The sequence below is a fragment of the Pistacia vera genome, unplaced genomic scaffold, assembly GCF_008641045.1.
Source record: "Pistacia vera cultivar Batoury unplaced genomic scaffold, PisVer_v2 Contig223, whole genome shotgun sequence".
NCBI lineage: Eukaryota > Viridiplantae > Streptophyta > Magnoliopsida > Sapindales > Anacardiaceae > Pistacia > Pistacia vera.
The window spans coordinates 531781-603869 of record NW_022196028.1 but is presented as its reverse complement, the minus strand read 5'-3'; the positions used below and the strand labels follow the sequence as shown (position 1 = coordinate 603869).

At 36.9% G+C, this 72089-nt stretch overlaps 1 long non-coding RNA gene and 1 other non-coding gene across 5 annotated transcripts; both read right to left on the bottom strand.

The window, feature by feature from the left end:
* Positions 1-23973: 23973 nt before the first annotated feature.
* LOC116130593 lies at positions 23974-36144 on the bottom strand. 4 transcript variants are annotated; one of them, XR_004128084.1, is made up of 5 exons: positions 34784-36144; positions 26747-26960; positions 26240-26644; positions 24177-24260; positions 23974-24070 (listed from the first exon to the last, which is right to left on the bottom strand). It is a non-coding gene; the product is annotated as an uncharacterized LOC116130593 (long non-coding RNA). The 4 variants fall into 4 exon arrangements; XR_004128086.1 differs by lacking the exon at positions 34784-36144 and adding an exon at positions 27725-27986 and having other exon boundaries at positions 24177-24344; XR_004128085.1 differs by lacking the exon at positions 34784-36144 and adding an exon at positions 27725-27986 and having other exon boundaries at positions 24177-24335.
* A 3399-nt stretch (positions 36145-39543) lies between these two features.
* Positions 39544-39650, bottom strand: LOC116130709. Its single transcript, XR_004128111.1, has one exon. It is a non-coding gene; the product is annotated as a small nucleolar RNA R71 (small nucleolar RNA).
* Positions 39651-72089: the final 32439 nt, after the last annotated feature.

Sequence of the window (72089 nt, the reverse complement as noted above, 5' to 3'; positions counted from 1 at the left end):
TTGAGCATTTTTGTGCTCACGCCGTTGTTTTTCCATGTTTTGTAGGGAATAGGTGAGAAGCAGTCGGATGGACGTCGACAAGCGGAGAGAAATGGTTTTACTGTCCACCATTGTAAAAGTTTTTGAATATGTGATTTTGCTATGTACAGAATAATATATGTTAAGTGAAGAAAAATTTTGGGCCCAACTACTTTTCATTTATTAAGTATGTACATTTTTCATAGTTTATTTTCTAAGTATACTAGTAGAAAAGAAGGTAGTACACAATTCGTTTGAGAAATGGATGGAAAATGGCTTGAAGAATAAACTTCTAGTTATTGAAGTTTAAGATTTAACATGATCAATTCTTATGATTATGAATTGATTATTAATGTATTGGTGTAATTAAGCCATAGACTAATGGTTACCCATTAGTTAGATGATATTTGAAAGATATACATGGTCATGGATGCAAATGCATGATTAATGTTATGAAATGGCATGAAGATGCAATGCAATATATGTTTTAAGATGATGAATGTGAGCAAGAGGTAATGTAAATGGATTGATAATCCATAGATTAATCAAAAGTATTAAGCTGCTCACTAAAACATGTATTTACATGCCGTAAGATGTTAGAGATGCATATAGATAGGATGAAAAACTCGTAAGCATATTCTCATATACCGGATGAGGAGAGATGAATATATGCCTTAGATGCCAAATAACGCGTAAACACGTCTTTCGATGATATGAGCTCTAGATGAATTTGAGCTAGATGAGAGGAAAGATGAATATATGCTTTAATGCTAAATAACGCGTAAGCACGCCTCCTGATGGTATGAACTTTAGATGAATTTGAGGTTAGATGATATGAAGTACTTAAGACGCTAAGAAAAATCCGATCGGCTAGACGTTAAATGATTCATATGCATTTAGTTGCATTACATGAGTTATGATGTTATTGACATCATGAGATGATTTGTACTCATGTTAGATAATATTTAGATGTTATGTCATGACATGTGATGTGTGTGCACAATGTTTACATACTTATTTGTATGTGTACACTTGATGTTTTATATGCCCATGGGGAAGATGATGAAAAGTATATGAGCTAGTAAAGAAAAGGAACCATACATAGATGCAAAAGAAGTGTGGTATGTGAATTAATGTGTTTGAATGAATGTCAAATAAGATACTTGGTATTAAATAGATCATTCCTTACTGAGTAATTAGCGCTCACCCTTTCATGGTTGAATATTTTACAGGTAATCCAGAAGCGAATGATGCTGAAGATAGCAAGGCTATGTGTGAGGGGAGATAATTTATTGTCATCCTGATGTTTTATCTTGATGTAAATGACAAATGTTTTTGAAACACCTTTTTAAAGTTTCCACCATATGAATGAAAATGGCATTAATACGATTTGATTGATTGATGCCCAAATGAATTCAAGTTGTTATTTTTATTTTATTTTTGAAGGTACAAATTTGGATCATGCGGTATATCTTATAGTAATTGTCTTGGACATTATTATTATTCTTGCACAAGTTTTCTAAATACAACTCATTCCCTAGACATGAATTCTCCAGATTCTCATTAAGGGATATGTAGAGGGTACCTGACTGGGAAGAGGTTTTACAATCCATTTTATAATAATTAATCAAACTAATTATATTGTTTAAAATCTAATTCTAGGAGATTCTCATAATTAAGTTAAAGTTGCTAGAAATTTCGATATGATTTAGGGGAAATAACAAGGAGACTTGGCTTTAGAATTTATTTTATGAGTATTATTTTTTGGGTTAATTTTATTTGTTAGATAAGTCTCAAGTGCCCTATATCTTTTAACAAAAATATTTTTCTTTTGATAACCATGGTGTTTGGACCAGTTTGTTTACATTTCAATTAATCTTAAGTCCATTTAACATCTTATAAACCAAATTGGTTATGTAAGTTATAAATGTGGTAGGGAATCACTTTGTGGGACTCGAACATTAGTTTTTCAGGTAACAATATCAAAATATCAAAAACAGTTATACCTCCTAAAAGTATAAATAAAAAAGAAATGCAGTTAAAATATCCCTAACAATATTAAAAACTCTCTAAAAATACTTAATATTAATTTTTATATACAAAATAATAATAATAATAATAACTACAAAATAATAATAATAATAATGTTGGCTGTGAAGAGGGTTAATTGGGTGAGTGGGGGCATAAATATAAAAGATTCAAATGTGGGTGTGCCTATCTCAATCATCTTTAATATGAATGAATGCTAATGTTTCAACACTGAATAGCGAGCAATTGATTCAATTTATCCAATAATTGATCTTTTTCTTTTAATCAAGAATGAATTTGCTTAACAAGATATTAATTATTGCCATTAGTTTTGTTATAAAAAGAAATGGAAACATCCACATTACTTGAGTTTGACATAGATGCTTTGAACTTAGCTATGGGGTAAAAAAAAAAAAAAAAAAAAAAAAAAAAAAAAAAAACCTTGAACTAGATGTTTATACTTTAATAAGACCCCATTCCAAATTTTAAGTTGGAAGACAACTCGTTACTCTTCATTTTCAAACTCATTAGGTTTTTGATGGGATTGAATTGAAAACTAGACCAACCAAATTCAATACCCTTACATGACATCTTTTGTAATTTATTTGAGGCTATTTCTTCATGCCAAAAAACTCTTCGAATGAATTATTGAATTTTATCCTTGAAGTTGAAACGGAGCGTACAAGGAGCCAATTAATTAATAACACGTAGGGAGAAGATCGTCAATTATCCCATCCACTTTTAAGAAAACTAATTTCTGAAGCTACGCCAACCACAAGGCTGCGACGCTTTACGGTGACGTGACACGTCCTTTCGGCAAACGCTAGCACAGTCATCAAAGGTCACGTCACTATTCGTCGGAGCATATTCTGGAACCCTTTGTCCCAATCTCGCGAGTACATTAATTATTACACTACTTGCTCTCTCTAACGCTCACATGTCAATCGCTTATTCCTCCACTGAACTTGCGGAGCACCTAGACCCCGACACGCTTCCGCATCCAAGTGGGCTGTCTACCTGATCTGCGGTAGAAACCGGATATAAGGATATTATCCTGAGCTGAGTCAGCTGACGCCACAAAACCACGTGTGAATAAACACGTCAAGCAGCTTGGCAGCCGCGAATTCCAACGTTAAACGATGTCTGATGAGGACCCCACGAGGTCGACCCTATGCGGAGCCGGCTGTTGAAAAAGTGGAGAGGCTACAGTGACAGCAGACAAGAGGACCACTTGTACAACTGACATGTACCTGCGGGCTCTATGCAACCATACAAAATGTACAATTAGGTAACATTTATTCGGGGTTTTTATTTTATTTTTATTATTGTCATTATTTTGAAATTAAAAACAATCGATAATATTATTGGGGCTTGCATCTTTATGAGGTTGGAGAAATAAAAAATTCTCATAATTGTTATGAAATTTCAATTTTTAATGTTGCGGGATTTTTTTTTTTAATTTAGGAAAATGTGGTAAATTTATCTTGATTTAATTAGTGTTGATACAAAAATCTGCACAACCAGTGAGATCCGATCGACCTTATCGGGATCGAAACTGATGTGTGTGATACGCGTAATCAACGATAAGTGAATGGTAATGTTAGAAAATAAGTGACAAAGAGAACTTTTAGACTGGTTCGGCGAAATTAACTGCCTACGTCCACTGTGTTTGTTATATACTGTGGAGAGCTTACAATGTAGTTTTAATCAGAATTCGTATCTCCCTCTTATCATTTTTGGGGTATATATACAAGATTACAAAAGAAATAGCAAAATTAGAGGACTACAAATGATTTGAATCCAATTCGATATCCTTGCGATTGAATGCTATGTTTCGCAACGATAACGTGGATCCAGTCATTCTCGCGATATCCGATATCGAAGTAATCTGAGATTGATTGATAATTCTTGAGGATTGATTAATTCTTGAGATTGTCCAAGACTACCTTGTGTTGGGTCGAGTACGGCTCGATGAGCTTATGTTGGGTCGATTAATCATAGTCGCCAAGGTCATTCTAGTCGAACTATATCCTGCATCAGCCCGAGCTTGGTAGAAAAACCACACAAAAACATCGCCCCTAGTATTCGATGCTTGTTTCGGGCTTCGAGACATCGCTTGATCTGACATCAAACTTGGTTCATGTGGGTCTCTAAGAGCATGCTCGATTTGGCTTCCACCGAACCTTACGTCTGGTCGACGTTCTTCACACTTGGAAATTATTACTTGCGCCACTGTCAAAACTTAGAATACAAAAAGTCAGGGTATAAATGTATTTCCGCGTGGTCGTGTCGCATTAAATGCGGCAGCCTTTGTTAGTTAAGTTTCGTCGCGCGTGCTCATTGATAACTGTTCAAGTGCGAAGTTGAGACGTCGTGCGGCGACAGTTATCATTTTTGACAATTCGTCGCACCTTGTGGATGGTCGACATGTGGCCACATCCAAGGGATGAGATTGCTCAACAAAGAAGGGCTAGGATCAGTGTGAATCGATGATCGAGATTAGGGGTGAGCGGTTCGGTACCTTGCATTTTTCGGGGGAACTGAAATCGGAATGCATAGTGCAGTTCCCAAAAAAAGCAAACCGGAACCGCACCGTCCAAGTTCTTAAATTCAAGGAACTAGAACCTAAAATGCAGGTTCCGGTTCCTTTCCGGGTACCTGTAAAAAATAAATTACCCCCTATTAGTTTAAAATGACAAAATACCTTAAAAGTTTACAAATGCACCCCTAACAAATTTTGATACTCATTCATTTGTCTCCAATGTAATCATAATACTCTAATCTCTAGGCAAACACGAATTCAATCAATTCATCACAATTCAAAAAATTCTCAATCAAAACCAAGACACAAAACATTATTATCTGTAAATTGTTAATTTATGTATAAATTGTTAATGTTATAATGTAATATAATAATATTGTAATTAATTAAGTAATTATTTAATTATAATGTAATGTTAAATTAATTAAGTAATCATACTATACTGTATAATATAATGTTTAAATTAATTAAATTTCTAATATTTAATTAAATATTTACTAATGTTTACAAGAATGTTATAATTAATTAAAACCATACTATAAATTTATAATTTAATATTACATTAATTAGATTTTTAACCATTTAATTAAGTAATCATTAACTATGTAATGCTATAATTAATTAAGTGATCATAATCTAATGTAATGTAAATAAATTATAATTAATTACGTAATAATTTAATTAAGTAATCATTTGTTTATAATGTAATGTTACAATTAATTAAGTAATCGTACTATAAATTTATATGTAATTGTTATATGTTATAATTAATTAAATTTCTAATCATTAATAATTATTGTGCTAATGTTTATGTAGTAATTATTAATGTTTAAATATAATGTCATAATTAATTAAGTATCTTTAATATATAATGTTATAATTAATTATGTGATCATACTATAAGTAATGTTAAATAAATTAATAATCATACTATAAATCTATAATTTAATATTATAATTAATTAAATTTTAATCATTAATTAATATACTAATGTTTATAATGGAATGTTATAACTGATAGTAATTATACTATAATCTATAATGAAAATGTTATAATTGATTAAATAATCATACTATAATCTATAATGTAATATAATAATTAATTAAATTTTTAATCATTTAATTATGTAATAAATGTAATAATTACTAATGTTTATAATGTAATGTTGTAAATTATAACTAATTAAGTAATAATTTAACTATGTAATGTTATAATATTAAGTGATCATAAAATTTAAGTAATAATTAATATTTAATTATTAAATAATTATTTAACTATATATAATGCTTAATAATTAAATTTCTAATCATTTAATTAAGTAATTATTGTTATAATGTAATGTTATCATTAATGTTTATAATATAATGTCAAATCAATTAAAAATCATGAATTATAAATATTATAATAATTATTAATTTATATAATGAATTAAGTAATTATACTATAAATCTTTAATAATATTATAATTAATTGTTTATAATAGATGTTATAATTAATTAAGTAATCAATTATATATATAATGTTACAATTAATTAAGTAATCGTACTATAAATTTATAATGTAATGTTATAATTAATTAAATTTATAATCATTTAATTAAGTATTGTGCTCATGTTTATGTAGTAAATTAGTAATTACTAATGTTTATAATATAATGTCATAATCAATTAAGTAATTATTTAATTATGTAATGTTATAATTAATTATGTGATCATATTATAATGTAATGTTATAGTGAATTAAGTAATAATACTATAAATCTTTAATGTAATATTATAATTAATTAAAATTTTAATCATTTAATTAAGTAATGTAATAATATAATAAATTACTAATGTTTATAATGTAATGTTATAAATTTATAATTAATTAAGTAATTATTTAACTATGTAATGCTATAATTAATTAAGTGATCATAATATAATGTAATGTAATAATGTTATAATTTAATTAAGTAATTATTTAACTATAATGTAATACTTAATTAATTAAATTTCTAATCATTTAATTAAGTAATCATTTGTTTATAATATAATGTTATAATTAATTATTTAATCATACTATAATGAAATGTTATAATGAATTAAGTAATCATCCTATAAATCTTTAATATAATATTATAATTAATTTGTTTATCATAGAATGTTATAATTAATTAAGTAATCATTTAATTAATGTTACAATTAATTAAGTAATCGTACTGTAAATTTATAATGTAATGTTGTAATTAATTAAATATCTAATTATTTAATTAAATATTGTACTAATGTTTATGTGGTAAATTAGTAATTACTAATGTTTATAATATAATGTCATAATTAATTAAGTAATCATTTAATTATGTAATGTTATAATTAATTATGTGACCATACTATAATGTAATGTTATAATGAATTAAGTAATCATACTATAAATCTTTAATGTAATATTATAACTAATTAAATTTTTAATCATTTAATTAAATATTGTACCAATGTTTGTAATGAAATGTTATAATTAATTAAGTAATTAACTAATTATACTATAAATGTATACTGTAATGTTATAATTAATTAAATTTCTAATTATTTAATTAAGTAATATACTAAATGTTATAAATCAATTAATTAAGTAGTAATCAATTAATGTAATGCTACAATTAATTATACTATAAATCAATTAAGTAATGTCATAAAATTATAATTAATTAAGTAATCATTTAACTATAATGTAATATTATAATTAATTAAATATGACATTTAACTAGTAATTAAATTTATTAATGTTTATCAATTTATCATATATAATTAATTAATTGCTAATTTACTATAGATATACTTAGAACTTGATAATTGAAATAAATAACTAAATATATTATTATTCAATCAAATATACTATTTTATTCAAAAATGATTATTTTAATAACATTAAAACACTTTTAATTGGATTCTAATTCCAATTATACACTTAAGTAATCAAAACTTTAATATTAATATATTATAATATATTAAAGTTTTTAATATAGTGTAGTTTATATGTAATAAGTATCATTGTATATTTATTTAATTAGGTTATTCTAAAATTTTAATTTTTTTATATTTAAAATAATGAAACCCCCCATTATTCACAAATATTTCATTGGAGCTCAAATTTCAAAATAGGTTCCAAAACAAGTTCCAAAATAGGTTCTAAAACAGGTTCCAAAAATCAGTTCCAAATATGTTCCAAATTGGGTACTCGCTACAGGTTCCAAACTGGGTACCCGTTTCAGGTTCTTTTTCCAGGTTTTGGTTCTCGTTCCTCTACACATAAGAACCAGAACTGGAACTGAAACCGAAACCGCACAGTGTCGGTTCCAATAAAATGGAACTGGAACCTACACACACAGTGTCGATTCCAGGTAGGTTCCGGTTCTGGTTCTGGTTCCAGTTCAACCCGCTACCCGTGCTCACCCCTAGTTGAGATTGAGTTTTGCCCTTTCGTCTTCCATGAAAAAGTCACTCTAAAAGGTGGCGAATATTCATAACAGTCATTCTAAAAGTTCTTCCACCCTTCTGCTTTTCTTTGTCGTTGCTTTTACGTCGTCACGGTGACCTTTCTTACGAGTTCTCAGCACGCTTCTTTATTCCGGTAAGACTTCTTTCTCTTCCTTGCTCATTTTTCTGACTTTTGTACTAAAGGGTGGTTGCTGTAGTGGCCACATTGGATGTTTTAAGATTTTAGTTGGGTTTTTGGGGTGCGTTTCCAACGGTCTCGGGTTTTAAAAGGGTTTAATCGCAGTGGCCGTCGGTGTCCTAGGTAGGTCGCGTGACTTCATTGTGTTTCGCAAGCTATTTTGGGTGCTTGAGATGGAAGCGAATGTGAAATGGTCGCCAAGTTGTTCGAGTTTTAACACATGTTCGCTTCTTTTTTCAGGTACATAGAGTTGAGTTATGACCATGTCCTCGTCTAGCAGTCGCACAATAGATAGAATGTTCGATTCACCGGTTGGCTCGGTAGTACTAGGGGATGTGTCCCCCTAGATATCTGAAGAGTTTGTTACCAGAAGCTCGGACCCCGACGCTGCGGGCTTGTTCTATCGTGCTTCGATCCAACTGGCTCAATCCCCGCTGTCTCTAGTTCACAGGCTACGAAAAGAGCCACAATCCTTGATCACCCTCGGGGATCTTGAACGCATCAGGGTGGCCTATGCGCTGCATCTCAACTTGATAGCCTCGGGAGAACACTCTCAGAAGAACCCTCTAGCTAGATGGGTGGCAACTTCTGAGACTCTCCTCAGGTGCGGGGTATCCATTCCCCCACACCCTTTCATCGATAAAAGTGTTGAGAAGATTTGACATCGCTCCTTTCCAACTGATGGCCAATTCCTACTTAATCATTACCGGGGTATACATCGCGTACATGATTGTTGAGCTCGGTGAGCCGTCCGTCGAAGAGCTTGTTGATGGGAATGCAAAATGTCATACTTACCCCCCTTAATGTCTAGTCTTTTATACTTTTTTTCTGCCTAAATATACTCATTATTATTCTATTTTGATTTAGGATGCAAATGGAGGCGTTAATTGCAAAACGGAACTAATTAAGTGAATTCGGATAGTTTCGACGTTGTTTCGTAATCTGGGCATAACGCTCTCATCCGAGCTCCGATTGAGATGATTCAAAATGCTGTGGAACGATAAGAAATAGATATACAACTTTCACGTTTTGAGTTTGGAGAGATACTCGCTGCATCAAGGTTGTAATCAAGCTTGAAGTTGACGCATCTGCACTGGACGTCCTGGAACATTCTGCCTTGTCATGCAAATCAATTGGGCAATTTATTATTGGAGACATGTGGCACGCAAGTTACAGCTCGAAATCACCATTTTCCTATTTTGTATTAAGACTTTATTTTATTTCCAATTAATTAGATTAGGATAAATGTTATTTTAGGATAGGAGAATATTTCTTTTAGGAGATTGAGTGGGATTCGAATTCTAAAACTGGATTTTTGCAAAGGGATCAGATTAGGGTTTTTGAGGGGGACCACGTCTCTGTCTTCTCTATTCTGGAATTTTTCTTTCTCTTGAGTTTTTGTTATGGCCATGAGCGGCTAGAACTTTTGTAACTTGGTCGAAGGAAACGAAGGCCTCGGAATCATTAAACTGTGAGATCTAATATATTTTTCTTAGTGTTCAATTTTCATGTTTGAGTATTGGATGTTTTTCTATGCCTAATTTTATGATTGTTTCGTTTAATTACTAGGGAGGCCTACTAGTTTATTAATTGTTGCAATCTACTGCTAAGTTAGATATCAAATCCGTAATTGTTTGATCCCTCTAACTTGTGAAGCAATTAGGGTTAATAATTCGCTGCGTCAGGAATTAGTAATCTTAAGAAGAACATTCAACTAAATTAAATACAACCGCTTGTGTTTGTGTTGTTTAGCTTCATCGATTTCTCTAATTCTTAAGGCTGCCACTAGATTAAATCTTGAGCGCTTGTCTAGGGTTGTTTAGTGGTAAGATTAATTAAGATCGCTTGTTTCTTGATTAATTACAATTAAGGAGAGATAGGAAAATAGTTCCAACGGTGAATATTCAGGTATGGATTGATTTAATTTTGCATCAATGATCAGTTGTAAGATTCCGATGGCGGATGTTGTCTGAGACCAAGTTTTGTTATATTAATTGATTTCGATTTAAATTGTTTTTGTTTTGATTTTTGCTAAGACTATTTTCTGTTTCACTCAAACCCCCCCAGCCTTGTTCACATGATCGAAAATTTGGCTAGACACTCTTCGTGGGATCGACCCTTGCTTACCCTATTTATAGTTTAGTAGTTAGGTTAGAAAGGTTATTAATCTTGGTTGCCTACGACAGCACACCACTTGTACACTTGTACAGGCTCAAAAAGAGGTAAGGCCAAACGTACTACCTTTCTAAGGCAAGGAAAGTACGTTTCAACGGGCTGATTGATGTCCCGAAGAAGGTCCTACACTAGGATTCCCAATTCTTCTTCTACGAAACCGGGATGAGCGGTGTTTTCGCTCTGGAAGCGAGAAAAAAGGCTTTGGTCGCTCGTGTACACCAAGAAAAATTTTGAGCTTTGCTTCATTATCTAATCGAATTACTTTCGATTGCAGTTAACGTTGAGCAGAACTATCTCCCTACGGTGAGCTTGCAAAGGCTGCAGTGTTTCAGCGATCTTCCTGACAATTCGTGCAACGTCCACGAGCTTCTTACGCTTTCTCATCTAAAGGTGTATAACTTTTATAGGGACGAGGCTAGATTTTTAGCACTCTTGAAAAAAGCAAGTTGTTGCTTGCTCACGTTTGATTTCCTGGGCAAATTGTTCGCTAACTTGTTTTCCTTTTTCCTTGCAGAAATGTGGGCTGAAAAATCCAAGGGCCTTAAAAGGAAAATGGTAGTGTCGGTGGCTACCCAGAAGGTGTCTACTGCTTCGATGGCAAAACAACCCGCAGATGTTACCGGCATGAAGTACGTTGGAGGCGAGCTGGCGGAGGGCCCAAGCGCTAAGAAATTCGCGATCGCCTTTAAGGCGATTGGTGAGAAGAGAGGCAACAGGCCCCTTAAGGGGCCAGCAATGAAAATGTCTGACCCAACTGTAGGCTCGGGAAAAGGTAAAGCATCCGAGCAGCACGATGGCTTAGGGAAGAAATAGGTGATCGAGCCTCATGGGGGCTTGGGCAAAGAGGTCGCCACACATGCTAGTAGCCTTCAGAAAAGCGCGGCCAAGAAGAAGCTTGCCCTTGCGGATGTGGCAGCTGCTCAAATGGGGAGTAGACCTGGCCTGTCCAAGCCAAATGATAGGGGGACGGGCGAAGCGACCGAGGCTGAAGTCAACGCTCTAATCAACCAACTCTCTGACCATATTGGTGTTGGGGCCGCGGTGGCCAGAGATTATGTCACCCCTGAAAGAAAACCATGAAGAGGTGGCAGAAAATGTTGATTGAAAGCATGCAAAGAGTTGGATTAATAGGATTAAAAAATTTTCAAATAAAACTTGAAAACATTATACCTTCTCCTTTGCTTAAGTTTGATGAAGCCAAGATTCAAAAGGATGAATCCTCCACACTTTAACACCACCTTGAGAGAGTGAGAGAGTGATCGAACCTAAGAGAGAGAGATTGTTTTTCTTTTTGAGTGAACAAAATGAATCCTTAACCTAAAATGCAACCATTTGCATTTATATATACATGGGTCATTCTGTAATTAGTTGTTTTTCACTTCTATGCCCCAATAAAATCTTATTTTAAAAGGAGTCGAAGTATTTATTATTTTACCCTTTGAATAATCAATATTATTCAAGGGCCCATGTAAACTAAACTAGTTTACATTAACAACCCACAAGTTTAGCCTTTTGCCCTTTAACTATTAAAATGTTATTTTAGTTCATCTGATTTATCTTAACGCTTTAAGATGTAATAATTAAATACAATTAATTATTGCTTGGCCATTTTAACCCTTAAAATGTCACAAATAATTTTCTATATAACTATTACCATAGAAATCCTGCCATTACCCTCGGAAGGTGCTAGCCCTCTTCGGATAATCATTTCTCTCTCTTATTCTTCTCTAACTTCTCAAGGTTATTGGTGTGATCATGTAGGTCCACCGTGGATTAGCCGTGAGCCAGTTCTGGATAAATCCAGAAACCTGTCCGGAGGCCTAACGACTATGGTAAACATCTAGCAATGTGCCATAGTCCCTAAACCACGATGAAGAAATACTTCATCGAACCCATTTTAGATCATATGTACCATGCATGTCCTTTCATTGATATATCCTGATCGAGTACGGATTCATGGAACGCCAAAATCCTAAACTCGATCTTCTACCGAATCGTCAATCAATATGTTCGGAACTCGTCATCATGAACTTGCTTTCGTATGACTAATAATAGACTCTGACCAAAGATTCTGATTTTCAACATTTATCGATGTTCGTCCAGGAACTCGAATCCGGATGGAGTTAGAGGTACTCCTGATCCTATATTTCCAAGTCAATGGATCCCTTCTTGACCATCGTTCGTTTCTGTATATGAACAACACATGACCAAATAGGCTTTATCATACGAAACATGACTAGTCTCGTACTTGTACACCATATGACCCATATGCATCCATATCGGATCCAACCACAATGTCTCATGTCAAAGGACTATATCGTGCACTGATATAACCAAACAATAAATCATTGACTACATGCTTTTCCAAGTGATTTGTCGTTTTTCGGTCACATTCGAAAAACAGTTCACTAATCGCTAAGCCATACCAATGCCCTAGTAACATGACTATCATTGTCATCCATACTTATATCAACTCATGATATCTTTCGGAAGCATCCAGTATGCCTACTATGCAATATAGTTGCCCAAATTATATTGCTTCCGTAGGGAACCCTTTTGATAATTCATTTACCGATTAAATGAATCATCTGGACAATTCATATACTTATTTTATTTTAAATGTATGATTTAATAAAGGAAGCAATTTATATATATGAATTGAAGAACTCTTTCTTTTATTATTTATGATATATTGATACAAGACAAAATTTTCTTAAATCGACAACACGAATGGTTTTTAGGGCATACACTAATATACAGTAACAACCCTGGGAACATTCGCGGCCATCAAGGACTCGGCTCCCTCCCAGATATTGGCCTTAACCTGTAGCTATGCGGCTAAGGTACTGATAACTCGTTTCCCTTTTTTCTGAATGCTATTCTTGTTTCTTGCTTGCTTCTCACCTTTTCATTTTCAAGCTGCCATGGCAAGCCGACTTCTGTACGAAGAATGCGGCCAAACATTGGAGGGAACTCAGAAAGGATGGATGCTCGCAGAAATGGTAAAAGAGGATGCCTTGGCCAGGGCCGAGGTTGCGGAGAAGGAGAAAAAGGCTAGGTAAGCCAAACTTGAGCGCCTCAAGGAGGAAGTTGTGGCCTTTAGGGTCAAGGAAAAGGAGTTCCTTGACAAACTCAAGGCGAGCGAGGCTGCTTGGAGTAAGGCTGAAGCTAAGGCAGCAGAGGCTGACAAGAGTTTGGCTCAGCAGCGAGGAGCCATCAACAAGCTAAACTCTGAGCTTTCCTCGGCCCAGAAAGCAGCAACGAGCTGGAAGGCCAAATTCAAGCAGGCTTCGCTTGACGTTAGCCAAGAAACGGTAGGTCAGCAAAATGCCAAAGCTGAGGCCGAGCAACTCAGGCATAGGATTGAGGATCTGGACGAAGCCGTCACTACCCAATCCTAGGAAACGTCGGTCTTCCTCGTGCAGAAATTATGGAAGGCTCATTCGTCAATCTATTTTGCCTTCCTTCCACGAGCTTATCAGAAAGAGGTTGAAAGGATGAAGGTTGAGACCTAGAGGATGACCTATGTGTACTTAGATGACTCCGGGAATGTCGGCGAGGGCCATAAAGAGGTCGGAGAAGGTGGTGAGGAAGTGGGTCCCAAGCTAGAGGTCGAAGACCTGGATCCTCTAACCAAAGTCCTTTCAAGCGAGGTTCCCGGACATGAGGTTGAAGACGAACGCCCTGCTCCCCCACCAACCTGAAGAATCTTAGTTTTTTTTTTTTTTGTTGTTTTTTTTATATTGCCCAAATGTAACTAAAATTCTAGTTAATGAAAGAACATTTTTTAACTTTTCTTGTTCCAACAATGATTGTTTCATTTATGCGGAGTCATTTAATTTGTCCTAATCGGACTTTCCGAATTTTGCTCCAAGTCATGCGTAGTTCGCCTCTTTAGGAGTTTTCAGATTTTTTGCAAAAAGATATTTTTGCTACGTTTGGCATCGATTTCGGACTCATTGTCATTTTTGGGCTTTTGTCACCGGCTTAAGGCCGATTTTTTTCCAACATGCTTTTTCTTGGAATTTTCCAAGTTTAACTTCCTTGACCTGGGATTTTCAATCCCGATTTATGCGAGGAAATCTGATGCGACGATAAACTTCGATTTTAGACTTTACTGTCCCTTTCAAGTTCTTTGGTTGCCAGCTTAGAGCCAATTTCCTTCGATGTGTTTTTTCCTTAATTTAAAACTCAAGTTTTACTTCGTCGATTTAGGATGTTTTATCCTTAAAGAGTTGGATTTTGGCGTGGCTTTTTCGAAGTAAGCTGCCTTTCTCGAACTCTTGACTCCGAGTTTTCTTTTGGAATTTCATCTCATAGGTCGCGGTTTATTGATCGGTATTTAATATGTTGACGAACAAAAAAATGTAAATTATGAACAAAGCAAGTATTGAATAATACCTCTCTTATTGATCAAGTGTTTCAGCCGTAAATAACCTTACAACAAGTGTAGTTCATAGAAATAAATAGAACCCGAGCTGCTTATTGGTAATACCTTTGCAAGTGCTCGACGTTCCAAGCTCACATTATTGCTTTGCCATTGAGGCGTTCCAAGTGGAAAGATCCTAGTGTGAGCTTTTCGAAGATCTTGAAGGGACCTTCCCACCTGGGTCCCCGTGCCCTTGAGTTTGGGTTTTAGGTACCCTGGACGACCTTCCTGAGAACCAGATTGCCCACTTCAAAGTCCCTGTTTCTGACTTTGGTATAAAAATACCGCTTGGCCTGCTGTTGATAAGAGGCGAGCCTTAACTGAGATTTAGCCCGATATTCTTTGATCAAATCTAACCTCAAGCAGAGTAGGTCTTCGTTGGCTTCTTCTTCAAAGATTTCTCTTCAGAACGAACTGATTCCTACTTTGACTGGGACCATTGCTTCACATCCTTAAGACAACGAAAATGGGGTCTTGCCCATCGAGCTTTTGATAGTCATTCTATAAGACCATAGAGCTTCCGACAGCTCGTCGGCCTATCTCCTTTTAAGGTCGTCGAGCTTTTTCTTTATGGTGTGCTTGATTACTTTGTTCATAGCTTCTACTTGTCCTTTGGCTTGAGGTCAGTAGACAGTTGTGAAACTCTTTTTGATACCGAGCTGTTCGTAAAAGGTCTTGAAGTCTTCGCTGTCGAACTATTTCCCATTGTTGGTTATTATTGTGTGTGTGGGAATTCCAAACTGACAAATGATGCTCTTATAGACAAAGTCTTTTAACCTGTTCAACATTATTGTCGCCAATGGCTCGACTTTCGCTCACTTGGTAAAGTAATCTATGGTGACAATAACAAACTTAACGCCTCATTTTCCCTAAGGTAAGGGGCCAATAAGGTCGATGCCCCAGATCACGAATGGCCAAGGGCTTGTTAGAGTGGTCAATTCTTATAGGGGAGCTCGCGGAATGTCTACAAATCTCTGGCATCTGTCACATTTGCGAACGTAGTCTGTCGTATCATCATAAACTGTTGACCAATATTATCCCTGGCGGAGTACCTTGTAAGCTAGAGATCTGCCCCCTGCATGGTTTTCGCAAATGCCCTCATGTATCTCCCTTAGAACATAATTTGTATAGTCGTGGTTAATACATCACATCAATGGTACATTAAAGCCTCGCTTGTACAGTTTATCGTTCACGAACGTATACCGAGCTGCTTTTGTGCAGTACTCTAGGTTCGGTTTTGTCCTCTAGCAGTGTGCCATCCTTCAAGTAAACGATGATTACATCCATCCAGCTATACCTTTGACTTGTGGCTAACACCAGATCTTGTGAAATGGATATGCTTGATTTCAGGAGGGATTTAACAGGGATTGAATCGGCCTTCTCATTGTTCATTGTAGAGGCCAGGCAAGCCAGTGCATCTGCCCGCGAGTTTCTTTCCTTGGGATCTGGTGGATGGTAAACGATCTAAACTGTCTGAACTTGCTCTCCACTTGCTGGAGGTAAGATCTCATCCTGTCTTCCTTTACCTGGTACTCCTTGGTAACTTGATGGACCACGAGCTATGAGTTACTATAGATCTTGATGGACTCTACCCTCATTTCTCTAGCGAGACAAAGACCTGCTAGCAATGCCTCATATTCAAAGTTGTTATTGGAGGCGTTGAACCCGAACCTTATTGCAGCTCTGACTGGATCTCCCTTCGGACTTTCGAGCAAGAGGCCCACTCCTGCCCCCTTCTCATTTGAGGAGTCATCTATATATAGAGTCCATAGCCATAAGTCATCACTCTTTAGTTTCTATTGCTTGATCTCTTCCAAGGTATCTATCTCTAGTGGGCTTGGCTTAGCGTTTGGCTGATAAGAGAACTCAGATAAAAAGTCCGCCACGGCTTGGCCTTTGATTAACATCCTTGGGATATACTTAATGTCGTGTTGACTCATCTCCACTATCCACTAGATTAGTCTACCCGATGCCTCGGGCTTCTGTATTATTTTTTTCAAATGGAAGTTCATCAGCACATGGATGAAGTGTGCCTGGAAATAGGGTCTCAACTTCCTAGCGGCAACAACAAGGGCGTAGGCAAGCTTTTCCATCTATGGGTATCTTCTCTCTGCGTCGATAAGTCTCTTGTTCACATAGTACATAGGCCATTGTATTTCTCCCTCTTTGCGTACCAACGCCGTGCTAACAACAGATTTGGATACCGATAGATACAGTAGTAGTGGCCCACCCTGGATAGGCTTTGACAATAAGAAGGGTTGTCTGAGGTGTTCTTTCAGCTTTTAGAAGGCTTTCACACACTCCTCTATCCATTTGAAACCTTTCTTCCCCTTCAAGATCTCAAAAAATGGTAAACACCTGTCAGTGGCTCGAGAAACGAACCTGCTGAACGCGGCCACACCTCTAGTCAGACTCTGTAGCTGTTTAATGCTAGTCGGGCTTTTCATGTCGAGCAAAGCCTGAATATTCTTTAGGTTAGCTTCCATACCCCGTTGGTTTATGCAGAAGCCTAGGAATTTTTTTAAGCTCACTCCGAAAGCACATTTCAATGGATTGAGCTTCCTTTGATACTTTCTGAGGATGTCGAACATTTCCCCCAGGTGCTCAATATAGTTTTCGACAACCTTTGATTTGACGAGCATATCGTTGATGTATACTTCTATGGAATGACCAATTTGATTGACGAACATCTTGTTCACTAAACGTTGGCAGGTCGCGATAGCGTTCTTAAGGCCAAATGACATAACCATGTAATAATAAATTTCACGGTCAGTAACAAAAGAAGTATGCTCTTCGTCGGGCTGGTACATCGGGATCTAGTTATATCTCGAGCATGCATCCATAAGGCTATGTAGTGCGTTTCCCGCTGTTGCATCTATAGGCTGGTCGATCTGTGGTTGCGAAAAGCTGTCTTTCGGACAGGCTTTGTTTAGATTTGTGAAGTTAACGCAAGTCCGCCACTTGCCATTCGGTTTCTTGACTAGGATAGGGTTGGCGAGCCAGTCCAGGTACCTGACTTCCCTGATGAAGTTGATCCCGACCATATCAGTGTGCACCCATGCGAATACGTCGAGGTTTTTCTTCAGAAACTCGACCAGATTATCGGCCATCATTCTACTCAAGCTGCTGCCGATCTTTAGTATACGAGTTGGATCCTCCTCGCTAACACTGACTCCTATCAGCTCCTCGGTTGGTTCCGCAATGGACTCTTCTTTGTGGCTGCGAAGATCTCTGGAGTCTTCTAGCAGTCCGGGTTTGGCTTGGATTCTACGATGATCATTGTCTTTGGGTGCGGCCATTTCTATGCGGCGTTTATTACCCGATTATAACATTCTCATGATTCTTTGGTGTAGCTCCTGACTATCGGGATCCCTCGGGAGTTAGAAATCTCATTGCTTGGCAGCGCACTAACGTGACTGCACTCAAGTCATCCAGGATTGGCCTTCCGAGGATGACATTATACGTGGTCGGGTAGTCCACTACCAGGAATTCAGCCATCACAGTTCTGACCTTTGGTTTGGCCCCCAGAGTTACGGGGGAGGTCGATAGTACCTTTGGGAATCAGGCTGTCCCCGGTGAACCCATAGAGCTGCGAAGGGCACGCTCGTAGATTCCTTTATGTGAATCCCATTCCTTGGAAGGCTCCTAAGAAAATAACATTCATTGTGCTCCCATTGTCGACCATAACCTTTAATACTCTTGCGTTGTCAATCCTTGCTGCGATTACAATCGCGTCATGATTGTGACGAGGGGATGTTTCGCACTCGTCGACTGTGAACCCCACTATCTTGCTTTCTTGTTTAGGTTGCTTGGGCGACTTCTGTTTGCAACTCATTATTCAAGGGACTGAGTTCGTCCTGGCCTCCCGAGCGTATTGCTCGCAGGCTTGCCTCGAGCTTCTTGCTATATCCAATCTTTCGTAGATTATATTCACAAAGACCTGGTTACTTTGCTCGCCAGGATTCTCTCGAGCTGGTTGTGCCTTAACAAATTCTTTCAAATGACCTTTTCTTATCAAGTCCTCAATGGCATGCTTCAGAGCTCGACAGTTATTCGTATTGTGCTTGACATCCCTGTGATACCGACAATATTTTTGTCGATCTCTTCTTCCTGGAGCCCCCCTTATTCTTCCTGGAGTAGGCAACCTCTTCGCCTCTCGGGATACCTTAAAGATGTGGCCGATGTCTTGAGATACTATGGGAAAAGCTGCCTGTCTACGTGGTTATCTACTCTCTGTTTTTTTAGGAATCTGTTGCAATCCTTGTCGTTGTGGTCTTGGCCACTACGCTTATCCGAGGGACGATCTTTTCTCTTGTCCGAGGCCATCTGTGTCGAGCTTCTGGCCAATGCAGCTAACGAGCTTTCTACTCGTTGGTATTTTTCGGCCATCTAGCATAATTTGGCCAGGCTCACATGGTCTTCGCTCTGGAGCTCTTTCCATAGCTCCATGTTAGGCCTGATCCCTACAATCAGGAGAGTTCGAATGGATTCTTTAGGGGCATTACCGACTTTTGCCTGCTCATTCTAGAATCTTGTCAAATACAAGGTTAGTGATTCGTCTCGCTCTTGGCGAATGTTGCTCAAGTAGCTGAGCGACATTGCGAACTGTCTCCACGCTCGAAACTATTGCAGATAAAAGGCGGAGAATTCTTGCCAAGAGTTGATGGAGTTCGCCTTTAGCCGTTTGTACCACCTCTTGGCATTTTCGACTAATGTGACTATGAAGCACAGACATTTTGCTAAGTCACTGACCTGATGCAGCTCCATCAGGTCATTAAAGTTGTCGAGGTGATCTTTGGGGTCCCTTCTCTCGTCGAACTTGCTTTCTGGTGCCCTGAATCCTTATGGGAGTGGGGCCTGTCAAACTTCCTCCATAAAGGGGGAATTTACTATTTCTTCCGCCAGGTTATTCTAGCGAGCTTTTAGATCATCGAGCATCTTTTGCATGTGATCCAAGTCTTCATTTTAGTTTCCCTAGTTGGCTCTGTTAAGCTGTACCTCGAGCAAATAGGTTCGTAAGTCTGTTGCTTGTGAAACTCCTCTGATGTGCATGTTGATACGTGAGGTCGATTCATGATGGCTGGGTTGGTAGGTGCTATCATGCTCGTCAGTACGTTGCTTGTGATGTCTATCATAACCAGAATGTCGATCATTAGCAGATTGACGCACATGGCTCGCTTCGCGAGCCTGCAAAGATCGATCTTGCCTTGGGCGTGGGTTAAAATTGGCACGTTGACGCTGGGGATACCACTGAGCTTCTCGGTGGTGTCCGTCGCCTTCACTTTCCCTCAACGGCTATTTCCCCGATCGCCTCCAAGGGTTTGTTTGCTTGCAAGACTCTTGTTCGTGCATAAGGAGTTGCCTGCGAGGTTGGCGATGTTGATCGCCCCCTGGTGGTGACGAAACAGATTATCGACCTATAGAATTCATACCTGTTGGGGTAACGTTTGTGAAGCACAGCTAGTCGGGGTTCTAGGCGACTGGTTGTTGGTTCTTCAGCTCAGCCACGTTCTGTTTTGATCATCTCCATCAGCTGGCCATTCTCAGGATTTGATCTCCTTACCCCTTGATTGTTTTCGGCGTGCTGAGTCGACAGCACTGGTGGTCAGCGTCCAGTGTTCTCCTGTTGCACCTCTTGGTGGGCGGCTTCCATGTTCTCGTGATTTCCGGTGGTAGTTCTTGATATGGTGAACACCATTTTGGTCTTGGGGTAGGTACATCGCGGTGAACGTTTGCTGGGATCTTTGAAATAGTGGTGGAGGCCCTCATTCTAGCACCAAAATGTTGATACAGAAATTTACACCAACCAGTAAGATCCAATCGACCTTGTCGGGATCGAAACTGATGTGTGCGTGATTACAGGTAATCAACAATGAGTGAATGGTAATGCTAGACAATAAGTGACAAAGAGAACTTTCAAAGTGGTTCGGCAAAGTTAACTGCCTACGTCCACTGTGTTTTAATTATATACTGTGAGAGCTTACAATGTAGTTTTAATCTAGAATTCGAATCCCCCTCCTTATCATTTTAGAGGGTATATATACAAGATTTACATAAAGGAAAGAACAAAATTAAGGGGATGACAAATGATTTGAATCGCAATTCCGATATCCTTGCGATTGAGTGCTATGATCGTGCAACGATAACTGTTGATCCAATCATTCTTGCGATATCTGAGATTTGAAGTAATCTGGGGATTGATTGTTTAATTCCTGAGATTGTCCGCGACTAGCTTGTGCGTAGCTCGACAAGCTTATGCTAGGTCGATCAATCATAGTCGCCGAGGTCATTCTAGGCTGAACTATATCCTCGTGTCAGCCCGAGCTTGGCGAAAAAACCACACACAACAATTAGCATTTCATCTTTACAGTGTTATAAATATGTCCATGCTTTAATTAATTTAATTTTTTACTTTTAATGGTTCCATGTAAATATAACTAGAAAATTTAATTGAAGAAAGCTTAAATACTTTATATTAATAAAAAAAAAGGTTGGATAATAAGTAAATTATTTATAGTAAATATAACCTTACGATGAATATAAAAGATTTGAGAGTTTAGTTTACGAGTAATGCTATACACATGACTTTCTTTATAACTTCGACGTGATAACTCATAATTTATCAAGTGAGATCTATTGCGAGTTGTCACGTTGAGATTGTGAAAGAAAATTTATGAAAAAAGAGTGTAAATATAGCATTTTTCTTAGTTTACTTTGAAATGACTCAAAGAGGTAAGTCAAAGGTTCTAAAGTCAATTAATTGGTTCCAGGGGTGTCTTGAATTTAAGAAAAAGAATCAAAATATTAAATAATAAATATATAATTAAAGTAAATGGATCCCACTTCTCCAAATATACTTCAACATTAGGATAAGCCCTTTTATAAATATCAATGGAAACTTATTTATTTATTTTTTATTTTTTGGGATAAAAAATATCAATGGAATTTTACAAAAATTCTATTGGACAACTCGTATTATAATATTTATTTATAATTTTCATGATTAAATGACTGTACATTTGTCTAGAGATGGCAATGGACCTAGTATTTTTGGGCACCCGAATCGGCCAGTCCCGAAAAGGTCAGGCTTTACCTGATGTTAGCGGGCTTGGGCTTAAACCTGGGACTGATTTTAAGGCTTGCCCTCTGGTACGGGCCGCGCGCGTGTATGTCTTCAGGTTTAGCCTGACATTTTATTATTAATTTTACTAAATTACCCTTATACTATATATCTAATTATAGAATTATCCTACATATAAGTAAGTATTCAAAAATAAATTAATATTTAAAAATTATTTTTATAATTAAAAATGTAAAAAAAATTAAAATTTATTAATATTTAAAAATTCACATTATAAAAATAGACAAGCTTGGATCGGGACTGAGATTACAGGAAGCCCGTTGGGCTGAGCTTTACCCATCATCCCCGTGACAGGGCCTTTGTCATGGGGTCGGGCTTGGGCCCAGGCTAAGGGATACCTGACCCCGACCCAGCCCATTGCCATCTCTACATTTGTCTTATATTATTATAATTTTAATTATAATATTGTGATCAAATGAACGTACATTTATCTTAAATATTATCATATTTATATACAAATTATGATTAAATAAAAAAATAATTAAAATAACAACTAAAGAATATTTTATAATATAACGATGCAGTTGTAAATTTTAATGATAAACATACCCTACTAATAATAAAATTTGATTTTTAATATATAATAATAATATTAAATAAATTTATTAATTTCACATTAAGTAATTGTATGTAAATAGCCAAATCCAATATGAAAAGTGTAGTAATGTTAATTTATCAAATCAATCATTTTTTTTTAATCAAAGGTGTCTAAGATTGTGCACTTATCTCTAATTCGCCCTAGCCATTTGAACTATCCACTAATAGATTATTAAATCAATCATTAATTATAGAATTAATTTTTGATGTTGATATTTGGAATTTTAAACTTTGAACACAAACAATCTCGGACTTGCAATTTGGAATGTAAAATAGGTAGATTTTTAACTAAATTAAAAAATAAAATGATTTCAAAATTAAAATTAAATTAAGGAAAAAAAAAAAAATCTCTCTAGGAAAGCCACGTAGAGAGAACAACATCCAAATCCAAATCCAAAATGCCACTGTATTTCTCAATCAAATTTATCATAACATTCATAAATAAAGATCGACCATATAATATCCCACCTTTTGGGGTAAGGGCAAGTGATCGACTTTATGAAGATGCGACCTCCTGGGAAAAATCTACCATTCAATGAATGCATGAACATAAATCTAATGAGATCATGTTCTATTAAGCAGTATGCTCTTATTAGGTGATTGTTGCACGTAACACTCTCTCCACCTTTGCGGGTGGGGTAGGAAAATAATGATCGGAATACTGAGAAAAAAGTTGTTCCAAGTACAAACACTCACCTCTGCAATTCCCCGTGTTTACCAAAAGCATCTCCGAAAATTAGTGGATGCATGAAAGAAATGAAGAATGAAATTCATACAACGATGTATCATATATAGACTTTCATTCTTTAGCAAGAATATATTAACAAGTGTACAGGTGAATATAAGGTTTATCGACTATGACGCTCACTTTGTCAAAGACTAGTAATTACTAAAAAGAATTTGGGGCTTGAAGAGATTAAGACGGGTTTGTTTTACCGAGGGATTCGATCGCTCAAGAATCAAATCTTTGTTATGTTGCCATAGTCTTTCCTCCAAATCTATTTTTGGAAGAGTGCGGTCACAATTTCTTGACCAGAATGACTTATTGAACAATCCACAAATCTCCATAGAAAAGGTAACAAGATATATATCTCTGCCATGCTGTAATGCTTTGTGATCAAATGTTATCCCATGGAAAAAACGAGAAAAAAGTCACAGAGATATTTATGACAGTAGATGGATAAGAGCTCGGATTGTTGCCTATCAACAAGGTTGGTTTGGAATGTAGGACAGTAGTCCTTCGCAGAGCATCTTCAAAACCCAGTCAAATGTCAAAACCCGGCATTGCAAACTGTGTTGCAAAAGTTTCAACTTGTGTCCGAAGCTCTAAACTATCCTTGTTGCTCTGGAGACTCTCCAGAAGACCCTTTTGCAATTTTCCATGTTCACTACACCATTATTGCAATATGTGCAGCTCTAAGGAGAAAGTCAGCCATGGTCTCAAAATCTGACTCTAGGCAACCTCTTGATGTCATGGCAGGAGTACCTGTGGATATTGAAAGATATTATAACAGCCGAAACATCTCTCACAGAAGTACACGAGTCAAGGTTAATAGAGTTGCAACTGAATATTTAATGAAATCCACACTTACCAATCTTTACTCCCCCAGGAGTAATGGCACCATTGTCACCGAAAATAGCTACTTTGTTGACAGTAATATGACAGAGCTCACAACCTTCTCATAGTATTTACCGAAAAGACAGCAGAAGGATAATTAGATTAGGCATTCCACCTCATGAAAGCAATTTGTCTTTGATGGCTTACAGGTACATGCAACAATACAAAGAGGAGTGGACAAATTCGGCGATGAGAAAAATTGTGAATGTGAAATATACACTGATATACGACATTTTAAATATCTATCCAACAATAAAAAACTATTTATTTCCCTTATTGGATTTTTGATTTATTTTTCTAGTGATTTTCTTCCTAGTTTGAATAAGAGAGACAACCATTGATTTAAATAGTAGGCAATATGAGTTTTGATTCCTCCCTCTTATTCTCTCTCAATTTTCCTTCCATTTCTTCTCTTCTTGATCCCTATCACAATTTTCCTTCCGCGTTGTCTCTCTTTTTGATGAACAAATAGTTTCATTTCTATCACGAAAAACTTTCTAAGTCTACTATAATTTTTTACTTCAATGATACCTCTCTCCTCCGCCTTGCAAAAACTTCTATTGACACCCAAAAGCTCTCCCAAAAAGAAATCATTTATAAAAATCTTCCCATTTCTTACTTATCTTGACTCTTAAAATTCTTATTCTCTGATCAAATTTCAAAACTAACTTATCCTCTCTTTAAGAAAATACACTTTAAGAAGTAGTTATCCTATATCTTTATCTTTCTTTAAATGCTTAATCGCACCCATAACTTTCGTAGTTATCCTATATCTTTATCTTTCTTTAAATGCTTAATCGCACCCATAACTTTCCCTCCCTCACGATGCAGTTGTGTTAATAGGCTTTGATAACTATTCGGCTGGGTCTGTAAGTGTTAGCTTATACATATTACAAGAAACATAGGTACAAATGACGTTGAAACATAGAGAAGCAGTTTCATTCAATGGGAGTTTTGACTACGTCATAGATTTAAATCATGCATGAACTCAAATATGAACTCTGAAAAGGAGAATAAAAGGGAATTATTTTGCAGAAACAACAATATTATGAATGTAAAATATCTAGCACAGTCATCAAGCACCCATTTCCTCAGTATTGGGGTATTTCCTCATAAAGTCTTATCACAATCTCAAACTTGGAATTCCTTAAACGAGATCCACCTTAAAAATTGGCAATGACCGAACTAATAAGATAAAGAAAGAGATGAACAGAGTTGAGGTAAAGAAAAGAAAATTTGGGAAAATTTAGAATTGAATGAGAACAGGAGAACCAGACAATATATATAGATGCTACACCTTCTGGCCCAACACATATAAAACACCACTAAGAACCAAATGGAGAATTAACCACCCATACATGATTTTTGTTGATGACTCATACATATCTAGCCCAAGAAATATATTGATGAGCTACATTTTCATAGTATACTTATTTTTTTATTTTTTATTTTTTTATGGATAAGAAACATATGCTTTATATTATAGAAGGATCTACAACTTCATAGTATTACTAAAATAAAAAGCTTATGCTTATGCACAGATCGGTTGGTGAACACCCACATAATTGTTAAGTAACCACATGCCCTAATCTAATACAATGAATCGTAAACTAGTGTACTGAGTCTTCAAACAAAATATTATCTCCAAAGTCTATGGCTTTCAACTTCAGTCTTGGTTAGAGATCCTACTGTTCTCAGCATAAAGTAGCCAAACACTAATGTATACCCTCCAAATGGAATGGGGACAGAAAGACAGGCTTGATTATTATTAAAGTTTTTGATTTTATCCTGGAATCCAGCTCATGTGCATTTTCCTAACCAAAATAATCCATGAAGTCCTCTCATGAAAAGTAAAACTCCTAAGAAATATGGAAGTTAACAAATAACTCAGCTCAACTAAGAAAAACTCCTAAGAAATATGGAAGTTAACAAATAACTCAGCTCAACTAAGAAAAACACGGCTCATAAACAAAGCAATAAAAAAGAAAAGCAAATTGCAGTACAAGACAAATCAACATTGCATATTCATATTTATACCTGTTAATCCAAGAGGCCTTAGATCCCAAAGTAACAAATGGTTGTCTGTGCATCCAGTTACAAGCCTACATTTTTTTCTCAGCAATGCGAATGCTAATGCTTGTGCATTCTTCTTCACTTGCTGCATATATGCCTTATATTCAGGGGAAGCCACCTGCTTTAAGGCTATCGCAAGAGCAGCAATGTGGTTATTATGCGGTCCACCTTGTAATGATGGAAAGACAGCGGAGTTTATCTTATCCTCCAAGTCATATCGATCACTTTCAACTCCTTGATTTAAAAGGATCCCTCTCTTCCTCGGCTCTGTACCCTTTCTATAAAAAATTATACCACCCTAGGACCTCGAAGGCTTTTATGAGTAGTTGAAGTAATAATGTCACAGCAGTTGAAGGGACTAACACATTCCTGTGTAAACAACATATGTTATTTGATAAATTTTTCAGTAAAATCAAATAAAATAGTTTAATATGCTTTTCTCAAAAAAAGACAGAATTCCCAAATCATCACCTAAACAAGCTAATGTAGGCCATTGTAAAACAAAATTCCATGTCCACATAAATATGATAGATTTCAGCATTATTTGATTATCGTCAAAGGCCAGACTTCATTACCATCAGTAAATCTGACACTAGAAATATAATGCTTTCATATTTGCAGATAAACTCATCCGGGCGTAAGAAAACATTTCCTTGCGCGAGCACCCCAGAGGCCAGTGCAGAGACTGCAAAAAATATTAAATAATTCAGTTCTTTACTTTTACTGTAGTTATACTAAGGTGACGGTCCACATAATACTTAGGGAGGCTTATGCTAGAATTCATACTAAAGAATTCATTATAAATCATAACACATGATATTTTTTTTGATAACAACACATGATTTTTTTTTTATAACCGGGGTGTCCGGGCCAGCGTACGCGCACTTCAACTAATCACCGAGGTCCATTGAACACCCTATAAACCCAAAGGACCAAGTAAACTACAATATATAACAATATGGACCTCACTCAATTCGCCATAAACCCTAAAAAGATAGCAATATGTACAAGCCTTGTTAACAAAATTCAACACGGAGTGGGCAGAACTCCACCCAACATCAATCAACAGCAATACCTGATACGACCCATCTCGACCCTCCCTATCCTATAGGCTTCAGGCACACTCCCGAGACTCAGGTGACCGAGACGTGTCACGTGAGAAAACTATGAAACATGTTTATGAATTAAAACATCATAAAACTCTTATAGCTAAAAAAATTATAGGCACTCCTTTTTGTTTCTCACAAATAATTGTAACATCATTCGTAAATAAACAAATGCAATTGAATTTTTACAAAATGAAACATATAGTATAAGGTTTTTTTTATTTTTTTTATCTTTTACCATCTAAAACATGAAATAAGTACATGATGAAGAAATATAAACTTTACAGCGGAAAATAAAACAAAACTATTACACATATAATGAAATGAAGTCCTGTGGCTTAACCTTGAGTGAGATTCCCTCCTCTACATGATCTCCTTCTTGACATGGTGGAGGTGGAAAAGAAAAACATTTAAAAACAAGAGGTAAGCTATAATGCTCAGTGAGTGGAGAATAGGTTAGTATGCAATAAAATATTTCAATATACAATAACAAAAATTCATGCTCATAAAATCTCATTTTCATAAACATATCTTATAATATAAACCATCTTTCATAACCAATGCTGAAATCTCTCAATGCAAAAACTTATTTCTGAAAACTTTCATGGTAATGAATCAATACTTGTTTTCTCTAAAAAATCTCATTTCTAAAAACATTTCATGTACAAATAGCACTTGCATTTATAAATTTCCATTTTAATTTCATGATATACATATATATATCCAAACCATCTCTCAATCACATGTGAAAACTCTCATCCAACTAGTACCCAGGGGTAAACCCGTCCAACCCTGCAAGATCTAACATCGCGCGGGTTGAATCACTATATCCATCCTGCTAGGCAGAATTGGTCACCGCTCAAGCCTTCGACCCAACGAGACCATGGATTGCTCGGGTTGGCACAATCATATCCTGTCTAGTGATATTTGCCTCGCTTGGGCCTTCGACCCACTTGGACCTATAAAATCATGTCTAGCGATATCTGTCTCGCTCGGGCCTTCGCCCACTTGGGCCGGCAAAATCATGTGTAGTGATATCTGCCTCGCTCGGGCCTTCGACCTACTTGGGCGGGCAAAATCTTATCATACGCATGCGTAGAATCAAATCAATATCATGAGAGGGATGAGTACTATATATGGTGGTTTGAAAACTACTATCATCAATATACATACTTTTATTTTTCATTTTACATAAATCTCATGCTTTCATTCATCAAGAAAACATATAACATAACATTAAATTCTCATGTGCAGTATAAGGCTAAAATGCAAGTTTTCAACATGATTTCATAATAACACCTTAGCCCAATTTTTATATTATCAACAACAATTTTCCAAAAAAAAACGATCGTTGTAAATTTTAATGATAACATACCTACTAATAATAAATTTGATTTTAATATATAATAATATATAAATAAATTTATTAATTTCAAATTAGTATTGTATAAATAGCCAAATCCAATATGAAAAGTGTAGTAATGTTAATTATCAAATCAATCATTTTTTTTTAATCAAGTGTCTAAGATTGTGCACTTATCTCTAATTCGCCTAAGCCTTTGAACTATACTCCACAATAGGTTATTAAATCAACATAATTATAGAATTAATTTTTGATGTTGATATTTAAATTTTAAACTTTGAACACAAACAATCTCGGACTTGCAATTTGGAATGTAAAATAGGTAGATTTTTAACTAAATTAATAAAATTAAAAATTAAGGAAAAAAAAAAAATCTCTCAAGGAAAGCCACGTAGAGAGAACAACATCCAAATCCAAATCCAAAATGCCTGTATTTCTCAATCAAATTTATCATAACATCATAAATAAAGATCGACCATATAATATCCCACCTTTTGTAAGTGATAACAATCGACTTTATGAAGATGCGACCTCCTGGGAAAAATCTACCATTCAATGAATGCATGAACATAAATCTAATGAGATCTGTTCTATTAAGCAGTATGCTCTTATAGGTGATTGTTGCACTAACACTCTCTCCACCTTTGCGGGTGGGGTAGGAAAATAATGATCGGAATAGAGAAAAAGTTGTTCAAGTACAACACTCACCTCTGCAATTCCCCGTGTTTACCAAAAGCATCTCCGAAAATTATGGATGCATGAAGAAATGAAGAATGAAATTCATACAACGATGTATCATATAAGACTTTCATTCTTTAGCAAGAATTATTAACAGTGTACAGGTGAATATAAGGTTAATCGACTATGACGCTCACTTTCAAAGACTAGTAATACAAAAGAATTTGGGGCTTAAGAGATTAAGACGGGTTTGTTTTACCGAGGGATTCGATCGCCAAGAATCAAATCTTTGTTATGTTGCCATAGTCTTTCCTCCAAATCTATTTTTGGAAGAGTGCGGTCACAATTTCTTACCAGAATACTTATTGAACAATCCACAAATCTCCATAGAAAAGGTAACAAGATATATATCTCTGCCATGCTGTAATGCTTTGTGTCAAATGTTATCCCATGGAAAAAACAGAAAAGTCACAGAGATATTATGACAGTAATGATAAGCTCGGATTGTTCCTATCAACAAGGTTGGTTTGGAATGTAGGCAGTAGTCCTTCGCAGAGCATCTTCAAAACCCAGTCAAATGTCAAAACCCGGCATTGCAAACTGTGTTGCAAAGTTTCAACTTGTGTCCGAACTCTAAATATCCTTGTTTGCTCTGGAGACTCTCCAGAAGACCCTTTTGCAATTTTCCAGTTCACTACACCATTTTGCAATATGTCAGCTCTAAGGAGAAAGTCAGCCATGGTCTCAAAATCTGACTCTAGGCAACCTCTTGATGTCATGGCAGAGTACTGTGGATATTGAAAGATATTATACAGCCGAAACATCTCTCACAGAAGTACACGAGTCAAGGTTATAGAGTGCAACTGAATATTAATGAATCCACTTACCAATCTTTACTCCCCCAGGAGTATGCACCATTGTCACCGAAAATAGCTACTTGTTGACAGTAATATGACAGAGCTCACAACCTTCTATAGTATTTACCGAAAAGACAGCAGAAGGATAATTAGATTAGCATTCCACCTCAGAAAGCAATTGTCTTTGATGGCTTACAGGTACATGCAACAATACAAAGAGGAGTGGACAAATTCGGCGTGAGAAAAATTGTGAATGAATATACACTGATATACGACATTTTAATATCTATCCAACAATAAAAACTATTTATTTCCCTTATTGGATTTTTGATTTATTTTCTAGTGTTTTCTTCCTAGTTTGAATAAGAGAGACAACCATTGATTTAAATGGTAGGCAATATGAGTTTTGACTCCTCCCTCTATTCTCTCTCAATTTTCCTCCATTTCTTCTCTCTTGATCCCTATCACAATTTTCCTTCCGCGTTGTCTCCTTTTGATGAACAAATAGTTTCATTTCTATCACGAAAAACTTTCTAAGTTCTACTATAATTTTTACTTCAATGATACCTCTCTCCTCCGCCTTGCAAAAACTTCTATTGACACCCAAAAGCTCTCCCAAAAGAAATCATTTATAAATCTTCCCATTTCTACTTATCTTGACTCTTAAATTCTTATTCTCTGATCAAATTTCAAAACTAACTTATCCTCTCTTTAAGGAAATACACTTTAAGAAGTAGTTATCCTATATCTTTATCTTTTCTTAATACTTAATCGCACCAAACTTCCCTCCCTCACGATGCAGTTGTGTTAAAGACTTTGATAACTATTCGGCTGGGTCTGTAAGTGTTAGCTATACATTACAAGAAACATAGGTACAAATACGTTGAAACATAGAGAAGCAGTTTCATTCAATGGGAGTTTTGACTACGTCATAGATTTAAATCATGCATACTCAATATGAACTCTGAAAAGGAGAATAAAAGGGAATTATTTGCAGAAACAACAATATTAATGTAAAATCTACACAGTCATCAAGCACCCATTTCCTCATATTGGGGTATTTCCTCATAAGTCTTATCACAATCTCAAACTTGGAATTCCTTAAACGAGATCCACCTTAAAAATTGGCAATGACCGAACTAATAGATAGAAAGAGTGAACAGAGTTGAGGTAAAGAAAAGAAAATTTGGAAAATTTAGAATTGAATGAAACAGGAGAACCAGACAATATATAATGCTACACCTTCTGGCCCAACACATATAAAACACCACAAGAACCGAATGGAGAATTAACCACCCTACATGATTGTTGTTGATGACTCATACATATCTAGCCCAAGAAATATATTGATGAGCTACATTTTCATGTATACTTTTTTTTTATTTTTTATTTTTTTATGGATAAGAAACATATGCTTTATATTATAGAAGGATCTACAACTTCATATATTACTAAAATAAAGCTTATGCTTATGCACAGATCGGTTGGTGAACACCCACATAATTGTTAAGTAACCACATGCCCTAACTATACAATGAACGTGAACTAGTGTACTGAGTCTTCAAACAAAATATTATCTCCAAAGTCTATGGCTTTCAACTTCAGTCTTGGTTAGAGATCCTACGGTCTCAGCATAAAGTAGCAACACACTAATATACCCTCCATGGAATGGACAGAAAGACAGGCTTGATTATTATTAAAGTTTTTGATTTTATCCTGGAATCCAGCTCATGTGCATTTTCCTAACCAAAGTAATCCATGAAGTCCTCTCATGAAAGTAAAACTCCTAAGAAATATGAAGTTACAAATAACTCAGCTCAACTAAGAAAAACACGGCTCATAAACAAAGCAATAAAAAAGAAAAGCAAATTGCAGTACAAACAAATCAACATTGCATAGAACGTACATTTATCTTATATATTATCATATTTATCTACAAATTGTTATTAAATAAAAAAATAATTAAAATAACAACTAAAGAATATTTTATAATATAAACCATCTTTCATAACCAATGCTGAAATCTCTCACTGCAAAAACTTCTTTCTGAAAACTTTCATGGTAACGAATCAATACTTATTTTCTCTAAAAAATCTCATTTCTAAAAACATTTCTTGTACAAATAGCACTTGCATTTATAAATTTCCATTTTAATTTCATGATATACATATATATATCCAAACCATCTCTCAATTACATGTGAAAACTCTCATCCAACTAGTACCAAGGGGTGAACTCGTCCAACCCGGCAAGATCTAACATCACGCAGGTTGAATCACTATATCCATCGTGCTAGGCAGAATTGGTCACCGCTCAAGCCCAACGAGACCATGCATTGCTCGGGTTGGCAAATCATATCCTGTCTAGTGATATCTGCCTCGCTTGGGCCTTCGACCCACTTGGACCGACAAAATCATGTCTAGCGATATCTGCCTCGCTCGGGCCTTGGTCCACTTAGGCCAGCAAAATCATGTGTAGCGATATCTGCCTCGCTTGGGCCTTCGACCCACTTGGGCAGGCAAAATCTTATCATACGCATGCGTAGAATCAAATCAATATCATGAGAGGGATGAGTACTATATATGGTGGTTTGAAAACTACTATCATCAATATACATACTTTTATTTTTCATTTTACATAAATCTCATGCTTTCATTCATCAAGAAAACATATAACATAACATTAAATTCTCATGTGCAGTATAAGGCTAAAATGCAAGTTTTCAACATGATTTCATAATAACACCTTAGCCCAATTTTTATATTATCAACAACAATTTTCCAAAAAAAAACTCAATTTCTCATGTAAATCAATAACATTAGCAATGAATCATATTTATCTAAAGTAAATCACTAAATTATGACAAATAGTAAACCAAAACAACTCATTTGAAGTTTATAACAAACAATTAATTCAAAATGAAAGTGAGGGTTTGGATTTTCCACTCACCATTTTGGAGCTTGACCCTTAAGCCAAAAAAGATTGAAATCCTCTAACAATTCCCCTGCTTGCCTCCTTATATACAAAATCCAATAAATCCTCCAAACGTAAGTCCCCCTAAGGTAACACCTCATTATTAAATCATTGGGCACTTCACACACCAAAAGATTAACCTAGCTTCTTCTTTAACAAAACTGTCTCATAACCGAATATTTGTCACTCTCGGATTTTTCATAAAAATTCTATCCATCATGTTAAGCCATAATTTTGATGGGGCCTTCTAGAGACACATAAGTTGTTCCCATAATTTTCTCAAGTCATTCTAGAATCAATAACTATTTAAAACACAATTTTCTTTCAACTCATTCAAATCTACCAACTGTTTCCAGAATTGAGGTTACTAACTTGTAAAATTCATAACAATTCAACCCTTAATCTAAACCTCACGAAAATCTCTAGAATTAAACTAGACACATATAGGATTTACCAGAATTTAAAATCACTCAATTTGGATAAGAGTAGATGCATCAAATCATTTTCCAAAAATACACGCTCTGCAGAAAACGAAAATTCCAGAATTGACAATGCAACTTCAAAAATCCATATAAAATTCAATCCTTCGAGTTTTTGAGTGAAATAAATTTCTCAACACTCCTCAAGAAGCCTATAACAAGATATCCAAAATTCAGCTTCAATCAAAAACCCAAAACATGTAAACAATTTTTGGAAAACCAGATGGACAGATTTTTGCACAATAATAAACCCATATATCAAAAATCATATCTTTAACTTGGTTTTTGTTTAGGAACAACATGTATGTTCTATCCATATAACATTATTGAAATCAATCTCCCTATTTTAATTCAATCTCATGCCATTGTACTCAGTTATGAACAACACAAATCAATTGAACTAAAACTCGTCAAAGAGGGAAAATTTAAGCTTTACTCGCCTCCCATACGCTTGATCTTTCTCCACTCTTTCTGATCATCAGAGTTTTGCTTACTGTCGGGCACTTTTCCAGCCACCTTCATCGTTCTCTACTCCTCTGTCTCTACGTTCTCTCCCTTCTTCCTTCCTTTCTTCTTTCTCTCTTCCCTCTCTTTTCTTTCTTCTCTTCTTTTTCTCCACTCTTTCCTCTTCTCGCCGTCGTTCCCTGCTTCCCCTTTTTCGGTTCTTTGATTGGCCACTGTTCATCAAAATATCTAGAAACTTTTTCCTTAATCCTCATTGTTTTGGCTATTACACTTGCTTCTTAAAACTTTCAAAATCTAACATTTCCCCAAAATCACCAATAAAATTAATAAAATTCTATACAAAAAATAAGGGGTATTATGATACCAATACTAAAGACAACCACTCTCGTTCAAATGAATGCTACAACATTCCAAAATCCAAGTCCAAGCTAGCTATCAACATAAATAACAAGGGCAACAAAGCAACCAATCCCAAATGCACATACGCATCCAAAAATCAACACTCAACCACAAAAAAAAAAAAAAAAAAAAAAAAAAAAAAAAAAAAAAAAAAAAAAAAAAAAAAAAAAAACCCACAAAATTCACACCTTCGCTGCCGCAAGTCCACTAATTTGAGCCATATCACACATCAAAACTGCCCCACATTTATCTGCAGCCTGCCTAAACCTTGCATAATCCCACTCACTCGGATACGAACTCCCTCCACAAATCAAAATCTTTGGCCTATACTCCAGTGCCCTCTTCTCCAACTTATCATAATCAATATAACCCGTCTACGGATTTACCTTATACATCAAACTCTCAACGAAAATTGAAGTTGTAGACACTTTCCTCCCATTCTGCATATAACACCCATGGCTCGTGTTCTCTCCCGACGGCGTATCGAGTCCCATAATTCTATCACCGGGTAACAAAAGCCCAGTATAAACAACTAAATTTGCTAAAGTACACGAATAAGGCTGCACATTCACACCCTAATTTTCATCACCTAAATCAAAAGCACACAACGCCCTTTTGCAACAAAGCTTTTCAATTTCATCAATAAACTCATTACCGCCATAATATCGAGCTCCAGCCATACCTTCAGAGTACTTATTGGTTAAATGACTCCCCAGAGCCTCCATAACTGCTCTGCACACAAAATTTTCGACGCTATAAGCTCAATTCCGTTCCATTGACGAATCTTTTCCTCTTCCATGAGGGTAAAAATTTATGGGTCCACCGTTCAGCGGCTGGTTGCCCTAAATTGGCTTCGTTTTATGGCGTCTGACGCACATGGACTGACCTAGAATCCGAAATTCTTGGAGGGTCGCATCAAGTTCGGCATCAGAGGGAGAGGAAGAAGGGCAGGCGAGGGCTATAGAGAGAGTGCTTGAATGGTAGCGATGGTGGGACGATGAGGATAACGATGGTGATGATAAGTCCATCGGAAAATTTAAGGATGAGAGCAACAATAACAGCAGCAAGAGGGGTAGAAGAAGGAGAAGGAACAACGTTTTTTTATGAGGAATTTCATGGGGTTTTGGGTGAATTTTGATTGTTTGGAGAAATCGAAAATGAGGAAATTGCCTTGTGCCTTTTCAAGTTTGCATAAATGTTTTTTTTTTCTTCTTCAAAGTGAGGTGTCCAAGGATTTACAAGTTTATGGGTAAAAGTATAATAAAGAGAAGATGAATTTGAATATTGAGAAGGCAAAAAGCAATTCCCGGTGAGAAAGAGCCAAAAACCTGATTGAAGCCGACATTCTCTGTGATTTTTCTTCCCGTTTTCTGGCATTATTGAAATCTTTTGCTCTTTGCATTGAAGACATTTCCTTGTTAGTTACAAACAAACAATGGCTGAGATTAACAAAGAATTCGAGAAAAACCCAACCCCCTTCCGCCGGTGGTTGTTTGAAAAATGGAGAAGAAGAGGTTGCGGTGGAGCAACTTCCGACAACTGAAGATGATGACGCCGACTCAAATTCTGGCCTGGAGGTGGAAGAAGAGGAAGAAAATATAATATTTCTTTATATTTTATAAAGATATTAGTTGTTGTGCCAATTTGGGGATATTTGGTTGTTGTTGGTTGTTAAGATGATTGGTACATTTTGTCGAGCAATTCAAGAAGGCATTGGGGGAGTGGGTGTTTTTGGCTTCCAAAGGACCAGGGAAGCCAATGGAGGCCCTAGGGAGATTGTTTATGGTAGGTTGGATGGTTGGAGTTGGCTAAAGATAGCGGAAGAAAGGGTGGGGGGTTTTAGGGGCTTGCCTACATATTGTAGGGTTGGTTATGCGCAACTGTGCTGCAAGCCCCTAGCCCCCTATTATGCACTCTTCTGCCAACTCTAACGCCATCCAACCTGCCACAACAGCCTTCGTAGGGCCTGCCTTGGCTTCCCCAGTCCTCTCGAAGACAAAAACACCCACTCTCTTGATGCCCTTAAAGCCCATATTCCCTACATTGGCAGCCTATTGCTTGTTTTGGTTTCTTTTTGTATTGATATTTAGTTTATATCGATTCTGCAGTAGGAGCATAAATTTTAATATGGGCTTGAGGTTGTTATGGATGCTATACCATACTTCCCTGGAAGGGTTACCATAAGGTCAAGTTAGCAAGTGTTTATCAGAATTAAGGAGATTCTAGGTGGGCAAAGGAGAGGTATGACCAATTCAAAAGTAGCTGTTTTGATCATTTTGTGGAGTTAGGCGAAAATTGGAATAGGGGCTTTTGGGGCAAGCTGCACATTATCTTTCGATGTACTTTGTTAGATGCAAAAAGAGAAATGAAATGTGGTTTGTGGTGGATGGGAAGCTGGTGCATTTTGGGATGATGGATTTTACTTGATGATAGGCCTATATTATGGGCCATTTCCAAAAGCAAAAGTGGAAGAGAGGGTAAAGAAGAGCAAGGCAGCCGAAACTTTTGTTAGAAAGGTTTTTTTTTTTTTGGGGGGGGGGGGGGGGGGGGGGGGGGGGGGGGGGGGGGCAGCAGTCTACTTCGACGCTTGATTTAGAGGAGAGGTTAGATGCGGAAGGCAATAATTATACCTCTTCAGAGAAGTTCAGAATTTGCTTGATATGGTTTGTGCATTCCATCCTTATGGCTTGTGACTCAACAAAAGTCTTTAATCTTAACTAGGTGTGCTTTGCAAGTAACGAGGAGTTCTTTAATTCTTATATGTGGGGAAGGTTATCATTCCAGTTAACCATTGATTCCATGTGAGGAAAAGATATGACGATAAAACACCCCAATATGTCAAGAAGAGTGTCCATTGGGACTACTGATAATCCGAGAATTATACTATTTTTATTAGGCTTTTTTGGCCAGATTTTAGATACTTCTTAGTTCATTTTTGCCTGAAATGCTACTTAATTCTTTACATTTTGTGTTTCAGGCCACCAAAATGGAAATTTTGAGCAAGTAATGAGCGAATTGGAGTTTCTAGACCTAGAAGTGAGCAGATTTCAGAATTTGGAGGAGTTCTGAAGCAGATTGAAGCACTATGAAGCTTGTTCCAATGAGAGAGCATCGGAGATCAAAGATTCAAGCAAAGAAGCACGCGGAGGGCAATTTTGTAATTTTAGAATTCTTCATGAAGGTTCGTTGCAACAAAGTTCTGTTCTTCACCGCGGCGAAGGAAGTGAAACACGAGATTCTAACTTACCTCGTCGCTGTGGCGAAAGTCTTTCTTCGCCGCAGCGAAGTCTGCGGATTTTTGTTTTCTTCAAAACGCACAATTTTATTTTAGGAAAGTTGTAGGTTTTTGGACGAACTATAAAAGGAAAACTTTACCATTTTGAGAAGGGTGTCGGAGTTCGCCTGGTTTTCATTTTTCCTTAGAATAGATTTGACATTTTTGGTAAGCAAGTGAGAAGATTGGAGATTAAACCTCATGGATTCTTCAACTAGGGGAGATATCTTTTCTTTTCTCTTTAATTCAATGTGTTGAATGCTACGTTTACTATTTTTCTTGCTGTGTATTTTGATTTAGTTATGAACTAACCCATTTTGGGTTAGGGTTTTGATTAAGTTTGGATTTCTATGGGTTAATGAATTGATTATTGCTATTTCCATATTCTATTGCATAGATTGTGTGGTTATTCTATTTTTGATGGAATTTATTTGATGCATATGATGAGATTGAGAAATGAATCATGTTGAGCTTCTTGGGTAATCACCATTGTAGTATTGAATGCTAGAGATAGATTTGAGAATCAATGAAATCAATCTAGGATTCCATTAGCTTAATGAACTTGGATATATTATTCTTCAATTTGTTGGGTTTGGAAGTTTAATAAGGAAAAGTAGGAATTCATAGCCTGAGAAGGCATGTTTGATAACTTAGCGAATTCGATTTATAATCTGTGCATGTGAGTGTGGAATTAACATAGTCTGTAGAATTCATCCATAGAGTCTGAATGAAGTTAAAACCCTAACCGTTTGTTAAATTGATATTATTCTTGCGTTTAAATTCTTGCTTTCATTAATTAGTCTTTAATACTTAGTAAGTTTTGTTTTAGTTTTAGATTTAATCTCTCCCATTAATCCAAACACATTTGGTTCTTCCAACTTGAAAACAGTTGGGAAATTTAGTGCTTAACAACCAATCCTCGTGGGAACGATACTCACTCATCACTTTATTACTTTGTGTGACTAGTGCACTTGCTATTTATGCATGTTGTAGTTACAACACATCAAGTTTTTGGGGCCTTTGCCGGGGATTGAGTTTTGTGTTAACATTGAGTTTTCTTGTGTTGGCTAGATTGAAGTTTATTTTTGCTTTAATTGTTGTTTGTTTAATTTTTTGTTGTTCTTTTCGGTTGGTTTGTGATCTCACTTTTACTCTGTTTTTGTGTAGTTTATGCGAAGAGCAAGACGTCAGCCAGTGGTTCTTGTTGATCCTGAGATTGGAAGAACCACTAGAAGACTTAACAGAGAAAGAAGAGAAAGAGAGGCAATAATGGAACCAGAAGTTATAGTTGTTGAGATGGCAGAAAATAGAATACTAAGGGAGTTTTCAGTTCCCACAGTTGAAGGTAGTGGGTCGATCATTACTAGACTAGCGGTACAAGCCAACAACTTTGAGATAAAGCCGGCAATCATCCAGATGATCCAGTAGTTGGTACATTTCAGGGGAGATTTGAAGAAAGATCCAAATCTACACATTGCTAATTTTTTGGAGATTTGTGATACTTTCAAGTCAAACGGAGTGTCAAATGACGCCATCATATTGAGACTATTCCCGTTTTCATTGAAGGATAAGGCATAGGGATGGTTAATGGCATTACCATCAGGAACGATTACAACATGGAATGATTTAGCACAGAAGTTCCTGACCAAATTCTTTCCTCCAGCAAAGTCGGCAAAGCTAAGAAATGATATCACATCGTTTCTACAAGAAGAGTTGGAATCATTATATGAGGCTTGGGAGAGATATAAAAAATTACTGAGGAGGTGTCCACATCATGGGTTGCCAGTTTGGATGCAAGTCCAAATATTTTATAACAGATTGATGGTGAATGTGCAAATTATGGTGGATGCAGCATCGGGAAGAGCACTGCAAAATAAGACTCCGGAAGAAGCTTGAAGTTTTGGCAAGCAACAATTATCAAAGGCCTAATGAAAGGGTGCAACCAAAGAAATCTATGGGTCTTCATGAAGTTGATGCATATACATCCATTTCAGCCCAACTAACAGCACTTCAGAAACAGTTGGGAAGTATGCAGGTAAATTCCATTCAAGCACCTCAACTAACTTGTGAATTTTGTGCAGGTAATCACGTGAGCAACGAATGTCAAGTGGGGAACACGTTTGCTTCAGCATCATCATTATCAGAGTAGGTTAACTACTTGGCTGGAAATCAAAGGCAACCGAACAATCTGTACTCTAACACATATAATCCTGGTTGGAGGAATCATTCGAACCTATCTTAGGGCAATCAAAATCAACATAATCAGCAGAACAGTCAATGGAACCAAAGAGCATTGCCAAACAACCAAACATGGGTGAACAATCAATCAGGAGAGCAAAGAGTGACAAAATTAGAGAACATGTTTGGATAGTTTATGCAAGAGACCATAAGTTTTATGAATGAGACGAGAACGAATTTTAGAAATCAAGGGGCGTCCATTCGGAAATTGGAGGTACAAGTGGGTCAATTGGCTGATAATTTAAATGAGAGACCATAGGGATCACTACCAAGCAACACATTGACTAACCCACGTGAGCAAGCAAATGCGATAACTTTAAGAAGTGGGACAGTGTTGGATGAGGTGGATAAATCAAGGGAAGAAGAAAGTCCACCAAAGGGAAAGGAAAAGGAAGGCTCTGATGAGGAAGTTGATGAAGAGATAGTTGCTGAAGAGAAACCATCTAGTTCAAGGGAAGAAGAACAAAAACGGGAAGTGAGACAAAGACAAAGGAAAGAGAAATTGTGATTTCCCGAGATACCACCAGAATTGGCACATCACACTCCTCCTATGCCATTTCCTCAGAGACTAGAGAAAAAGAATTAGATAAGCAGTTTTCCAAATTCATGGAAATATTTAGAAAATTGCATATTAACATTCCTTTTGCAGATGCATTGCAACAGATGACGAGTTACGTGAAATTTCTCAAGGAGATTTTATCAAACAAAAGGAAGTTAGAGGATGAGGAAACAGTGATGCTCATGAAGCAGTGCAGCGCCATTCTCCAGAAGAAGCTACTGTAACAACTGCTGTAAACTAGTACAATGCATGCATAATAACAATAGAAAATGGGCCCAAAACTTTTCTTTTTATTATAAGTAATAAGTCTTTTTTACACATAGTTCATCATTTATAAAAAGCCATTTTTAAAGACAAAAACAGGGGAAACAGTGTAGCTATTGCTCCTCTCTTGCTGATGCCCCTCCGACTGCATCATCACCTAGATCTTGCATCCACAAAGGAAAATAACGGGGTGAGCACAAAATAATGCTCAGTAAGTAAACCCTCTATCTGTTTATCCCCGTATGTATTTCTCTTAATTCTTTCCTTACACTACTTCTGATTCTGTTTCTACTAGACATCATGGCCTCATCTTATCGGAGGTACAGCCGAGTGGTGATCACACAGCACCATCTCACTCTTCATGACTGTCGGGTGGAGTTCACACAGCACCCACCCTTTCTTAGTGACTACCGAGTGGGGATCACGAAGCCCCTACTTGGTTTTCGTAACTATCGGGTAGAGACCACAAAGTACCTACCCGTTCCTCATGACTTTGGGGTGACGATCACAAAGCATTAATCCGTTCCTAATCACTGTCGGGTGATGATCACAAAGCATCAACCCATTCCTAATAAATATCGGGTGATGTTCACAAAGCATCAACCCCTTTCTAATAACTAACCGGGTGATGATCACAAAGCATCCACCCGTTTCTAATAACTGTCGGGTGATGATCACAAAGCATCAACCCATTTCTAATACTCTTCTCATTCACTCTACTCTAGCACTTCTCATTCTCTCTACCCTTAGAGTAGTTGCATCCACAAAGTTCTCTACTCATAGAGCAAGTGCATACACAAAGTTTCCTACTCTTTCTTAGGTCATTTCTCAATGCACAATTAATGCCTATGGATGGTTCATCTCCATTAATGCACTTATGAAATGCCAACATGCAATGTTTCAAGAATTAAGGTTCACTACTCATACTCAAACCTCTATTAGGCATTTCATCAAACAACTCAAGTGCATAATAAAACTCTACTATAACAATAATTCTATGTCTTTCTCTAACCCCAAAATGGGGAGAAACTCCCTCACACAACCATAATTCCTGCCAAAGAAAGACACTTCCAAAAGGATTTCTCAATATCCTTCAATACCATCTCAAACTACCTTCCCAACCCACATCTCACTTCTTATACTTGAAATGCAAGAACAATCACAAAGCACTAACAATCTCCATTTAAGACTCAATAACATGGCATATAACATACATACATAATTGCTATAAAAAACCCTAATCAAGAAAATTCTCAAATCTCAACTTGGGTTGGGATTTACTTACCTTGTTATGGAGAGATTTCACTAGCTCTTTCTTTCTCTTGGTTTTGCTTGACTTTTTCTCTATTCTTTACACAAATGAAGAAAAACCCTCAATATTCAATATACTCAAAAACTCACAAAGCTTCACAACCAAAGCAAGAATCCTTACCTTAGGATGCCTTGGATTGATTTTCTACCCCAAATCACTCCAAAAGCCCTTTAAAACTCCTTGAACAAAAGAAAGAGAAATTGAGAGGAAGTAAGAGAGGAGAGTGGCGATGGAGAAAAGGAATAAAGGGTTTGCAATGACTTAATTCCTTTTAATGAAATTTATACACAAGCATTCCCATTTTGCCCTCACTCTTCCTTAGGAATTCCATCTATATCCTTTGATTCATTACAAACACACCCCCATAAAAACATATTCTCCATGAAAATTCCTTACATTTTACTCCCTACTTTTCCTGCTAATTAGGGGTAGAATGGTCAAATTGCCCTTAGGGAAGAAAATATCTAAAACTTAACAAACATTTTGGTTGGCACGTCGCCGCGGCGAGGAAACTTCTGTCGTCACGGCGAAACTATCCAGCAGCTTCCCGTGGCTTCAACACCTCTTCGCTGGGGCGAAGAAGAAAACACCTCTTCGCCGTGGCGAAGATTCTTCTTCGCCCCGGCGAAGCATGGAACACTGAACTTCTTCTATTTCAACCAATTTCAGGGCAAGTATTCAACACACCAGTCAATCAAAGGTCAACCAAACAATAATACTAATAAACCAACTCAAATAAGAGCAAAAGAAGAAACGTTAGCTATGTACCTCAAGTGGGGCGTTACAGCTACCCCCGAAACTCAAAGATCCAGGGAGTTTTACTATTCCTTGCATTATAGGAGACATTACCTTTGATCGAGTTTTATGTGATTTACGTGCTAGCATCAATTTAATGCCTTTTTTTGTTTACAAGAGATTTGGAATTAGTGAAGTGAAGCCAACGACCTTGTCGTTACAACTTGCAGATAGGTCCATAAAACATCCGAGGGGTATAGTGGAGATGTGTTGGTGAAAGTGGACAAAGTGATTTTTCCGGCGGATTTTGTTGTTTTGGACATGGAAGAGGATAAGGAAATACCTCTTACCTTGGGCCGACCATTTCTAGCCACAGGAAGAGCACTCATTGATGTGCAAGAAGGAAAGTTATTATTGAGGGTTCAAGATGAAACAGTAACGTTCAATGTGTTTGAGGCTATGAAGTTCCCATCCGAGTCGGATTTGTGCTTTAGTGTTGATGTGGTGGATAAACTAGTAGCGGAGGTCGTTGAAGCGAACACTCCACAACTACCTCTAGAAACGTGTATAGCCCAATCAAGAACAATAAAGGTAGATAAGTCGACAAGGAACGAATGTGCTAAACTATTGGAAGCACTTTAGCCAATTGATGAGAGCTAAGATCTAGAATTTGAGGAATTTGATTTTGAAAAAGAGAAGGAAAAGGAAAGAAAGGAAGAACCTCCGAAGCTTGAATTGAAGCCTTTGCCTTCTCACCTCAAATATGTGTATCTTAGTGAAGCGGAAACCTTCCTAGTAATCATCAGTTCAAGGTTGAACAAATTGGAAAAAGAGTGGTTAATTCGGGTGTTGAGGGAACACAGATCAGCAATTGGATGGACTATTTCGGATATTAGAGGCATCTCTCCATCTTTTTGCATGCATAAGACACTCATGGAGGATGATATCAAGCTTAGAGTTCAACCACAACGAAGATTGAATCCTTCGATGAAGGAAGTGGTGAGAAAGGAGGTGGTGAAACTTCTAGATGCGGGAATAATTTATCCCATTTCTGATAGTCCATGGGAGAGTCCGGTGCAAGTGGTTTCGAAGAAGGGAGGTATCACAGTGATAACGAATGATAGCAATGAATTGATACTAACTAGGACGGTCACGGGCTGAAGAGTGTGCATTGACTACCGAAAATTAAATGAAGCGACAAGGAAAGATCATTTTCCGTGTCTTTTCATCGATCAGATGTTAGAGAGATTGGCAGGGCATGCTTAGTACTGTTTCCTAGATGGTTATTCAAGATATAATCAGATTGCCATCGCTTCTGAGGATCAAGAGAAGATGACCTTCACTTGTCCCTATGGCACCTTTGCTTACCAAAGGATGCCCTTTGGGTTGTGTAATGCACCAGCCACATTTCAGAGATGCATGATGTCGATCTTTGGAGATATGGTGGAGAGGTTTATAGAAGTCTTCATGGATGACTTCTCTGTTTTTTGTTCGTCCTTTGGTAATTCCTTATCTAATCTCTCTTTTGTTTTGCAGGGATGTCAGGGGACGAACTTGGTGCTCAACTGGGGGAAGTGCCACTTCATGGTCCAGGAAGGAATAGTACTTAGTCAAAGAATTTCAAAGGATGGAATAGAAGTGGATCGAGCAAAGACGAACGTGATTGAGAAGCTGCCACCACCCTCAAATGTTAAAGTAGTTTGAAGTTTCTTGGGGCATGCGAGGTTTTATAGACAGTTTATTAAGGATTTTTCTAAGATCTCTAAACCCCTTTGCAATTTATTGGTTAAAGATTTTCCTTTTGATTTTAATGATGAATGCATGCATGCCTTTCAAACTCTAAAAAAATTATTAGTGTCTGCACCTATTATTGCAGTTCCCGATTGGGGACTACCATTTGAATTGATGTGTGATGCTAGTGATTTTGCACTAGGAGTAGTGTTAGGACAGAGGAAAAACAAAGGGTTGCATGTAATTCAGTCACTCACTGATGCGCAATTGAATTACACCACCACTGAAAAAGAACTGTTGGCTGTGGTTTTTGCTTTTGATAAATTTCGTTCATATTTGCTAGGTGTCGAGGTGATAGTCTACACGGACCATTCAATACTCAAGCACCTATTGGCAAAGCAAGAAGTGAAACCTCGGTTGATAAGATGGATCCTATTGCTACAAGAGTTTGAGTTGGAGATACGAGATAAGAAAGGGTTGGAAAATGTGGTGGCAGACCATTTGTCAAGGATTGAATGACCAATTCAGGGAAATGAAGAAGAAGCCCAAATCAGAGAAACTTTCCCGGATGAGAAATTGATGAGAGTGGAGGAAGCACCGTGGTATGCAGATTTTACAAACTAGTTGTCGTCGAGAGTGCTCCCCATCGGCATGACCTTCCAACAAAAGAGGAAGTTTTTCTCAGATTTGAAGTACTACTTCTGGGAAAAACCATTTCTTTATAGACACTATGCTGATCAGATGATATGTAGGTGTGTTCCGGAAGAGGAAATTGAGAGTATCCTACGGCATTGTCACGAAAGGGAAGTGGGTGGCCATTTTGGAGGAGCTAGGACAACAGCCAAGGTTCTTCAATCTAGGTTTTACTGGCCAACCCTTTTCAAGGATTCTTTCCAGATGGTTCAGGAATGCGACCAATGTCAACGAAGTGGGAATACTTCAAAGCGAGATGAGATGCCACTAAACAATATCCTAGTTGTTAAGCTGTTCGATGTATGGGGAATTGACTTCATGGTCCTTTCCCAAATTCTTACGGGAACATGTACATTTTGGTAGAGGTGGACTATGTATCAAAATGTTGGGAAGCAGTTGCATTGCCATCCAATGATGCCGGGGTGGTGGTTAATTTGGTGAGAAAGAACATTTTCTCAAGGTTTGGAGTACCACGGGTAATGGAGGATCGCATTTTTGCAACAGGCAATTGGATGTATTGTTGGGGAAATATGGGGTGAAACATAGAGTTGCGACACCCTACCATCCACAGGCTAGTTGACAAGTGGAATTGTCAAACAAAGAACTAAAGGGAATCTTAGAGAAGACAGTCAATGCATCGAGGAAGGATTGGTCACAGAAGTTGGATGATGCATTATGGGCCTACCGCACTGCATTTAAGACTCTGATTGGTATGTCTCCATTTAGGGTGGTCTATGGGAAGGCATGTCATTTGCCGGTAGAACTCGAACATAAGGCCTACTGGGCAGTCAAGCAGCTCAACATGGATTTACGAGCTACTGGGGAAGAAAGAATGCTGACTTTGAATGAACTTGATGAGTTTCGTCATGAAGCTTATGAGAATGCTAGGATGTACAAGGAAAAGACCAAGAAGTGGCATAACAATCATATCAAGAAGAAGAACTTTGAAGTGGGTCAGCAAGTGTTGTTGTTTGATTCTAGACTTAGGCTTTTCCCTGGAAAACTTAAGTCTAGATAGTCCGGACCCTTCATAGTTGCAAGAGTTTACCTATTCGGAGTGTGGAGGTGTCACATGAAGAAAAAGGCACATTTAAGGTCAATGGACAGAGGTTGAAGCCATACATCGACGGAGTGATGAGTTGCACGTGAATCCCGCTCTGGCTCGACATTCCGACATGAAGACTTGAGAAAGTCGAGCTTTCGACTATAAACAAGCGCTCTTTGGGAGGCAACTCAAGTGTTTCCATTTGTTGTTGTTTATTTATTGTTTTGAAGTTGTTTAGTTTTCTTATGATTTTTAGATGAAGCATAATTTGTGTGTTTTTAGGTGTTTCAGGTGAATTATCGAATCAAGGCGAAAAATGGAATTTTTCCAGTTTTCGCCGCGGCAAACTACATTGTGCAAGAAGTGGAATTCGAAAAGTCCCAGACTTTGCCGAGGCACTGAAGGCTCTGGAATTTTTCGTTGCGATGAAGCATTTGTTTTCGCCTCGGCGAAGAAAGTTGGGCGAAATTGGCTAAGGGAAGTTCGCCGTAGCGAAGTAGTTTCTTCGCCGAGGTGCTGTATGCATTGGATTTTTTCACCACGGCGAAGAATTTGTCTTTGCCGCGGCGTCAACTGGGTTGAAAAATTTTTATTTGTAGAAATAAGAACTTCGCCGTGGTGAAGTCTGCTTTTTATAAATACCCACGCAACTTTCATTTTTAACGCAAAAGTTCAAAACATATTCGAGAGCAAAATCTTTCCTACTTCAATCCAGAGTTTTTTTCAGCACATTCCCATCACTTTTCCTCATTTTTTAACCCTCCCAAACACCAAAACAACTCATTTAACAACGATTTTTGCGAAAAATTGAAGAAATTTTGGAAACCCTTTGTTTTCAAAATTTGGGGATCTTGCCATCTAAGCCACAATCGATGAAATTGGTAGTAAATACTTATTGGGATTGAAGTGTAGATCTTGATTGTTGTGGTGTTGAGGAGTTTGGGTTTTGAATTTTGGAGTATTTGGTTGATTTTGGAAGAAGAGTAATTTTAGGGGTCTAGATGCGATTTTTGGAAGTGCCGTGGTTTTGCATGATTGATTGCGGTTATTCATAGGGTGCTTAGAGTTGAATTGTTGAGTTAGAATAGTAGTTTGGGGAAAATGCCGCTCAAAGTACTTTCCAAGGGTAAAGGAAAAGGGAAGAAGGTAGATGACCAATTTGTTAATGAGAAGGCTCGAAAACGATATGAAGGGGCAATCCAAAAGAAAGATAAAAGATTTATTGCCGAGCAGGGGTTGACCACTATTTATGCTGAAGAGTGGAGTGCAGGGCGAAAGTGGAATGCATTTATGGATGAACTTGTAAATGTGGCCATAGAGCCAATAGTAAGAGAGTTTTACGCCAACCTCCCTGATTGTGATTCTGGTCATGTGTTTGTGAGGGGCATTGATGTGCCATTTGATGCAAAGATGATCAATGATTTCTTTGATTTGCCTCAAATTACCCATGACGAGCATGAGGAATTCAGGAATACACAGTTTGAGGATAATGTGATACTTCCGGTCATAACAAAACCGGATACCACTTGGGAGATTTCAAAGAAAGGAAAGAAGAGTATCAAGGGAACTAATCTTACACCGATGGCTAGGTTGTGGCAATACTTTGTGAGTGCGAGGATGATGCCGAAAACGCATTATAGCACAATGACTTATGAGAAGGATTGTTACTCCATTCCATTGCCATAGGAAAGATAATAGATGTGGGAAACATTATCCTGACTAGTATTAAGAATGCAGCCTAACTAGGGCGAGGCAGTTTTCCATTCCCACATCTCATTACAGAACTGTGCATTCGAGCAGGGGTTGAGAAGACTAAAGATGAACCACTTATCCATGCTGCCCTAGCTCTCAACACAGCCTACTATCGGAAGCTACTTGAGCGTCAACCTAGTGAGCAGCCCAACACCGGGACAAAACAATAGAGAACCACACAAGGCACTGCCACATCATCCAGTTCCACAGCCACTATTAAGGAGATGATGCAGCAAATGCTGGATCAAATGAAACAGTTGGCAAAATGTCAGGAATGGCTGGCAGAGCAGACCTAGATGGTGTATGACATGCAGCACAATTGCTTCACCAAGCTCAACGTTGATACTTTAGAATTTCAATGGGCTAACTAGGATTCAGAAGAATGGATGGGCTTCGACTCAGAAGAGGACAATACTGAGGGAGAGGAGGAGGCCGAAGAATGAACTTGAACACCTGTTTTTGTATTTTATTTTCTTTGTTTTAGTTGTTTTTGTACTTCATTTCGAACATTGAACTGATTTTTTTTTTTTGGATGGTTTAGAGTTGGTTTTAAATTTCCTAGTAGTTGTAAAGGCGAGATTAGGATTGTAATATTTTCATATTAGTTAGTGAACTTTTCTAACATAGTGGACACCAGAGTATTTCAATTATTTTTACAGATTATGGTGAGGAGAAAGCCAAGGACTGGGTGTGCATGCTGTTGAGTGAAACTTCAACGTCACAGATTAATCAGGTAACTATCTCGTACTTTTGTAGATTTTGTTTTTCTATTCCTAATTTTTGCATAATGTGACATTGGGGACAATGTCATCTTTAGTTTGGGGGTAGGGAAAAATTTGAACAATTTTTTTATTTTTGTTTAGTTGTTGTCATGTTTTGTTGTGTATGCCAATGATGAATCACATAAGTCTATGATGAGAATAGGATTGTTGGGTTTTTATTGCTCAAAAATGTTAAGCATTGCTTCAAGTTTATGTTGATTGACTGAATTTTGCTTGAGGTTTGTTGAGTGGTTCAACCACCATTTTCATTATTTCGGCATGCTTAGATTCATTTTATGTGGTTAGGTAAAGTCTTGATAATGTTGATAGACTCTAGAACCTAGTTAGAAATGCTTGAGGCGAAATTCTAGGAATAGACATTATTGAGGAAGTTATTTAGGCAATTTTTTGGAAGGTTTGAGCCTTTCTAGCCGACCATGAATTCTATCCCTAGTTACCCATTTGAACCTTATGAAATCATCGTTGTACCTTTTTGTGTTCTTGTGCAACCAATAATGCCCAAACCTTTCACCCTAAACATGTCCGCAACCTTTAAGAGAATTCTAAACCTAATGCAAACACAAAGAGCTTAGAGAGTTGTGTGAATGAACTAAAAGATTAGTTTTGGGGTTGTGAGAAGGGCAAGAAGAATAAAAAGGGTAATTAACCTCAATAAAAAGATTATTATGTCCAAAAAAAAAAAAAAAAAAACAGAATTTGAGAATTGCAATGCAGTTGAAAAAAATGAGAAGTGCAAATGCTGAGGGTTATAAATTGGTCGACTTTGTAGTGGTGGTTGAAGAAGAAAGTGGAAGTTAATTTGAGTCTTGATGTTTGCTTAAAGAAAAATGAGTTCTCTTGCTTTGTTAATCCTATCCGTTTCTTTGAAGCCCACTAACCGAGCCTAACGTTACAAGCCTGTAAAGACCTTCTGATCTTTAGTGATGTCTAATCCTCATTAGTGGAGAGTAGTTCGATACTTAGGCTTATGGAGTCTGCCGTCATTTGATACACTTTGAAGTCGGAATGTGGATTGAAGTGGGGATCACCTACTCGAGGGACCAATAGAGAAGATAGTCGATGCAACTTATAACTTCTTGGAGTGTTGAACATTTTTCTAGTAATAATTTTTTCAACGATCTATGAGAATTGTTTAAATTCTAGGCAGTTCATTGTGTTGAGTTGAGCCTAATGTTTTTATTTTATTTTATTTTCAGTCTTACTGTTTTGCGTTGTTTTTGGACGTATGTTGTTTTTCTTTCTTTGTGTTTTGTACCTGATGCTCGAGGATGAGCATGTCTTTAGTTTGAGGGTATTGATAATCCGAGAATTATACTGTTTTTATTAGGCTTTTTGGCCAGATTTTAGATACTTTTTAGTTCATTTTTGCCTGAATTGCTACTTAATTCTTTATATTTTGTGTTTCAGGCCAAAATGGACATTTTGAGCAAATAATGAGCGAATTGGAGTTTCTGGACCCAGAAGTGAGCGGATTTCGCAATTTGGAGGAGTTCTGAAGTAGATTGAAGCACTATGAAGCTTGTTCCAATGAGAAAGCACCGGAGATCGAAGATTCAAGCAAAGAAGCAAGCGGAGGGCAATTATGTAATTTCAAAATTCTTCATGAAGGTTCATCGCGGCGAAGTTTTGTTCTTCGCCGCGGCAAAGGAAGTGAAACACAAGATTCTAACTTACCTCGTTGCCGCAGTGAAAGTCTTTCTTCGCCGCAGCGAAGTCTGTGAATTTTTGTTTTCTTCAAAACACACAGTTTTATTTTAGGAAAGTTGTAGGTTTTTGGACGAACTATAAAAGGAAAACTTTACCATTTTGAGAAGGGTGTCGAAGTTCGCTTGGTTTTCATTTTTCCTTAGAATAGATTTGACATTTTTGTTAAGCAAGTGAGAAGATTGGAGATTAAACCTCGTGGATTCTTCAACTAGGGGAGATATCTTTTCTTTTCTCTTTAAGTCAATATGTTGAATGCTACGTTTACTGTTTTTCTTGCTGTGTATTTTGATTTAGTTATGAACTAACCCATTTTGGGTTAGGGTTTTGATTAAGTTTGGATTTCTATGGGTTAATGAATTGATTATTTTTATTTCCATATTCTATTGCATAGATTGTGTGGTTAATCTGTTTTTGATGGAATTTATTTGATGAATATGATGAGATTGAGAAATGAATCATGTTGAGCTTCTTGGGTAATCACCATTGTAGTATTGAATGCTAGAGATAGATTTGAAAATCAATGAAATCAATCTAGGATTCCATTAGCTTAATGAACTTGGATCTATTATTCTTCAATTTGTTGGGTGTGGAAGTTTAATAAGGAAAAGTAGGAATTCATAGGCTGAGAAGGTATGTTTGACAACTTAGCGAATTCGATTTACAATCTGCGCATGTGAGTGTGGAATTAACATAGTTCGTAGAATTCATCCATAAAGTCCGAATGAAGTCAAAACCCTAACCGTTTGTTAAATTGATATTATTCTTGTGTTTAAATTCTTGCTTTCATTAATTAGTCTTTAATACTTAGTAAGTTTTGTTTTAGTTTTAGATTTAATCTCTCCCACTAATCCAAACACATTCGGTTCCTCCAACTTGAAAATAGTTAGGAAATTTAGTGCTTAACAACCAATCCTTGTGGGAATGATACTCACTCATCACTTTATTACTTTGTGCGACTAGTGCACTTACTATTTATGTATGTTGTAGTTACAACACATCAACTACGAAAAAATTAAAGTGGCTTGGGTAAGATTAAAGGATTTTTCTTTTGAATGTGTACTTGGTTTTAAGTATCACGTAAGAGATATGTTGATTAATAAATTAAATGATTTTGTAAATTTGATTGATTTTTTTTTTTTTATTGCAGGGAGTGGTCCATCTGTTCGTCACTCCTACTAGGGGTGAATTACTTATGGATTATTTTACATCGTTCGTACCATTGGACTAGGTTTCTGATGAGAGGATGGATCGCCTAACACGGAGACCTAGAAGGAGTCACGTAGTTGATTGCAGTTGCAAGGCTGCTTTTGAAGCATGTGTTTGAGGCTGAAGCAACAGTAGGTGGGACAGATGAGGACAAAGACATGGATGCTTAGGTTCGTACGCCTCCTCCCAATTGGCAAACTGGTACACCAAGTACCAATTTGCCAAGGCATCCACAGTCTGAGTTGGTTGACCACATAAACGGCCTACACCGCAAGTTTGAAATTTTTAGCAACACTGTATGTGAGAAGGTTGATAAAATGGAAGAGAGGATACAAAGACTGTGTAACGCCCCACTTGAGATACGTAGCCATTGTTTATGGTATGGCCTAAAGGGTTACTGAATTGCTGCTAAATGAGTTTGTATATTGTTCATGTTGTTTGGTTGGCCCTTGGTTGAGTTTATGTTTTGGGTTTGGTTGAGTGTTTACCCTGGAATTAATCAAGACTTGGCGGATTTTGGAGTTGCAGCCTTCGCCGGGGCAAGGAAGAAGCTTCGCCGCGGTGATGTCGGCTCTGAATTAACAATGTCGCTTTTGTAATTCTTCGCCGAGGCGACAGAGAATCCTTCGCCGCGGCGAAGGGCCAGACAAAAATGTTTATTAAGTTTCTAGAGAATTCTTCCTTTGGGGCACAATGACCATTTTACCCCTAATTAGCAGGAAAAGAGTAAAATGCAAGGAAATTTCATAGAGAATAGTGTAAAATGGGGGTGAGTTTGTAAAGAATTAAAGGATAAAGGTGGAATTTTCAACAAAGAGTAAGGGCAAAATGGGAAAGAGTGTATATTATATGAGCTAATAAGGGTTGAGTTCTCTAAACCCCTTCATTTCACCCATTTCCACCGCCTCTTCATCCCTCATTTTCTCTCAATTCCTCACTCAATCTTCTAAGGGATTTTTGAGAGTTTTGAGTTGGAATTTGACAAAGAATTGATCCTAAGCAAGAAGAGGTAAGAATCCCTACTCTAGATACGAGTTTTATTTATGTAAGGGTTAAGTTCTTACTAAGTTTATGCTTAGGAAATAAGGGAAAGCTAAGGTCCAACAAGAGTAGAGAGTTTTAGTGAAGACTGCTCAAGTATGAGGTAAGTAAATCCAACTCAAGCTAAAGTTTAAGAAATTCTTGAGTAGAGATTTATTTATGCATGTATATATGATGCTTGTTGAGAAATTGAGTTGAGATGCATGTCTAATTGTTGAGAAATTGAGTTGAGAAGAGTATAACATGTTGGATATTTCCTTTATGGGAAGTGTTGATGTGTGATGAGTTTGAGATGAAGTTGGAGGAGATTAAGTAGATATTTTGGGAGTGTTCTTCTATGATAGGAACCATGTCCATAGAAGGGAGTTTCCTCCCATTTTGGATGGTTAAAAAGAGAAGTAGAGTTGTAGTCAGAGAAGAGTTTTTGTATGCACATGAGTTGTTTGATGAAATGCCTAAGAGAAGTATGAGTATGAATAGTGAACCTTAATTCTTGCTACATTGCGTATTGGCATTTCATAAGTGCATTAATGAGCATAAACCATCCAGATGCATTAGTTGTGCATTTGAGAAGTAGCTTGAGAACGAGTAGAGAACTTTGTGAATAGACTACTCTAAGAGTTAAGCAAGAGTTAAGCTATACTATGGGTACTAGCTTGAGAAAGAGATGAGTATTAGCTTGAGCAAGAGTAGAGATCTTTGTGAATAGACTACTCTTTGAGAAGTAGCTTGAGAACGAGTAGAGAACTTTGTGAATAGACTACTCTAAGAGTTAAGCTATACTATGGGTACTAGCTTGAGAAAGAGATGAGTATTAGCTTGAGCAAGAGTAGAGATCTTTGTGAATAAACTACTATAAGAGCAAAAGAAGAGAATAGAGTAGGTTGTGCGATGGGGAACCCGTGAGTGATGAGTAAAGTCACGAGAGTGGGTGCTTTGTGATCCCCAGCCGTGCCTCCGGTAAGATGGGGTCGTGACATTCAGAGAGAGAGAGAGAATACACTCACGTGGCCAAGGGTTCTGAATCCATGCATGACCGAGTCCGATTGGTAGAGAATGAGTAGAAATCACGAAGAGTGGGTTAGTGCTTTGTGATCTCCACCCAGCCGTGCCTCCGGTAAGATGAGGCCATGACATGCAAGTGAGGAAGAATGAGCAAACATGAGAAAGAATAAAGAGAGATAATGAGTAGGGTTACGAAGAGTGGGATGAGTACCCAGCCGTGCCTCCGGTAAGATGAGGCCGTGACTACAACAGAAAGTTAACAGAAAAGAGTTATGAGAAAGAGAAACAGAAAGAGAATCAGTAGAAGTCACGTAGAGTGGGAGAAGTCCCGGCCGTGCCTCCGGTAAGATGGGGCTGTGACATTCAAAGAGTGAGTTAGTAGAAATGAATTATGTGATAATAGAGAGAATTAAAGAATGAGAAAGCTTGAGAAAGAATGAGATAGAAAGAGAGAGTATGATGAGAATAAGAGAGAACCATGATTTTCCTTCATGGTGAATATGACGAGAATAAGAGAGAGAACCATGATTTTCCTTCATGGTGAATATGATGAGAATAAGAGAGAACCATGATTTTCCTTCATAGTGAGTAAGAATAAGAGAAGGAGAAAAGAGAATAAGAACAGAAAGAAAGAAAGAATAAAAAGAGCAGAACAGAGTTAAAGGAGAATAAAAGTATTAGAAAGAAAGAGAAAAACAGTGAGAATTAGAAAATAGAAGAACGATAGACTAAGGAGGAACCAAAAAGTGAGTTGCGGGGACAGGTAGTAGAGGATTTACTTATTGAGCCTTGTTGTGCTCACCCTATTGTTCTTCCCTGTTTTGCAGGAAATAGGAGTAGCGGTTAGATAGATGTCGAGGAGCGGAGAGTATTGGCACCACTGTCCACCAGCTATGATGTTTTGTATTAAGTGAAAGTTTTTAATACATAGTATTTTGTATTTGTAAAGAATTATGTTTTTATGAGTAAAGAAAAATTTGAGCCCACTATCTTTCATACGCTATGTATATCTATAATTTACATAGTATGTATTATAAGAATAGTAGTAAAGAGGAGGTGTTACAGACTGGAGGAGAAACTTGATGTGGTTTTGGAAATGGTTGAAGTACAACCGTAGAAAAGAGAGAACTGAAAGAGCAAACATTTGAAATCTCTATTCACGGAAATAAGGTATGACAAGAAGAGGAGAACTAAGAAAGATAAAGAGGAAATCGATGGAAGTGGATAATCTAAAAAGGATGATAAGGAGGAAGCTAGAGGAAGTGGGGAAGTTAAATTTAAGGAACTAAAGGTTGATTTGTTTAGGCCAATAGATGAGGAACAGAAAAAAAAAATCATTTTATTCTTATTACAATGACAAAGTAAGTGACATTTGTGTCAGTTGCAAGACTGGGGATTATCCTCGAAAGTGGTTTGATTAGATGTTGAGAATGGGCTATTGGCTTGACAACTCAGTGAGTTATTTTCTCGTATTTTTCCTTATTTTTGCTTATGTTTCCTTATTTCCCGTGAGGTATTTTTTGATTGCCTAAGCGATTTGTTTTTTCTAAATAGATCGCTTGTGTTTGCCAAGACACTTATCATCTTGTTTTGATTTGATGCAGCAAAATTGACAAAGTGTTGACACTTATGAGGATGCAATAAAGTACTAATGCTGATATTTTTGATCAGCAATGTGCCATCATCGACGTGTCTTTTAGCTAGAGCCTAGTAAACATATACGAGACGTTAATGAAAAAGGTGAATGAGGGAGTTGCAACAAAGGGAGCCAAGGGGAAAAGAATGGCTACAGAGGATTTTAACGGTGTCCTTGCAGATTATTGGTTTGACAACAAGATAATGCAGTATGTCAGGGGGGAAAGGCCCAAATATGGCAACAGTTGGGCAAAGGTGAAAAGGGTATAATGCGTCGTGAACATCAAGCAAATGCATTGGATAACTATCGTTTGGCTACTCAAAGAGGGCTTGGTGTAGATCCTTGATTGCAATTGGAGTATTTATAGGGAGAGAGAGCTGGACGCGACAATGTAGCGACTGTGGAAGTTGTTCCTACGGCTTTTGCAAGACAGCGGGATGTTTGAGCAATTGGGTGATGAACTACTTATGGGAATGTGGTCACACAAGCGCGTTTTTGTTCCGACTAACGACTCGAGGTAAATTGTGTATAAAACTTACATACTGCAATTGTTCTATAATTTGACTCTAATAGTAATGTCTTCCTCATACTGTAGTGTTGATTGTGGGGTATATGCACTCAAACTTCTTGAGTTCGATATGACTAACACTTTATCGAACAACTTGAACGACCAAACTGTTAGAGTAGGTGCCCAAGAGCCAATCCTATTTTGTACGACTCTCTGTAATCATGTTTTATCATCAATAGAGGCATTTATCTATATCATGTGATCTGATTATATTCGTATAAGAAAATGATATGTGTCTTAGGATGGTAGAACCGTGAAGAGCGTATCGAGTGTTTCATATCTTGATAGTGAGAACCCTATGATCACATATGGTAGCCATTCTGGAAATGTCTCGTAGCCCCAGTATTATTCTGACCAAGGACATCGATAATATGGTAAGGCTATCATAGTGTTGGATGACCCTATTGTAAGGTAGTGACTGATCTCACTTGTCAAGGTTGTTTGCTGACAACCTTGTGCAACACATGGGTGCTTGCCATAGGCGAATTCATCGGACGAACCCACTAGAGAATTCCACATGGACGATAACTGATGAGAATGCAAAATGTCATATTTTTCCCCCTTAATGTCTAGTCTTTTATACTTATTTGGCGCCTAAATGTACTCATTATTATTTTATTTTGATTTAGGATGCAAATGGAGGCGTTAAATGCAAAACGAAACTAATTAGGTGATTTCGGACAGTTTCGACATCACTTCGTAATCTGGGTATAACTCTCTCATCCAAGCTCAGATTGAGATGATTCAAAATGATATGGAACCCTAAAAAAGAGATCTACAACTTTAATGTTTTGAGTTTGGAGAGATACTCGCTGTATCAAGGTTGGAATCGGGCTTGAAGTTGACACACCTGCACTACTGACGTTCCAGAACATTCGGCCTTATCATGCAACTAAAATATACAGTTTATTATTGGAAGTTTTGAAGATCTGGTGCACGAAAGTTACAGCTGGAAACACCACTTTCCTAGTTATATTAGGATTTTATTTTATTTTTAATTAATCAGATTTGGATAAATGTTATTTTAGGATAAAACTTAGAATATTTTTAGGAGATTGAGTAGAATTCAAAGACTTGAATTGGATATTTTAAGAGGGGGAGAGAGATCAGACGGGGATATACTACACACGCCTCCTTCCCCTCTTCTTCAACTTCTCCTTTGAGTTTTCATGATGGCCATGAGCAGCTAAATTTTCATAACTTGGTCGAAGGAAACGGAGGCCTTGGAATCAATAAAACTGTGAGATCTAATCTGTTTTTAGTGTTCAATATATGCTTTGAGTATTGGATGTTCTTCTATGCCTATTTTCATGATTGTCTCATTTAATTACTAGGAGGCCTACTAGTTCATTATTTGTTGCAATCTATCGCTAAATTAGATATCAAATCCGTAATTGTTTGATCCCTCTAATTTGTGAGTAACTAAGATTTAAGAATTTGCTGTGTCAGGACTTATTAAATCTTAAGAAGAGTGCTCGACTAAATTAAATACAACCGCTTGTGTTTGTGTTGTTCAACTACATCGATCTCTCTAATTCTTAAGGCTGCTACTAGATTAAACCTTTAGCGCTTGTCTTAGGTTGTTTAGGAGTAAGATTAATTGGATCTCTTGTTTCCTAATTAACTGCAACTAAGGAGAGATAGGAAAATAATTCCAACAGTGAATATTCAAAGTATGAATTGATATATACTTGCATCGATGATCAATTGTAAGATTCCGATGGTGGATGTTGACTTAGACCAAGGTTTGTTCTTTTGATTGATTTCGATAATTTAATCTGTATTGTCCCTTAGTTGTTTTTCCTAAAATTGTTTTCGTTATACTCAAATCCCCCCCATCCTTGTTCACGTAGCATAAAACTAGGCTAGACACTCTCCGTGGAACGATCCTTCCTTGCACTACTACATGTATTCTTTTTTTTGGAGTATAGATTTTAATTTTGGTTGCCTGCGACAGCACACCAGTAACCCCAATTTTTTTTGGAATAAATCCTCTAATGGATGGTAGTGCATGTGATCCTTAGACTTGATATCATCGAAGCGCCTTGTGCACTAATTGGTGTAGTTTGACACTAGCCCAACATAGTTTTACTCAGAATTATCAAAATGATAGTGATTGGCTATATCGAGAAGTGTATTGAGACTATGGTGGATTGACAGAGGATTCATCACTCCTGGGTATGGAAGAAATTATCTCACTGAGTAATTTGGTAGATGGCAACGACATTAAATCTGTGGCCACAGTGAGATTGAGTTGTAGCTCAATCCAATATATTTCAGCCATTGGTCTAATAACTGAATACCGAGATATCAAGGATATCTAAGGTTGACACTACTTTTGTGCTTTGGCCTTGATGAGATAATAGATGATGAAAGGATTGAATTGCATGGCAACCATACCGTTGATAGGTAGCAGTTTCATTGAATTCGAATCTATTGGGTGGCCATGATGCCTAGCTAGAGGTCAGTCTTGGTCTGTGTCGAGTGGGATGATTGATTGATTGTCAATCTAATACTATTCACTATCGATACAATGAGGAGCCTTTGGGTCACACACATAGAAGACAGATTAAGAATATAATTCGTGAGAGGGGTATTTTCACCATTTATGATAAAATGACATTTTGGTAATCTCACAGTGCAATTAAATTTGCTGAGGTTGTTGCCTAAATTTAATTTCAAATGGAAATTAAATTAGTGAAATCATGTATATATATATATATATATGTATATATGAATTAAATTGAATTTAACTATAATGGATATTATCTAATATTAATATTGATAATATGAAATTCAAATTTCGGTTTTTAAATTTGAATTGAAATGCCATGTTTGGGTTGCAAGGGGAATCTATTCCTTTGTGGAATAAGTTGTATGTTATTCCAAAATGGAATAGATGGCTATTCCAAGTCCGAATAGGATTTTGTGTGCACTATTTAAGTGCAACTAAAATTAAATCATTAAGTGATTTTGAGTTACAAAATTGAAACCCTAGTCACCTCTCTCTCTTAAAAACGCCAATTCCCTTTTGTGAGAAAAGGAAAGAAAAATTCTCCAAAAAATTGTTCTTAGAGTTGACTGAACTTCCTAGTCTAGAAATCTCTTAACGACGATAATCTTGTCTTCGCGTGGATACCGGGAATGCACTTCTACTTTGAAGTGGTTTGCGAATCCAACATCAAATCGAAGGAGCCTCCAACGCTGGTATGATATATAATATTTGGTTTGATGTTTTTATATTAAATAATGCAATCGATGTAAAGATCTTGGGTTAGTGTTAGCGGATCTTAATAAAATTTTTAATTTCCGCTGCCTTCAAGAGATCTGTTAACCTACAGTGGTATCAGAGCCTATTATGCTTGATTACATTATTTTTATTATCGATTGATGTATGTTGATGATGTGTATTTGAGATTTTGATTTGCCGATTAAAATCTAAAAAATTGTCTAACGTGTTTTGGTTGAGATGTTGTGGATTTTGCATCCGTTTTTATTTGTTTCAGGCTAAAAGAAATCAAATAAAACTTGATTTCAATGTTGGATGGATTTGTCCTTAAAAGACTGTGGGTGGCTGCCCTTTAAAAGGGTAGCAGTTGCCATGGAGGAGCAATAGCGCGCAAATGTGGGCTACAAGGAGCAGCATTGTATGCCCAAAGCACGCATGTTTAGGCTATTTGCAGTGCACCCCAGCGTCGCTGCTGGGTGCTAAAAGGTGTTGCAAGGTTGTTGCTCTAATACTCTCTTTCTATTCTTTTCTATTCTTACCGATCAGACTCGGTTGAGGCATGGATTTGGAACCTTGGCCGTGTGAGTGTATTCTCTAATTCTAGGTACAGTCCTCCTCCACATGCACTTCTAACGGACTGTACAATTCTTCTTTCTGATTCTGAGGCCGCTCACTAAAGGCGGCGTGCATGCGGGGCTATGTCACTCACGGGTTCCTCATTTCAGCAACCTTCTCTTCTTTTATCTTTTTACACTTCTTTAAATAAAAATTCAGATTTGAATTTCTTTAATATTCTCATTTCTTTCTATTTGCTCTTTAATGTTCTTTAATGCTTTTTAATGCTCTTATGAGTGTATGCGTGTAGATGGGCTCATGCTTATAATTCTTTCTAAATTCATATGTTTAGATGCAACAATGCAATATGGAATGTAAACATGTCATTCTCTACCATCTACAAACTCATCTCAAGATAACAAATAATCATACTCATACATGCACTTCTCTTTGACATTTCATCAAACAATTTATATGCACACATCAACTCTAATTTGGCTATACTTCTACCTCTCTTCTAAGCCACCAAAATTTGGAATAAGAGACACCCAGATTAACGTCAAACCTGTCCAGGATTCACACTCCATAAATTCTACTCCAATTCTTCCATAATTCATCCAAACTCTCATCAAACATCAAGTACACAAACACTACTTCCCATGGATAAATTATAACCATCATTCAACATCCATTGCATCAAAAATTCTTCATATATAAGCACATACATGCATAAAAAAAATTCTCTTCTTTCTCTTAAATCCTATGAACACAAATCATAAGAATTCAACACTTTAAAAATTAAATCTCACTTCTTAGTGCAAGGATCTTCCTTAAGGATGCTTGAGATTGAAATTCCACTAAAAATAAACCAAGATCTATGAATTTCCTTGAAAAACGATTGAAGAAATTTGAGAGAGCTTGGGTGGAAGGTGGCGTGAATGGAGGAGAAGAAATGGCTAGGGATTCATTCTTCAACTCTTGATATAACAAAATATTATTTATAGTTTCCCATTTTACCCTTGCACTTTCTATGAAATTTCATCTATGTCCCTTAGTCAATTACCAAAATGCCCTTATTTTTATTAACTTTCCCATGTTATTCTACTTCTTTTCACTCCCCACTTTTTCAACTAATTATGAGGGAAAAGACCATTTTACCCCTAATGGAATTTTAAGGAATTTTCTTCACACTTGTTCAAGATAACTTTAACACAATTCAACTAAGGGTATTAGGGCATAAGTAAAGCTACGTACCTTGATGTGGGCGTTACAGTTGCCCATGCATAGCAGCGAAAAGGGTTGGGACAGCAACAACCTTGCAAGGCTGTTGCCTGTGCACAACAACGCGCAACAGCGATCTGCTACTGTCCTGACCCTTTTTGCCCCTCTTGCAGTGGCCCCGTGGTGGCCAAGTGCCCACCAGCACTTGGCCTTGATTGGCACTTGGTTTTTCAGCCAAGTGCCCGATCTGATGTGCATGCGAATGCATGTTAAATCTGGAAAAACGGGACAGCCCGCAAAGATGCAATGGGTTGAGTTTTGGGCTTTTTTGCGTTTTTGTGCGATAAAGAAAAATCCAGAAATTTTTGAATATATGTTGTTGCATGTTGGGAATGTTCTGGAGGCCTAATTGAGTGAGGCCCGAATCAAATGGGTTAAATTGCAATTTTTTAAAATTGTTGGACCTAAAAATATTGCTAATCGTTAAGGGGTAATTCATAATTTACAAAAACCAAATCAGAATTTAATTTTGATTATTTGATGCATGATTCTTGTATGTGAATATGCATGATGTATACTCCTTTGGACCTAGATTAATTTTTGGATTATGTAATTTTAAAATAGGGCTTGCGTGCCCTATCTTTCTCTATTATCTTTGTTGTACTTCTCTCTCTCATCTCACTCCCCTCGAATGTAACTCAAGATTTCTTTTCAAATATGTAAAATTAGATTTGTAATTTTAGTTTGAGAGTTGTGTAATGTTCTAGAAGGTTAAGCGAAGGAAGAGGAAGGCAAATTACTTGAAGAATCCAAAGTTGTAATTAAACCTATGTTGACCTACCGATTCCTCTAGGCTTAGGGAATCAGTTTTAGTTGAGACTATACACCAACATATTTATATTATGCTTAGTATGCATGCTAAGGGTGTATGTCATGACTATAATATGCTAAACAAGATAAAACTGGTGAGACATGCAAAATGAAAACCCTCAATAAAGTATATTAAGTCAAATCAAGCCTTCCATCACCATGAGTTTATTCAAACCGCTGTTCGTTGGAACCTTGTTAACCAAAGTGAAGGGTATACTTCTACCAGTGGGAGATTAAATTTCATTGAGCTTTTCCTTAATGGTGATGGGTTGACTTAACTAATATGTTTTGCTTGTTCGCCAAAGTGAAGGTTGATAAGCATATCATAGGCATAGTAGAGAAGTGCACTATACAAGTGTACGTCGTGACATGTAATGTCTACTCTACTAATACTAAGAATTACACTTCAGGAAAATGGTTTGTGCCATTGAATTGTGTAATTGGCTTGTTGGGTTGGTTTACATTACAGGTTGGTAGTTGGAGCTATCAATTGGTGTAAGTTAAGTTTGTTGGCCTACATAATGAACCCAATTTGGCTTGTTTGCCAAAGCGAAGGTTTGAAATGAGCTAGATGAGATCTCAGTCCACTAGGAAAGCCAATGGGCTTTCCCGAGTTAATAGTGAGGGCTATTGGCTTGAGGAAAACAGTGGGAGCGATTATTTAATAAAAGACCTTATTAAGAAGCATGATAATAACTTTTGCTTATTCTGCACTTGTAGATTCATTAAAATGAGCAATATGAACCCATCATCATTGCGACAAATCATTGAACTGGGAAACAAATGGAATGGTGGGAATTTTGTTGACTGGTATAGAAATATAAACAATATACTTGAGTCAAGCGATAGATTATACACCATTGAGCAGACTTTGTCACCAAAGCCTACTGATAGTTTTATCTATCAGACTAGGTATGTATATATGAAGCATACAAATGATGCTAAAGCAGAAATGACAAGATACATTGTGCTTGCATCAATGACACCATTATCGCAATTGCAATGCCAAAATGTTGACTTAGCTTACATTCTTTATACTTTTTAGAAAAATGAGAAGCATATGGTGTCTTAGTCATTGTTCAAATGAAAGATGGAAGAGGGTACCAAAATTGGCGATCATATACTCAAGTTGACCTAGTATATGAACAAGCTTGAGATTTTGGGATGTAGACTCAATGAGGGTTTAGCAATAAACCTAACATTACAATCTTTTCTAGATTCTTACTCTCAATTTGTCCATGACTTTATTGAGGATGGTAAGAAGAATACCCTTTCCGAGCTTCTGGATATGTTGAAGGCTATTAAGTCTATCATCAAAATGTTAGAAACATTGACATTGGTTAAAGCTAACTCAATTGTGAATGAAAAGGCTAAGAAGTCATTGGAAGAAACTATTGTAGATAGGAAGGGCGTCTGTCCTCATTGTGGGAATCCCAACCACTGGAGGAAACATTGCAAGGCCTTTATAGCAAAAGGGAAGAAGAATGTTACTTCTTCATCTGGTATGTTCATGATTGAGATTAACTTCTTCCCTTTAGCATCTTGGGTCATTGACATAGGATATGATACTCACATTTGTACTAATGTGCAGGGACTGCAGCAGAGTAGAATGCTCGCCAAGGGAGAGGTGGACCTACTAGTTGGAAATGGAGCACGTGATGCTGCATTAGCTTTAGGATCTAATTGTTTGATTTTTCCTATAAGATTGTTATGGAACTAATGGATTATTATGATTTTCCCTCAGTTTCTAAAATGATGTTTCTGTGTTCACTTTGGACAAATGAGAATATTGCTTTTACTACTAATGGATTGTTGTCTTTTAGTATAAATAATATTCTTATGGAACTGTTTCATAATAATTTTATATGTTCTCGAAATAGACAATATGAATATTTTCAAAGTAACAACTATGCCAACTGTGGCAAGTTGAGTTAAACATACCTGAAGGAATGTGGGACAATATCAAAACTCACCTCCCCGTATACACCCCAACATAATGGTTAGGTCCATGATGAGTTTTAGTTATCTACCCACATCATTCTAAGGTTATGCCTTAGAGACTACTCACGTACTTAACCGTGTGCCATCAAAGTCTATAGATAAGACTCCATATGAACTATGGAGTGGGCAAAATGTTANCCAATTACGATGAATCACATGGATGTGGTCAATGATGCATCGTAGGATCGTGCTAGTGTACCACTGATCCTTAGACCTGAGACATCACAGTTGGATTCAACATAGGTTGTATATGGTTCATATGGTTTATAAGCACGAGACTAGTCATGTCTTGTGTAATAAGCCAGTTTGGTCATATGTTATTCATGTGCGAGGACAAGTGATGGTCAAGATGGGATCCGTTAACTCAAAATAGTCAAATCTCAAGTTCCTAGACGAATGTCAATAAACATTGGAAAAGGGAAATCTCTAGCCATATTATAATGAATGTCAGATGAAAAGTAGTTTCATGTTGACGCGTTCCATTGTATCGATTGATAATTTGATTAAAGATTAAGTTAAAGGTTTTGACATACCATGAACCATTCTTAATTGGGATTAGATGACGGAGGGATTTTACTACACGGTACGTATGATCAGAAAAGTGTAATAACTTCTTTCTACTAGTATACTTAGAAAAATATACTATGATAAAAGTATAGTTATAGCAAATGAAAAATAGCTAGTTGCAAAAATTTTCTTTACTAAACATATATTATTCTATACATAGCAAAATAACACATATATATAAGCTTTTACAACGGTGGACAGTAATGTCATTTCTCTCTGCTTGTCGATGTCCCTCCGACCGCTGCTCACCTATTTCCTACAAAACATGGGAAACAACGAGGTGAGCACAAAAATGCATAGTAAGTAAATCCTTAATCTCTTATATCCCCGCAACTTATTCTTTGGTTTTTTCCTTACTTAATTCTCTTCTTCTTCATTCTTAGTTCTTTCTCTTTTCTTTCTCTATTTCTAATTTTCATTACTCTTTCTTTCTTTCTAATTCTCCTGTTCTTTCTTTCTCTCCGTTCTTTCTTTCTAATTCTTCCTGTTCATTCTTTCTAATTCTTTCTAACCATGAGAGAAGTCATGGTAATATGCATGAATGAAATGCATATGCAATAATGCATAGAAAATGCATTTTCTTTCTTCTTTTCGATTTCTTATTCTATTTCTTTTCTTTTCTTTCTTTCTATTCTTTTCTTTTCTTTCTTTTCTTGCTTGCTCAAGCTCTTTTTTTTTTCTTTCTTGTTTTTCTTTTCTTTTTTTTTCTTTGCTTGTTCAAGCTTTCTCATTCTTTCTTTTCTTTGCCGATCGGATTCGGTTGATGCATGGATTCGGAACCCTGGCCATGTGAGTGAGTACAATCCTCATCTACATGCACTCTTGTGGACCGTACAAATTCTTTCTTTCTTCTTAGGCCACTCAATTAAGGTGGCGTGCATGTAGGAATTCTTCTTGGTACAACCCTCATCCACATACACTCTTACGGGTCGTACAAATTCTTCTTCTTCTTATGCCACTCAATTAAGGTGGCGTGTATGTGGGAATTTCTTCTTCTTAGCACTCACGGGTTTCCCCATCGCAACAACCTATTCTTTTCTCTTCTTTAACACTTTTTCTTTCTTTAATTCTTTAGTGCTTTTCTTTCTTTTTCTTTATTCTTATGAATTCTTTATTCTTTCTTTAGGTTCTCATGCATATGTAAGTATATGCATATGGATGGCTCATGCTTATGTTTCTTTCTTAAGTGTAATTATGCTATGTTGCACAAAAATAAGTTTCTCTACTTATGCATAAGCTTCTCTTAGGCATTTCATCAAACATCATGCATGCATACTTTAATTCTATTTTTGATACATCTCTATTTCTTTCTTTAATCATCCATTCATGGAGCAAAACTCCTCCACAATAAAACATGGCCAAGAAAAACACTTCAAATATTCTACTTAATTACTTTCTACATGCAACCAAACTTCACTTGGTTACCACAATCTCAACTTTACTTCTCATGGCTCAAATCTACTCATCAAGAGCCATTTACTCATCAATAGTCACATTCTCACCAATCAAATTCAACTCATAAGCACATACATGCATATCAACTTAGTTGATTGCTTAAATCTTAGTTTGGGTTGGATTTACTTACCTTTGGCTTGAGTAGTTCCACAAGAAATTATTTATCTTGTTGGGTTTGTTCTTCCTCTTAAACCCTATGCATAAACTTAATAAGAATTCAACATTAACACAACTTAATCTTATGTCTAGAACAACAATTCTTACCTCTTGATGCTTAGGATCAAATCCTTAGAAAAATCCAACCAAAAACCCTCAATTTCCTTTAGCAAATGGATGAAGAGTTGAGAGAAATCGAGAGTAGTAGAAGTGTATGAGGTGTAGCAAATGGGAAGGTTTCTAAGGCTAAACCCTTTTTAGCTCATATAAATAAACACTCTTTCCCATTTTGCCCTTACACTTTCTTGAAAATTCCATCCTTGTCCTTTCATTCCTTACAAATTCACCCCCATTCTAAAATATTCTCCATGAAATTTCCTTGCATTTCACTCCCCACTTTTCCTGCTAATTAGGGGTAGAATGGTCACTTCACCCCTATGGAAAATTCTCTAGAAACTTCACAAGGAAAATCAGCTAGCTCATTGCCCCGGCGAAAAAATACAGAGCCTACATCGCCGCGGCGACGATTCTTCTTTGCCGCGGCGAAGTCTGCATTTCCAAAATTCGCCAAGAGTTCATCAAATTCAGGGCATTCACACAACCATATCAACATACAAACTTAGCCAAGCACCAATTTACCACATTAAGGGCAAAATAAACATAAATCAAAGACGTATCTCAAAGTGGGCGTTACAAAAAGGTTCATTGGAGTTTACACTTCATTGTGGTTTAGGGGTTATGGAACATTGCTAGACGTCTACCATAATCAGTGGAAGTTTCGATTATAAAGAGTTATAACGAATCATATTGAAATCCGATATTGGGCCCATGGCTAGATCACAGTGAACCAAAATNCACCCCTATGAAAAAATACTCTAGAATCTTCACAAGGAAAATCAGCTAACTCGTCGCCTCGACGAAGAATTTTCTTCAACCCGGAGAAAAAATATAGAGCCTACATCGCCACGGCGACGATTCTTCTTCGCCGCGGCGAAGTCTGCACTTCCAAAATTCACCAAGACTTCATCAAATTCAGGGCATTCGCATAACCATATCAACAAACAAACTTAGCCAAACACCAATTTACCACATTAAGGCAAAATAAACATAAATCAAAGACATACCTCGAAGTGGGCATTACAGAGAAAAGTAGAACTCGATGTAGTCCTATAACTACAAGATACATTAGATGAAGGATGAGAAGATGTGCCACAAGAGGTGGTTGAACATCGTGAGGAGGTTACTCCACAATCTATGGATCAAAGTGAACCACCTCAAGTAGCACGAGAGCTTCGTAGGTTTGGAAGAGTACATCATGAGCCCAAGAGATATGGTTTTTGCATGACTCAACATGGCGACGTACTAGTCTACCAAGATAATGAACCCAGGACCTAGGATGATGCTATATCAGATCCAGATTTTGTTAAATGGCTTGAAGTCATGAAATCTGAGATGGACTCCATGTACTAGAACCAGGTATGGTCTCTGGTGGATCCATCTGAAGAGGTAAAACCCATAGAGTGTAAATAGGTCTTTAAGAAGAAGACTGACATGGATGACAACGTGTATACCTACAAGGCACGATTGGCTGCCAAAGGTTTCAAATAAATTCATGGTATTGACTATGCAGAAACCTTTTCGCTGGTAGCCCTGAATAAGTCTATCCAAATTATGCTTGCGATTGCTGCATATCACGACTATGAAATTTGGCAGATGGATGTCAAAAACAACTTTCCTAAATGGAAACCTTGAAGAGGATGTGTATATGACACAACCTGATGGTTTCGTTCTTGATGGACAAGTTGATAAGATATGCAAGTTGTAGAGGTCCATTTATGGACTCAAGCAAGCTTTAAGGAGCTAGAACATTCGTATTGATAAAGCTATAAAAGAATTTGGTTTTATCAAGAACAAAGATGAGCCTTGTGTTTTGTAGGAAAGTAAGTGGGAGTGCAGTGACATTCTTGGTGTTGTATGTCAATGACATACTTCTTATCGAGAATCATATACTGAACTTGCAGTCAGTAAAGACTTGGTTATCCAAGTACTTCTTCATAAAGGGCTTAGGAGAAACAACCTACATCCTCGGAATAAAGATCTACCATGATAAGTCGCGTAGGTTACTTAGCCTAAGTCAGAGTACGTACATAGACAAGGTATTGAATAGATTCAATATGAGAAGGGATTTCTTCTGATGTCACATGGTGTTTATCTCTCTAAGGATATGTGTCCTAAAACACACGATGAGAGAGATAGAATAAGGAGGATCCCATACGCATCAACAATTAGATCCATCATGTATGCCATGTTGTGTACTTGGATTGATGTCTCATGTGCATTAAGCATTTGTAGTAGATATCAATCGGATCCAGATGAGCGTCATTGGATGGCTATCAAGAACATCTTTAAGTACCTAAAAAGGACTAAGGACATGTTCTTGGTTTATGGAGAGGAATATGAGCTCAATGTAAGAGGATATAGTGAAACTAGTTTCCAAATAGACAAGGATGATTATCGATCGAAGTCAGGCTTTGTATTTTATCTCAATAGAGCTGCAGTGAGCTGGAAGAGCTCGAAGCAAAGTATTGTAGCGGATTCTATAATTGATGCTAAGTATATCACATTATCTAATTCAGCCATGGAGGCAGTTTGGATCAAGAAGTTCATTACTAAACTTGATGTGGTTCTAAGCATTACTGATCCAGTAAAGATCTACTGCCACAATAATGGAGCCATTGCTATGGCTAAGGAACCACAGTCTCACCATGATGAGGGTATTGAGTGTTTCAAATCTTGATAGTGAGAACCCTACGATCACATATGGTAGCCATTCTGGAAATGTCCGTAGCCCTAGTATTATTCTAACCAAGGACACATATAATATGGTAAGACCGTTATAGTGTTGAACGACCCTTTTGTAAGCCAATGATTGATCTTACTTGTCAAGATTGTTAGCTGACAACTTGGTGCAACACATGGGTGCTTGCCATAGGCGAGTTCACTGGACGGACCCACTAGAGGATTACACATAGATGGTAATCCCAATGTCTATGGAATAAATCCTTTAACAGATGGTGGTGCATGTAATCCTTAGACTTGAGATCACTAGAGCGCCTTCTACACCAATTGGTGTGGTTTGACACTAGCCTAACGTAGTTCTACTCAGAACTATTATAACAGTAGTGATTGGCTACACCGAGAAGTGTATCGAGATTATGGTGGATCGACAGAGGATTCATCACTCCTGGTTATGGGAGAAATTATCTCATTGAGTAATTCGGTAGATGGCAACGACATTAAATTTGTGGCTATAGTGTGATTGAGTTGTAGCTCAATCCAATCTATTCTAGTCATTGGTCCAATAACCGAATATTGAGATATCAAGGATATCTGAGGTTGACACTACTTCTGTGCCTTGGCCTTGATGAGAAAATAGATGATGAAAGGATTGAATTGCACGGTAACCATATCGTTGATAGGTAGCGGTTTTGCTGAATCCTAATCTATCGAACATCCATGATACCTAGCTAGAGGCCAATCTTGGTCTATGTCAAGTGGGATGATTGATTGATTGTTAATCGTGATACTATTCACTACCGATACGATGAGGTCCCATTGGGTTGCATATATAGAAGGCAGATTAAGAACGTAATTCATGAGAGGGGTATTTTTGTCATTTATGATGAAAAGGTATTTTCGTCATTTATGCTGAAAGGGCATTTTGGTAATCTCACAGTGTAATTAAATTAACTGAGGTTGTTTCCTAAATTTAATTTCATATGGGAATTAAATGAGTGAGAGTATGTGTGTGCGTGCGTGTGTGTGTGTGTGTGTATTTGAATTGAATTTAAATATAGTGGATATTATCTAATATTAATATTGATAATATGAAATTCCAATTTTGGTTTTTAAATTTGAATTGAAATGCCATGTTTGGGTTGTAAGGGGAATCTATTCCTTTGTGGAATAAGTTTTTGCTTTTCCAAGTGGAATAGATGGCTATTCCAAGTCGGAATAGGATTTTAGTGTGCACTATTTAAGTGCAACATAATAAAATCATTAAGTGATTTTGAGTTACAAAATTGAAACCCTAGCCACCTCTCTCTCTCTCTCTCTCAAAAATGCCATTTCCCTTTTGTGACAAAATAATTTTTCTCTAAAAGAAAAATTAGAAAAATTCTACAGAAAATTGTTCTTAGAGTTGAGTGATCTTCATAGTCTAGAAATCTCTCAACGACGGTGGTGCTGTCTTTGTGTGGATATCGAAAGTGCACTTTTACTTTTAAATGGTTTGCAAATCTAGCATCAAATCGAAGGAGCCTCCAACGCTGGTATGATATACTTTATTTGGTTTGATGTTTTTATATTAAATATTATACTCGGCGTAAAGATCATGGGTTAGTTTTAGCGGATCTTAATAAAAATTTTAATTTCAGCTGCCTTCAAAAGATCCGTTAACCTACAATGAGCAACTTTTGGAAGCGCTTAGCTACTAAGTGCTTTCATGTTCAGATGGATCCCCTAGTTGCTACAGACTCTGCTTAGGTGGTTTATTTCTTTTATACTATTGGTTGTGAGCAACAACGCTTAAGTTTGATACTTCCCATTAATATTAAATTATTTGATTTACATTCTCTTATGCATTATATTTGTTGCCATTATATTTGTTGCAAATCTATTATTCAAGCAAATGTTATCACAGAAACAAGCAGAGGAAGACATGGTCACCAGCTTTAGCATTGGGTATCTCTATGTTGGTTGGGCTGATGCGTTGTTTAAAGATGTTATGGGCTACTAGTTTTTTGTTTTTTGTGAATGGAGGTTGGCTGCTGGCTGCTGGGTTTGGTTGGACGCTATTGGTGTGGGATTTGGGTGTTGTTGGGGGGCTGCTCGTTGGGCACTACTGCAGCGTGTGTGTGGCTGGCTTTTTGTGCAGTTTTTTGCTGGGTTGGGTGCTATGGTTGATTATGTGCTGTGTGGGATTTTGATGTTGCTGGGTTTGGTTGTTTGTTTTGGATAGGGTTGGCTATTGGCTGATGGGTTTGGTTGGACTCTGTTGGTATGGGATTTGGGTGTTGCTTGGGGGTTGCTAGTCGGGCACTGCTGGGGTGTGTGTTTGGTTGGCCTTTTGTGCAATTTTTGTTGAAGATTGAACCTATTTTGGTGCATGCAAACTTGGCTCATGTTGAAAAGATAAAGGGCTAAAGAGTGAAGAAGATGAAGGTGAAAATGTGGCAGATGGCTCATGTCTTTTGGTGCATGCGTCATAATATGGTTTTTTAGGAAAACTCTATGTCTTAGAGTTTGGATTTGGGAATAAATGATTTTACTACTATTTTGGGTAGATTTAGGACTTTTATTTCTTGTTTATAATGATTTGTTTTCCTTTTTACTTTGAGATTAATTAGGAATAGATTTTCTTAGTTTAATTATCTCTTACTATAAAAGAGATGGATGTTGTATTTTCGTTTAACTGAGACATTTCAAATTTCTAAAAGAGCAGTTCAGTATTTGTTTTCCTTTTTACTTTAAGTTTAATTAGTAATCTTGTTAAACGGAATTAATATGTGTTGATGCAGTTAGGTTGTCAAATAATCCTTCTAAAATTTAGAATCGCTTAAAACGATCCCTTAAGCAATCCTATATAGATAAGCGTTGATCGCTTAAGCGATAGGCGACGCTGCTTAAGTGATCAAGGTTAATTTGCTTTTGTACTGTCAGAATAATCCTTCTTAAATTCAAGATCGCTTAAGCGATGTCAACGCTCGCTTAAGTGATCTTGTATAGATAAGTCGTGATTGCTTAAGCGATAGGCGACGTCGCTTAAGCAATCAATGTCAATTTTCTTTTTACTTGGAATAACCCCACTCAAATTCAAGATCACTTAAGATA